This window comes from Ambystoma mexicanum, chromosome 2p, assembly GCF_040938575.1.
Source record: "Ambystoma mexicanum isolate Mex_15411 chromosome 2p, UKY_AmexF1_1, whole genome shotgun sequence".
Classification (NCBI taxonomy): Eukaryota; Metazoa; Chordata; class Amphibia; order Caudata; family Ambystomatidae; genus Ambystoma; species Ambystoma mexicanum.
The window spans coordinates 586,250,612-586,322,700 of NC_090923.1; positions in this window are offsets into that span (position 1 = coordinate 586,250,612).

Sequence of the window (72,089 nt, forward strand, 5' to 3'; positions counted from 1 at the left end):
GGCTACAGAAGGACCCAGTTTCATGGGAAGTTCAAGTTGTTTTAGACAGTGGCAGGTTCAGGAGGTTTTGGGTTGTCTTGGGGGGTTAATTGGTGTGCCGAAAAGTCACCTGAGCATTGGCAGAAAGGAGGAAGGAACATAGCCTTTTTGGAATTTTTACCGTTCTTAGTGGCAATGGATTTGTGGGGCAGAGAGTTGTAGGATAGAAAGGTACATTTTAACATCGCTAATGAGGCAGTTGTCAATGTTGTGAACAGGCAGTTAGCTAAAGACCAGAGGGTAGCCAGGTTAGTGAGAGAATTTATAATGCGATGTATGAAGTTGAATGTGGTGTTTAGAGCAATGCACGTGCCAGGGAAGGTTAATGGCAACGCTGATGCATTATCTCGTTTTCAGTGCCAGAGATTCTGTGGAATGGCACCAGAAGCAGACGTGAGCGTGCTTCAAATTCCAGAGGAGCTGTGGCAGCTAGGAAACAGAGAGCACTGTGCTTAGTAGAGGGTTTGCTAGCCCCGGCGTCTAGGACTGCATACATTGGGGGCACGCAGTTGGAATGGCATGGAGGATGAGGAGGACAGGAGAAGGGATGACGTGGTTGATTTTATACTGGGGTTTATGGACAAGGGTTGGTCCAGGGCAACGATAGCAGGGAAATTGGCGACATTGCTTTTTACGGGAAATGGTTTCCGGGCTTTCAGCCTAGCGTGGGGAAATGGCACGTAGGATGCTGGAAGGATGGGCAAGGGAAAAAAGGAAGGATAAGGATATCAGGAGACCAGTTTCAGTGGCCTTGTTATTGAGGCTGTCCAAGTTTTTGGGGGCAGGGGGCACTGTTCATCATGGGAGAGGGACATTTGTTCGACCTGTTCTCTTTGGTTGTACATTGGGGCATTTAGGGTGTCGGAATTGGTGGGGGAGGCGAAGAGGGGAAGGAGGTCTACAGTGGGAAGATGTACATTTATCTGAAATAGGTGTAGATGTAAAGATTGGCAGATCAAAGACAGATCAGAAAGGGAAGGGTTGTTGGGTGCTACTGGATAAAGGTAGTAAAGAGTTGTGTCCAGTTAGGGCGGGAGTATTGTGGCGGGAAACATGCAAGGGAAGAGAGAGTTTGGTTTTCCAGCATGAAAATGGGTTGGGTGATGGCAGCTCAAGTTCTGGAGGTCATGAGGAGGGCTCTATTGGCATTGGGTAAGATAGCTGAAGAGTTTGGAACTCATTCTTTTAGGATGGGGTCGGCATCGGAAGGTAGTACGATGGGGCTATCTGAGGACAAGGTCAATAGTTTGGGGCGATGGAAATCGGGAAAATAAAAGGGGTACATCAGAGCGCTGGGATATGGGGTTGGTTAGGTGAGGATAGATATTGGGGTCAGGGGTGAAGGAGTAAGGCAGTTGGTGGCAAGAAAACCCATAAAATTTTTCTTTTGCAGATGTGGCACGGAGGAGTGGTGAGTTGCAGTAGATCTGGATATGTGGACACTCCATGGTGAAATGGCCAGGGAATGATGCAGCAAAACGAATTTTTGGGACCCAATTGGGAGGAATTTATAACATTGCCTTAGTAAGATGGTCGGGGGTAGGGAGGATTAGGTGGTACCAACTGATGCCTATGCTAGCAGGTTTGTGGAAGTGCTATGGGGTGCCGGCAGCAATTATTCTTCATGCAGGGGAGAACAATCTAGTCAAGGATACAGGGGTATCACTGCTAAAAAAGATGAAAAGGGACCTAAGTTGGTTAAGGGAGATATGGCACAAGGTGGGGCTGGTCTGGACAAAGCTATTGCCAAGAAGAGTATGGAGTGGGACGGTGAACAAAGGTGCAGTAGAAAGGACAATGAAAAACATTGACAGGGAGATGGGGATGTTTTGCGGATCTTGGGGGGTGCAAGTGCCAGCGCACCAGGAAATAATGTATGAGGATTTTTCATTGCTTCAAGAGGAATGGGTGCATTTGTCGTTATTGGGGAACATGTGTTACCTGGGGGATGTGAGATTCGCGGTGGAGGATATCGTGAAGAGTTGGTGGTAGAAGAGAAGTTGGGTAAGGAGGGGGTGGGGCAGAAAGACCACCTCAGGGGAGGGTTTCTCTGGTGCCGGGGACATGACCCTTTGGAGGAGGGGTGGGGGAAGCACAATGGGGTACTAGCACGGTAAAGGAGGCGGTGGTGCTGTTGGCAGAAACAGGGTACCCACGGGTTACAAAGAGGGGGAAGAGGTATTGAAGAAGGAGGGGCATGGCCTCAGGGAGAAGATGGGAGAAAGTCGGATGAAGGTTGAGGGGAATTTAAGTGGAGGGGAGCGAGCAAGGGACATGAAGGGAGGAATTTAAATTGTTTAATTATTTATTTGTTTGGCAATTGTTAAAATGGATATGTTAGTCTGTAAGGTCAGGGAGCCAGGTTAGCGGTTTTTGTGAGCTGTGGCCAGTCACATTAAAGTGACCTTTCCACTTAAACGTGAGTCTGGGTAATTTTGTGCAATAAACCCTAACATTTCGCCATGTGCTATGTTCTGCAAGGTTGATGTATCCAGGAACACACTAATTGCATCCTCGTGTGCTGGTTCTGGAGAATGTATCCTGAAGAGTAACCATTCCACCATTTTCCATCACCTTGTAAGCTACTTTTGCCATACACATTAAGGTGGGGGTACATTCTCTCGGAGAGTTGCAATAATGCCACTGGCTCTAGCAAATGATGCGCATTGTTGTGAAGTGCAGCATTCCTTTAACTATTGTGCCTGGTTTTTGCAACTTCTCACTCTTTCCACTCGAACACACAGATTTCCCACAGCTATTTCCTGCCCTGTCCCAGTGGCCATGATGTCCGGGAGGAAGATATGCCTCATGTGTGTAGGTCTGAAAAGCAGCACTGTAGTATAGGAACATGGTACGGAAGCATAGCCAACATGCATCCAAGATACTAGGGGTTAATTGCAGCCTACAGCACCCTATGCATTGCAGGTGTTAGTCGGCCTTGGCTGGGGTCCATGTAACAAGGGCCACCAAACTCTACATCCACAAAAGCCACACCTGCAGTTCATTCTATGTCTATTCTATTCTATGTCTTTTACATTAAGAACATGATTGGATGCTCCAGGTTCATCTTGACATACAGGACAATTAGTGGCCCTGTACACTGGCATGTCAATGGAAGGGAAACAGGTGTACACAACACAGACCACCCCCTGATTTTACCTGTGATGTGAGGAGAAACATAGTTGTCAGCTGGTGGTGTCTACTTGCCCAAGCTAGTAAACTAGCCAGGGTGTTAGCCAGGTATCCCAATATTGCCTGTGGTTACATCAGAGGAAATAGGTGCAAATGTCCATAGAGTCTCCTGTGACTCACTGCAAGGAGGCAGTTGCATAAGGGTTTAGTAGATTGATTAGGTTCACCTCTGCTGACATGGCATGTGGGCTTCTCCTGTTCAGTGTGATGGCATCCTCTTTAATGTGCTTTTGGGTTTGAAGAAGGTCCTAAGGAGCCAGTATCTCTGAATGCCTATGCTGTTGCTGGTGCATGCCAATGTTCTCTGTTTGGTGCTCTATGCCCCGGCGTGGCCTTCTCCTGCTAAGAGCATTGTCCACTAGTTCTTCAGCCAGCTTCAGCATCCATTCCATCTATACCAGCTTGTGCCACTTTGTGCATGTTCACAAAGGTAACATGGTGGCAATAGCTGCACATTGGTGGAGGTGATTTGATGTAGGCTGTTTTGATGGTTTGGGTGGGTGTCCGTGAACACATCGGTTGTGCTGTAAATTCTTGCAGGTATTTTAGTGTGGTAGGTGAAGGGATGCCTAATTGTATGTGGGCACTGGCGTGCATTTCATTTCACATATGGTGGGAATTACATTGTGTCATAGTTTTTTGATTTGTGTCACTCATGTGCCTCCATTGTTATGAATACTTTTCCATATGTTCTCCCATTTTCCTTATGTTAATCAGTGTTGTGCACTAGTTTCGCAAAATGTCAATATACTTCCTTCTAATGTTACATTGGTGCTGTCATATATATTTTTTTATATATCATTGGTACTGTTAATTTTGGTGTGTTGTGTTTATTTTAGTGATTTCTGTGTTCGTTTTTGCCTATTGGGTGTCCTTTTCTGTCTATGTCCTTTTGAAAAATGTGCTTTGAACATGATTATGATTTGTGCTCAGGTTTGTGTATGAGGCGAAGTTCACTATTAGACATTTTCGTGGTCTGCTCCATTTTCTTAATGGCCATAGTTGCCTGTGACGTAGGTGCAACATTGTTGAGGTGTCCTTGCTGGACTCAGGGCCTGGTTTACAAAAAGTTTTTCAATGGGATTGCGCTATTGTAAAACGTTTTGTAGATCAGGCCCTCTGAGTCTATAGGTGCTTGCTGGCTACCACTTAATTGCTCATGTATTTCTGCTGACTATCGGTTTCGTCGATCAGGCCCACTGAGTTACATTAGTTTTGTTTGATCTGGATGCACAACATCATTGAGAAGAAATGCATTCTGGTCAGAAAGGACCCTGACTGTATCCTAACTGTGACATATCTCGATCTGATCTGAAACAAACTATTGTGAAACGTTTCTATAAAAGAGAAGCTCATGGTCACAAACTTAGGTGATAGGGTAGGAGGAGCCTACAACGATTCCTTATAGGAATTCAGAACGAACTAAACCATTCGGCTCTTACGTTAGATTGTAAATTACTTTTTATTTTATATCGATAGAAATTAAAAACATTATTACAGAAGTGGTGTGGGTACTAGATCATTTAGTAGAATTGTCTTTCTCGCTCCTCCCAAATGAAATACTCAGACCTGCATTTGTCATTTGTTAATGCATAACACTGGCTACTAATAGATAGATCACTACCCTTTATTAACCCTGATTTTTAGTAGGCATATGACAACAGTATATTTGATTATTGTGAGTTGCTACTTATTAAGATGCAATCTCATTCCAATATCCATGTTGGATTCCAATTATATTGTTATGACATGCCTACCTGTTTCTTTTATTCTACAAGTATTGAGCTATCTGAGTTCTGGGCAACCCTTCGGAAACTGATCACAAGTCATTCAAATAAGCAGCACTCTCCACGGTCAGAAGTAAAGACATCAGGATCCGTCTTGCTTTCAAAAACACACTGGCCCTCATTACGACCCTGGCGGAGAACCATGGTGCAATTTGCACCATGGTCCATGGCGCAAAGCTGCCAACTCCGCCATGGTGGTTGGCGGACTTACCGCCCCATTCCGACCTTGGCGGGGCGGTAAGTCCCCAATCCCCATTTACCCTTCCCCATTCCCATTTTTGCCCCATAGGGTATAATGGGAGTGGGGAAGGCGTTAATTACGCCACCGTAAATTACGGTGGCGTAATTAACAAGTCCCGTAGCGCCATGGATTTTTCTGCATGCAAAAAGCAGCCGTAAAAATCACCATGGCGCTACGGGAACTCGTAGTGTGGCGGAAAGGTACGCCATGCATTACGCCGGCGTAAACCCCTTTCCGCCAGGGTCGTAATGAGGGCCACTTTCTTTATTATACGTTCCTTCTGAACGTTCGAATCACAGCCTGAGCAATAAAAGTAAAACCTTCGGATTCATACGATGCTTCCATTTAATGGCAACAAGCTCCTGGCGCTGACGCGTTTCGTGGCTTCCTCGCCGCTTGATCACAACCACATAACCCTCACACCTGTGCACAATTTAAAACAGGAAATCCAGTGTTCAAGGCAAGGGGTAGGTTTAGAGAAAGGACTAATGGCATAGCCAGTCTCTATAGTTTCATGGTAGCCATGTTTATCTAGTGAACATGTAGTTCAATATGCCTAAAAAGTGTAGGATCTCAGTGCTGACATTGTTATCCTGTTGGAATTAGCTGTTGAGATTGTTAACATTTCAACCAAAAAGGTGCATAGTGCTAATACTGGCATTATTATCATCTTAACAATAATTGTTTAATAAAGTGCATTTCGTTTTGATAAAAGGTGCACCATGCTTTTGTTTGGCTGCAGTTATTTCCTAACTGAAGTAATACGAATGTGCTGTGAGCCAATCTCCTGATGTACCAATCTGGCCAGTAGTTTGCTGGTGCGCTCTCCCTCTCCGAACTGTCTAGCTGCTTGGGGATCATCCAGGAACTTGCGTTCACGATCTGCATGGTCCCTGAAGGTGTCTAGAGTGGCACCAATCTTGCTAAGTATAGTAGTAGATGGCGATGCGGCATATTGAGTTTCGATTTGAGCAAGTAGCTCACTCTCGTGAATGGCTCTGCGGATTGTACAGAGGGTCCCAGATTCTTTTGCCAGGGTGACACCTCGAATATAGGCCTTAAAGGCCTCCCACAAGGTAGCATGAGAGTCAACTGTCCCAGTGTTGAACTCAAAGTACTCGACAATACACGCCCCCAGCTCGGCCTCAAAGACAGGATCTAGCCGTGCATTCGGTTTGAGATGCCCTGATGGCGCTGACCTGTATCTCTCACTACACGTCAGTGATACTATTATCAGAGAGTGATCAGAGAAATTCCTGGATAGAATTTCCATGCGTTCTATACTCCCTACCAGAATATCCGAGAGGAGCCACCTGTCGATCCGTGTGTGCGAATCATGTAACGTGGAGTAGAAAGAAAACTAACGAAACAGCCGGTGCAACTGTCTCCATGCGTCGATGACCCCCAGTGTGGTCTGTATCTCTAGAATGGACTTAGCCACCATCGTTAGCTGACAAGGCTTGGTACTAGACCTCTCAAGGTCGGTGTTGACTATAGTGTTAAAATCACCACCCCACACTATGGGAACAAGGGGGAATCAGACCAGTAATGTGTGAAGCTGGAAGAAAAATTCAGGGTCATCTATGCTTGGACACTCCTCGCTCCATCAATATACCATATAGTAGGATGTAGCACCACAGGGGATCTACGTGTGTCTCCTTGTGAATGAAACGGAGGGATTTATGTAAAAGGATCATAACCCCACAACTCTTGACATCTGATTAGAGCCTGCTCACGCAGGTTCAAATCCCGGCAAACTCTGCCTTTCATCCTTCGAAGTCAATAAATGAGCACCACACACCGTGGGAAATAAGCAGCACTCAGATACCTGAGGGTTGATAGCGCTATATAAATGCCCAAACAAACAAATACCCCTGACAGTGCATGCATATCCTGCAAAAAGAGAACTCAGATTTTGTGGCATTCAACATAGAGCTGCAATTTACGCATCTTTGCAGGGTTACCAAACCCTCTGACATTCAAGTTCATAAATATCAGCCCTTCATCCGCCATTTAGTTGGTAGACATATGACATCAGAAGCCTGGCCAGGGCCAGGAGAAGACAACCATTGGCGCAAGAAAGTCGGGAATGGGGTTTGTCTCTTCTTCCAACTTGCAGGTCAAGCAATTTTTAAAACTTTTATCCCATTCCTTCCTCCCCCACCCCGAGCCCCTCGCAATTAGAGGAGTGAATCCCCAACTGTCCTTCAACCAACAACAACAACAACTGTTGCAGCTCTTCATGGGGGCTGTGCGTGGACAAAGGTCGGTTTCAGCACAGACCCGAAGCATAGATAGCACAATTTGGTGCACATTTCAAACCCTCAAGGAAAAGTATTACAGGGATAATACAATATACTTGTGGGAGCCCCACATGAAAAAGTGGGCATTATATTCCCCTTATGAGGGGTGCCCAGGGAGGTTCCAGTGCAGTATATCAGGTCCTTGTCAATCAACCAGGGAAGTGATCATCGAGGAACTTGGAGGCCTCTTCCGGAATAGTTAAACAAGTTGATCTTTTCAGCATGTTCAACTCTGAGTTTAGCTGCATATAACATGAAGTATTTGACTCCCAGCTTGCGGAGCCATCTCTTGGCTGCCAGAAAGGTTTTGTGCTCCTGCTGAACGGTGATGGAAAAGTATGGATAATACCCCAGTTTCAGCTCTCCCTTGGCCAGGACGCAGGTAGTAGCGCATCCCTGTCCCGATAGTTTAGAACTCTGGCTATTATAGGTAAAGGTGGAGCTTCAGGCCTAGGTTATGAAGCTAAGGATCGATGGGCCAGTTCAATCACAAACTGTTGTAATAGTTTGGGGTCATCTAACAATGAAAGAAGGATGTGTTTCACATACTCCTCCATGGGTCTGTCAATGTTGTCTTCAGGTACTCCGATTATGTTTAGGTTATTATGCCACGATCTGGACTCCAGTCCTCATTCTTTTTACTGACAGCCTGAACCTGCAGGGCCAACGAGGTAATCTCGGATCTCAGTGCCATGATGCCGTCCTCAGTTGAGATCACCCTGGCCTCCACCTCTGTGACACAGGAGGCAGTCTTCTCTATACGAACCTTGATAGAGCTAATCGTCCAGCTCATATGATCAAGCTTGGTATGCAATGTTGTGAACCCTTCACGCATATACTCCATCATCTTCTGAAGTTCAGTGAGTTCACCTGATGTTGAGGGAAGTACATTGGCTTCTCCATGAGGCTCTGTAGGTTTTGGTGCTACCTTGGTGAACATGTTGATCAAGCTCGGTTTCCTGCCTCCTCCTTTGGTCATGGCTGCATAGGGTTGCAGGTAGGGTTATGATCACAAAGGTCAACAAGGAGACAGAAGTAGTGAACAAGTCAAGGAGTTGCCCCAGTTGGTACACAGTGCCCGGAGAAAGTCTAACAGAAATGTTGGCTAGCACAAACAAAACAAACAGGAGTGGATGGTGTGCACTAGGAATGAATAAGGGACAGTAACTAGGATACAGTCCTGATGGTTACCTAAATAAAGTGTCTCACTGTCTCCACACTCCTTAGTTCATTGGGGATCCAGTCACTATATAGCATCCCTAAAGTGCAACGGTGCCTCCAGTGCTCCAGGATGCAATGCAGTGCAGCCATGGGCACTATAGAGCAGTGGAAATATAGGGATGGACCAGGTTCTGTACAGCTAGTGGGCGAAGGTCAGTGATGCACAGATCACTCCCCACAATCCTGAATGGGAATAGCCATCTCTCCTCCCCCGGCGGTATTGGACCTCGCTGGTATTAATCAATCACCCATGGGGCTAGTGGCTGCAGAATGACACAGTGGAAAGGGCAGTCCCGGGGCACAGGACACCCCAACACAGGCAGTCAATCAGCCAGCTACAATGCAGAACGCAGGCACTGCTTCAGGTGAATTTGCAGTCGAGATGACACAAGAATTGTTATACCACTGGAGGGGGCACAGGGGCCCCGGGAAGTGGTCCAGCTTACTGCCAACCCAGCGGTGACAACCACACCATTTCAACTCAATAGAGGGCTCCCCTCACTCCGGGCCACCATCCTCGGGACCAGGATACGGCCCTTGATCCCTGGGGCAAGGGGCAGATGCAGTCTGGGGAACATGACACATTACCTCTACAGGATCCAGACAGGCAAAGGTGGACCACCCAGTGGGCGGACGGAGGATCCTTTGCAGCGTAGTTGTGCCACAGGCACAAGTTCTTCAGTGCTAGTCGCCCTGCATGTCCAGGCGCACGTCCAGCACAGTCCCAGCCACAGCAGAGCCACAGCCAAATATGTCTGGAGGTATGAGGAAGAGCAGCCTCTCAAATAAGACAGCAGCGGAAGGTCTCGGAGTCCCAGGATCAAGGGCCTTGGTTAGGTAAGGTCTCCAGGGGCAAGGGGCAGGTACGGTATGGTGAGTGTGGCATGCTGCATCCACCAGGGCAGGCAGGAGATGGCGGCAGGGGAGCCGTAGTCAGAGAAAACAGGAGGGGTGAGGGAGAGCCACCCCAGCTGCCAGGAAGAAGAGCAGGGTCCGAAGTCCAAGATCACGGCATATCACCCTGGCGGGCCTTCGTCAAAGCACCAATAGCACCGCCCCACCGGAGTGATCCGGTCCTCGCCCCACTACAACTGGGTCCAATGGGTAGCACCGGTGTCAGGGGCCAAGAGCTAGCACAGACCGGAGAGTGCACGCCGGAGCGGGAGCTCATCTGCAATCAGCAGCCCGCACAGCGGTCGGGGATTGTCCATGGCGCACTACAATATAGACAATGATGGCTCAAGAAGCAACGGGTGCTGGCAACCACAAGGAGAGATCACAGAGTCCCAAATCAGGAACGCAGGAAGCCAATAGTGTAGACAGTCCGTGATCACAAGCTGGAGGGTTTATAGTGCAGGAAATGATATTTTTCCGCCATGTGAAACCACTAGGCAGAGACTCAAGCAGCCATCTTGGTTCTTGCGCACCAGCGCCCCTGTTTCTTTGCTTTCTTAACAACGTTTTCATTTGGTAACATATTTCATCCAAAATGTCCAGTCTGGGGAGGGTGGGGAGGCTGTCACAAATGTTTTGTTTGCAAAATATCAGCTACGTTTGTCCTGCATGTCAAAAGTTATTGGCAATTCAATTTTCCGGTTTCCTATGGGACTAGCTATGTACCTTAGACGCACTATAGGAAAAAACGAGTTGAAATGCAGTTAAGGTGAATAAACTTAACCAACAAAACCCTTGAAATTCAGTACATTTGGAAAATCAGGACCAGCTTTCCTTGAATTTGTTATATACATAGCTTTTTCCTCATGCCTGCTGCATATTTTTCGGCACCACTAGCCATGGTCTTCGTTTTTTAACCCCCAACGTATATGTAGCTGTAAAAATATATACTTTTTAAAAAAATTACTTTTTTCTATTACTGCGGTTACATTATAATGACTACAAATACCCGTGGTTATCGGGAAAAATAGCAAAAAGAAAATATTAATACAATTATTCTTTATTTGTGTTGGTTTTTCCAAACCTTTACAAAAATAAGCAGCACAAATGAGAAGAATAAAACAATTACATTAATGTAAGTTAAAAACATTAGAACATTGAGATAAATATGATTTCAATAAAATAAAATACAATGGGCCTCATTCTGAGATTGGAGGTAGTCATGGCGCTATTTGCGCCATGACTGCCTCCAATAACGGTACCGGCCACGGTCTCGTTCAATGGGGACTTACTGGTCTAGTCTGACCTTTGCGGGACCGGTAGGTCCCCATTGAAAAACCCATTCCCCATTCCCATTTGAGCCCCCATCGGGCTCAATGGGAATGGGGAAGTAGCTAATAACGGTACCGCAACTTGCAGTACCGTTATTGGCTCTGATTTCCCTTAGCGGGTCCTGTCCATAACGCCTGCTCAGACCAGGCGTTAATGGAGGGACCCGCTAAGGGAACTCGTAGTAGGGCGGTAAGGGATTACCAGCACCGGTCTCCTTGTCGGTGCCCGGTATCCCTTACGCCCCACTCGGAATGAGGTCCAATGACTGCCATAGAATTAAGGCAAAGACATACAATATTGCTTATGATGTTATCTCTTAAAAGAAGATAAAAAACAGTTAATGCAATTTGCATATGGTTTTCATAAACCTTAAAACAGCCAAATGCAAAATGAGTGATTTACCATGCATGATATTCAACCAAAGAAGATCAAGAGGAACCCAAGAAAGGCATGGCACACATTTGATAAAATATTCAATTATTTGCAGTCTCAATGCTGAACAATGAAGAATTAGATAGTGTAGGGTTTCTTTTTTATGCAAGCATCTACAAAATCGACAATGATCCTGAACTTCGGAGAGACCACTTCTAATACTTAAGATTTCATGAGTGGGCAACACATTGAGTCGGAAGCGAATAAAGTCGTTTCTCAGGCTCCTACTTGGAAAGCATTTCAGATAGGGTTCCATGAGGCCAGGTTTTTTTTCGAGTGGAGACAACCTGAGAATAGAGGTGAGTTCTTAATATGTTATTGTTAGTGAATGCCCAGTCATTTCTTTGGATTAACTTCTTCACTTTATATGTATGATTTAATACTGTGTTCGAGAAATTCCTAGTTTGTCCAAATAGCACAGGCAGTCGAAATTAAAAGCATGCATAAAGCCTACCTTTGGATGACCCTCCATCACCTCTTTACTTAAGTGGGAGGATAAACAATTGTCACAATTGACATAGAGTTTCCTATACAGAGCCAAACTTCTCCATTCTACAATGCTAGAAAGGGACTGAAGCCCTAATTCTATCCTATTGCTGAGAATGTAACACATTTTGGACTAAAATATAGCACAGACTGCCACATCCATGCTCCATAAGTAGTTAGTTCCGAAATTAACCAAGAAGGAAAATGGTCCACTCGATAACACAATGTGGGAATCACTTTTCTATATAAAATGTAAGTACTGGGTATATGGAAAATGTACCATATTTATTATCAATCTTTTTATTTGTGGAACCAGTTTTAGCGATTTTCCCCCCAAGTAGTTCCGATAAAAATGCATTGTAGGATAGGTAATTATGTGATATCCCAAATATATCATACTTGTTTTGACTTGAAGTTTGATTTGATTGACGTACCATGAAAATCTATTCACACTTTTTGTTTCACTCAACTTCAAGATCACTGTCTTTTGGGGATTGAGACATACATTATTAAAAGCAATGTAGTGATTAAAAGCCACAATTAACCTTTGAAGTCCAATTGGAGTGTTACCGAATAGTATAGATTTGTCAGTACATGTAGCCCATAACATTTCTAAACTACCAATTTTAGACAGAACAAACAAGGCACTTAAAAGAAACCAATACCAACGTCAGAGACATATAAGTTAAATAGGCAACGCACCAAAATACATCCTTCTCTGAGCCTATTTGATAGCAGAATAGGTCTTGTCAAGAGGCCCTCATTGTTTAGACTAACTTGAATCAAAGAGCCCTCATGAAGATGAATTAATATTCTTAAAAGTCCACCTGGCATACACAATTCATCAGATTTGTTCCATAAAATAGACTGATCCACCAAATCGAATGCCATTGATAGGTCCCTGAAAGCAACATATACTGGAAGAGAATTTTCTCCAGGCTAAATGCTGAAGATAACACAACAAAAGACCTCCACAATCCATGCCAATCTGAAACTGTTCGAGAATATCATTAAGACCAGACCATTCTTCAATATGCTCCAGGAGCAATGGGGCAAATAGTTTAGAATCGGCATCCATGATGGGAATCATTCGATAATTTACTGGTGAAGACTGATTACCCTTTTTATATATAGGGATCACATAAGAAAGCTTCCATGAGGCTGGAGTTGACATGGTGGCTACAATGTCTGCAAAAAGCACAAACAGCACTATTGACCAGAGGTCAGTGTTTTGTTTAAAAACCATATTAGTCAGTGAGAGTGAGTTAGGGCCACGGGCCATAGAAGTGTTAGCTTTGATGATTAGCCTTGCTATATCTTCAACTGTGACTGACAATGACCAGCCAAAATATCCCTGGACGACCGGGTTAATGTGTGATTCACCGCCCCACACAATCCCCGGCCTATATAGCTGGGAGAAGTGGGCGCACCATGACTGATCAGAAACGGGATTTGTTTGAACCATAAATAATGATCCAAAAATTCTGAGAATTACAGTGCTTCAAAGCCTCCATAATTGCCTCACTGTCCCATTGATAAATCTGGTAGCAATGTCGTTTTTGCCATTTTTTAAAGTTTTATTGCACTCTATGCATACCCTTCACTTTAAGATCTCTAATAATCAGGGCTTTATTTTACTGATGCTCTGCTTGCGAGTGTTTTTATACTTTTCTTGAACTTCTGGAGCAAACGTATGCAGATGTAAAGGCACCTTTATTGACCTCTTATGGGCTTTATCAAAATTACCAATCACTGATTGCAAGTACATATTGACGGTTTTAGAAAAATATATAACTAATTTAGTTGCGAGAGGAAAGCTGACCATATTAAACTTTGTTATGTTGACATTGTGCTAGATAAAGCGATTGCATTTACTAATCGTGGTTAAGGGTGTGGTATAAGATTGTACTTGATGTTCCCCCTTTTTCCAATCTATTACCGTGGTTAACATGCCATGGACACCATATGTGTTAGGAAGTATTTCAAAATGTATAACCAAATCAAATAAGCATGTTGGCACAAATATGCAATCAATGGTGAAGGACTAGTTGGGGGAAGTGGTGTTCAGCCTTCTTTAATATCATTACACATAAACAACCCCCAACCCTCTAAATTCTTGCACTGTATTTGGCCTTGTGCCGTTTTCCTCCATGGGACCTGAGCCCCTCTAGTCAGGTCAGCCGGGTGGACCCCGCAGAAGAATCATTCGATGCAGCTAGGTTGTCAGACAGAAGATGTTCAATCTCTGAATAGTACTGAGAATGACACTGGGCGTTGAAGTCCCCTGCGATAATCACCTGACCCCCATGGGTGGTTGTAAGCAATGTTTTCAGTGTCACATTAAGTTATTTTACTGAATGATTCAAGTTACCCAGGGAATTCCAGTACAGATTTAGCAGTAAAATATGCTTTGGATAAGTCAGATCATTGGCTACAATCACCACAGATAGAATTGCCTTAGCTATAATCCGATGCTCAATTACCCTTAAGTCCCAGCCGGTGTGCATTTCTGTGATGAGATCTCCCACAGGACGTCCCCTTAGGCCCTGTATGACAGGTTTGCTCATTATCTCATAACCATCAAAGACTGGGGTGGCGACCAGCCAGGGTCTGCTGGAGAAAATGTTGGAGAAGCCTTCCGAGGTTTTAAAAGAACCCAACAAGGCGGGTTTCAAGGGGAGGAAGGAGGGCGAGATGCTCAAAAAGACCCCGTCCCCGTGAGTGTTAGACCCAACAAGCCTTCGCACTCTAAAGAAATCCTCTCCTGGGCATCCTTAGGAAGACTAAGGTGAGCTGGGTTGCTCCCTCCATCAGTATCAGCCGTTACAACACCATGAGGGGCCACCCCCAAAGCATGCCCTTTAAGATTATCTCGATCAAGAAATTTCTTGACTAGAGTGCTAATATCCCCCTGCGTGAAAGCAGAAATTCTCAGCCCTTCAGAGCGGAAAATGTTTCCATCTGACTAGTTGGATCCTTAGAGACAGGCAATGATTTAAAGCATAAATGTACTATTTTTGCCCCCTCTGAACTAAGTTAAGACCCACCTGTTTCAGTCTGGGATGCCACCTCATTGGTCGTCCCCACAACTTATGGTGCTAGGGGGAGAATTGTGTTGGTTTATTGATACCTCCATGCCTGTTGGTCAAGCTTTCTCATTGATTTTAGAGTGCAAAGTCTTAGGCTGTTTACAGATCTCAAAGAAGGGTATTATTTGGAATCCCATACTTTGGATGCTTAGTCAAGCCTTTTTTCTTCATGACATCTACTAATTTAGAATCAGGCTCATACTGGTGATCCACTCTAACAAACTCTATCACGACCTCTTTACCACCCAAAACCCATCCTGTCACTCATATACAGAGACACTCTTGCCTCGAGGGATGGGGTGTGGGGACACTGACAAGGGCTCCCTTCCCGCCATCCAAAATAGAGTCGTTATTTTCCAAATATTGACTCTCGCTTAAATCCAATGGGCCAATTGAAACAGAGGTATTTTCGAGATGTTTTTCTAGTGATCATTAGATTGTTTCCACAATTATGTTTTTTGTTGTTGTTATTATTCCCTGATTTTTTCTCTTTTTTCTCTTTTTTTGTCATTTTGTTCTTCGCACATTTTCTGCAATCTTACCTCTCCCACTCAAGGGCCTAAAGACATTTCGTAGTCACGTCCAGTGGGATCCTGATCTACAGCCCCCTCTGAGTTAGCCACTGGGGGCCGAGGGATGTTATTCTCTTGAGATAGTAAGTGTTCAAGAGAAAATTCACGTGGGCGTTCCCTAAGTAATCTATCAAGTGAGGCCATGTGTAAAGAAATTTATTTTAGATACTCACTATGTACTTTCAGTTCTGAGCACAAGTTCTCTTGTAAAGATGGAATAGCAGAGTAGATAGAAACAGAGTTGTTCGCCCTCCCACAGGGGGAACTAACCTGTCTCTGAGCCGATGTTAAGCTCAGGTCGCCCACGACTTCCTCATGTAGGTGTTCAGACAACGCTAAAAGTGAAACTGAAAATGGGGTGAATTCAAAAGCGAGACACTCAAAGGCTGGGGCATTTGCAAAAAGCATTCCAGGGTGTCCTTTCCCAATATTTGGTTATGAATCTCCTGGGGCAGTGAACCTAACTCCACTAAAGATGGGGATACTGCCGAGCTCAAATGATCCTGAAGGCTAATCTCCACCCTCTCATTTCCCGATGGGATGGCCGCTACAATACTGCCTGTTTCCCCGGGGGAAGGCAGTAGGGGTAGTGCCAGGGCAAGGTACATACTATCCCTTCTACTGGAGAATACCAGCGGGGCTGCCGTTAATACCTTTTTTGAGGCGGAAGCACTCTCTTTTCTTTTCATTATGTATTTATGTGATGTCTATAGTAACTCACTGGGATAGCCTATTTGGGAAATTGAACTCCTTTTAAAAACGAATATCGCCCAACCAAGGCATGTTGAGGCAAGAAGACTCAATTTGCTGATTACTGTAATTCCAGAAAGACTAGAGTTACCTCAAGATCCCATTTCCATAATTTCTTAAGCAGAAAAAAAAACAGAACCAAATAATACCTTGTACCCACAATTCAACAAACAGCCAACACCACTCATGGTGCACTATAGGATGTGCGCGTCCTTAAAATGGTGAAGGAACGAGTTGTGATTCAGTATCGGATCCGTGGATACCTCCAGGCGAACAGTAGTCCAATGCGAAAGATACATGCTTCATGGGGGGTTTGTTCTCCCAAAGCCCAAGACAGCCAACAGCACTTGTGGTGCACTGTGGGAAGCGCACTCGCGTATGCATGCGTCCCAGACCTTATGAAGCTAATGCCGGTGTTCGGGGGGCAGAGCCAATTTCAAAGCACAATAGTTCCATGGATCTCCAGGTGACCGGTAGTCCAACTAGAAAGACACATACTTCACAGGGCGTTCATTCACCCACAGCCCAAGACAGCCAACAGCACTCGTGGTGCACTGCGGGAAGCGCACGTGGAGGGACAGAGTAGGTTTCAAAAACTACCTGACACCAGAGGAATCGCTTGATCGTGCTACTTAGGTCTACCTTAGCCCTAAGAACCACACCCTGGAGAGAACATAAGATAAAACAAGAGCAGTGTCAGATTCCAGATCCTTTCAAAGTAAGCCGTGTGCTGACCAGAAGTCCAAGATTACATTTTTATTTTAAACATGACAAAGCAGTCAGAATTGAATCCCTGAAGATGGTCTGAAGACCAAAATGCATTGGACAAACCATGAGCGGCCTGTGTCTCTGGAAACAAACAACTTTTGAATTTTAGAATTGTTGTCTAGAAGAATTTATATAAGACATTTTTTAAAATAGTACAATGAACCTATGCATTTTATTTATATAACCACTAGCAACTTTCTGTGTTATATTACACACTAGGGCCCTTCCAACTTCCTAGGTTACTATACATAGGATCCATTCTCCAGCTAATATTATCATACCTCGTAGTGTATGTGAGGTCTGTTGGCTATAGGATCACATACTTTATTGAAAAACAGAGATGGTAGGTACAACATCATTCTGACAGCCTGAGTTCCAAATGGATGCACGTCATCTGTGACCCCTTGAAGCCACCTGACTTTCCAGCCAACAGCATATTGCATTCAGGATAGGAAACTTTTGTCTTCGCTAGTGCGTAGAGTCACAAAGTGCAAAGTACTTTTGCCTGTAAAAGCAACGGCCTTGCTCAGCGGCATGCAAACTGTGGGGCGCAACCCCGTGGGGGTCCGTGGTCCCCATTCTCAGAGGGTCATGCAGCCACAGTCTGAAAGGAATAAAAAAGGAAATATTTTTTTGTCTAATCTAGAGTAAAAAGAAATGTTTTTGAAAAACATCAAACATTTTTGTTAATAGCAATTCCTGGCATTAGGGGTGTAAAATGGGAAAGAATGTTATAGGGCATGTAGACAGGGTCAACATTACCTTGAGCCGTTTGGTTTTACCGGGTATAAGAGAAGCTAAATGTGTGTTTCTCAGGGGACATTTTCATATCAATATCTTCACCTTGTACCCTATGTTTTGGATTTAAACCACTCAACTGTCATCATTATTAGTTTAGTTTGTATCTAAAAGCCAAACTGAACCCAAGATGGTAAAAGAACCACAATAAACCATTTGCCAAAGCACAAACGTGTACCTGCCATTCTGCCTCCCCACCCCCACAATAAAAACCTTACCTTGCATCCTGCCTTTCCGACCCCACAAAACAAAGCCCATCTATTGATCCTCCAAAACACAAAACTCATTACTTGGATCCTGCCTTCCCAACACAACTCTCAGACCCTCAACGCAAAACGTATATCTTTGATCCCAAATTTGGCAGATGCTGCCCATTAAAGAAAAATCACCTTCCGAGGATCACAGATTGTACAAAAACGGTGATGCATGGATATGAACCCAATCTCCAGTTTAGAAACTTGAAAAATGAAGCTCCTCTGCTCTAGCAACACAACTATGTGTTAATGTGTGAATTTAAATAGCTAAAATAATGCTCTGTGTTCATTGGATTCCTGATATTCCAAACCCTATTAAATAGCTGTGGCTGTTTAAAAAGTATACATGATACTGTTATGTTTGGGTAAAGGGGTCATCATACTCTGCGCACTGTGACATACTGCAACATTTCATTCTGCCTTTTTAAATTCTGTATTCTCTGGAATTGCTTCTTATCATACTGTGTGTTAGTGGCATTCTCCGTTTTTAGAACATAAATGGATCATTGAGAAATACAGCAGCCGGCCCCCATGTTCAGTAAAAAATAGAATGCCTCCTCCTATGCCCCGCCAGTGTCAATTGCAAACGTTTGGCTTTTTACCCAAGTTTTTTATGAAGTGTTCCTTAAAATTGAGCATGTTAACTCATTATTTAAAAAAAAAATTGCATAGGGGGTAACCCCTGAGCTCCCCTTGATTGATTCGGGCTCCCACGCTACGCTCGGTCTCTAGGGTATATCAGGGGAAAAATGTATGCCCCTCCACTTCAAAAATTCACCAGCCACCATTGGCCCTGGGAATGTGCTGGCCGAAGATTGGGACGAGCACAGGGACTGTGGCGGGAGCAGGATGGGGCGGAAGCCATGGGTAGTGGTGAGAGCAAGGTGTTGAGAGCCCAGGGACTTGGTGGGAACATGGTGGGAAGAGTCCAGGGTATGTGGTGGGGTGCGGTGGGCAGAGCCCACGGACTGGGCTAGGAGTGGGATGTGGGAGTCCAGAGACTGTGATGGGAGCAGGTGGGGGAGCCCAGGAACTATACTGGGAGGAGGGTGCAGCAACGGCATGCAATAGTTCATAGGCATTTGGACACACTGTCCATTTGAAATTTTTGGGGGGCCCGCCGGCCTACATTTTGTACAAGGAGGCCCTGGCCAAAAAACTTTGAAGACCACTGTCCTTGCTGAAGGTGTCACGCGTGACGTGGGGACACTAAGCAGCTCTGTGGACAGAGATTTGCATACTTCATTGCTAAAGACAAACAATGCAGCAGGTTTATGTGGTTACATGGAGACGGACGGCAGGCTTCCCTAACCGGGTGCACGTGCACACGCACACACACACATCCACTCCTCACAGAAGATAAAATGGCTCTTTCAGAAGCTACTGTGCTGGAATGAAGCTGTAAGTGAGGGCAGATAAGGAGCAAGGGGAAATTACTTTCTTTACACTTCACGCTCTGGCGAACGGCCTGCAATGAGCTCTTCCCGCCGCCGGCTTGCAGTTATCCAAGCCCATTGTAAGGGCCTCCGTTGCCCTCCCTGCTTCCAGGCCCTGATCAAACGCACCAAGCTTGTCTCATTTGCCCTTATCCAGCACAGCTGGTAAATGTATAACCTCCGGGGGAGAAAGGTTAGGGAGCCAACCTTCAGCTCTTTCCGACCCCTTCCTGCTGAAATAACATTTATCACCCCCCTAATTAGAAAACGCGGTGTGCAAAATGAGGCGTGTCGTTGGCCGGGCAAGGTCATGTGGATACGTGGGCAAATCTGTCATCCGGCAGTAAGCCATTTCATATGCCACCTGTGATTGGATGCGAAATGAACGGCGTTGGTGACATTAGAAGAACGTTTTCTGTGGCACTGACATATGCACCAGCGTTGCCGCAGAAACACTCCCTGTCCTGTAGCCACGATGTGCATATTACGGCAGCACGTGTGGCGACGCTCCTCCATGTTATAACTTTGCGTGCTAGTGTTCACGCTTCTTCAGTAAACAGGAGCGAGGTTCGCAAGAGCATCATTTGGGATTAATAAGCGAAGTGGAGTGAGTGATTTACGGAAGGATGTGAAGCTGGGCTTATAAAACTTTAGCGTTCTTTGTTTTTTGGCGGTCACTTTTAACTTTGTGATGCTCAGTTTCTCTACAATGCTGATTTTTATTTTTTTTATTTTTTTTTAACGTGGCAGGCTTTTAAACCCAGTATTTGCATATTCCCAATTCTGTTGCCTGGATCTGCCCCTTTGGTTCTGAAGTAGAAATGCTCAGGGCCCCCTTTTAAAGGGGGTGTCCTACCATAAGTCACTCTACTAGTGTCTCAGTACTCCGTCCATCTGGGTATGACAAAAGGATTTACAATATATAAAACAGGAACTAAACCATTCCCTTTGCCATTTACTGGTCTCCAGCTCGACTCTACTGTGCAGTATAGGCTCACTATGGTCACGCAGCAGTGAAGAGAAATTAGTACCCAGAGCTGTGTATGTAGGGTGACCAGATTTTGAAAATAAAAAACCGGGACTGGCCACAAACATAAAAGTAGGACTAGCGCAGACATCCCATGCAACTTCCCACTACTCCCACACCCCGGCTGTCCACCCGTCCGCCTCACTGCGTAGGATCGTGCATTAACATGAATACAATTTGCAGCACTTATAAACCGCAGCTTCTTCTGTGACACTAAGCATGTTAAAAACCTCCCACTCCACCTACGATCTGATCTTTCCTACCTTTCCTTCCGAAAAAACCCTCAAAACCCACCTGTTCCACTAACTTGCCCTGCTTCTCCTCGGAACTACCTTTAACTCCTGTAACTAGCGCCTTGATGCCCGTGTGCTCTGTGCGCTGCTATAAAAAAAAAAGGAAAAGAAAAGAGCGTGTGCTGTGCTTGTTATTACTGGCTTTGCAGTAAGCGTTTGTTTCTTATCCACTTCCATGGTACAATCAGTAAATGCAGGCGGCAGTGAATAAAACGGTTGGGGGTCAGAGCCTACCCTGGGCTGGAAGAGATGTAAGTGACAAAAGTGATAACTGAAAGCAAGAAAACTGTTTATTATCAATGAATGTCACCTTGATTTATTGCGTCTCTGCAGTGGTCACCAACCCTTTCCTGAAACCGCGACAGAGTTTACTCTGGGACAGAGGGCCTAATTCTGGGACGGCCACTTGAAAACCGGGACATCTGGTCAGGCCGCGTGTATGTGTAGAGAACTATCTTTATTAACAGCACGCTTGTAACTGACCGTACGCATCCCACCTCTGTGTGCATGTGCACCACAAGGGGGAGCCTATTGGCTGCTGCACCGTGACGCCACTTGACAGGACGCCCTCATTTTAACATTGACTTAGTTGTGCTCAGGACCCGACATGCACCAGTGTAAGCTGAGACATTCAGACCAGTGTTGACATTACAAGAAGAGGAGAGGGGGCTCAAGAGGAGGGGTTTCTCCTCTATATGTTCTGGTCATGTTACTGAATCACCAATTTCTTGTCAGAAGTCTCATACTTACCCTTGCTTGTCTCGGGAGGATAGCTCAGGTGCAACATGCTTGCTTTGGAAGCAAGACGACACGGAGCAGCACAGATTCAATCCCGGGGTCCACACTTAGAAACCTCTGGGTATTAAGTGCGTTATGAATAACCTATCATATCATATCATACAGACTGTTTAATTGGTTTTCCTGGACCTTTCCCCTCCTTATTCCTTTTGGGGTATTCCCACAGACTGTGAAAATGCTCAATTACACAAGATGTGGTGCTACCGAGCTGTAAGGTTGAAAAAATTGAGAATCTGAAATAAGGGAAAGTGACCATGAGACCCCCTTAGTATCTCTAGATATACTGATCAATGGAATGTTTATTTTTTTAATTTTATTTTGTACTATATGGTTAAAATCATTCAACCTTTAATAACAAATACAATGATTACAATCTAAATTTCATTAAAAGTCAAAAGTTAGAACATATAAAGGAATGTTTAGGCTTTCCTATGTCCTGGTGGGGGCACATCAGTGCTGGCAGTATTTTCCACCTTACTCTACTGTAATCGTTTTTAACTAAATAAAAAGTCTTAATAAAATAAATGCACACAAATACAAAGAAAAATTGAATTAATATATCATGAGTCAAAAGGGATGCTCTCATCAGCATTTGCCATAGCTCAGACATTAGGTTACCCACAATCCTTACAAAAAAGTGAGCTATGATTCGTCTTGCAAAAGCAAAGCATGTTTTAATAAAGGGTAACAGAAGGGACGAGACAAAGATTACTAAATAAATCCTCAGTGGGCCTGGAGTAGAGGGATTTAGTAACAGGAGCATGTAGCTGACAACCAGGTCCTTAATAATTGGGAGTCACGTGCCATTTTACAGTGGGACTGAGGGCCGAGTTTGGGCAGAGGAGTCAATGCTCACAGGCGGAAAGATGTGGAGTGGGGACCCGGTGGAAATTGTGGGTAGAAGAAGCAGTCTATATAGGCAAGGGCAGGTCAGGCAGCAAGAAACATAGCAGAGGCTGAAGAGGGAGTGAGAAAGCATGATAAAAAACTGCCAATGGGTGGGTGATGGATTACAGGCGTTCTTGCATCGCCACAAGGCTGCTAATCTGAGTGGTGCACAACTACATCTATTACAGTGTTTTGGGAGGCGCATCACTATTCTCTGCTGGAGGGGTGCGGTGCGTGGGATGCACCACTAGCCAGTTCTAAGTTCTTTCCAAAAGCAGAGAGGGAAAGTAATTTAGCATACCTGGGGATATGATTAAACGGATTTCCTCTGATGGCACAGTTCTGCTTATGAATAAGGAAAATGGGGGTCCGAACCTGCATTACGATGAATGAAGGCGAGTCTCAGTGACTTGAGGGTTCATGGATGATTGCAGCGGCCCGAGTCTGGGTTCCCATTTGGGTGCCAGAGACTCTGAGAAAAATAAGGAATACGTGAAAAACTTGAATGACAGCTGGCACCGGTTAGAAGCATGGAAACGGTAGTTTACCTTCTTTCTTCTACTGCATAACTCTTCCTCCAAAACTGATTATTTTCTTAATCTCAGCCACTGGTGAATGCTGCTTTTTGTGCTGAAGTTGGTAAGGTAGTAGTGTTGAAACATGTCGCTGTCTAAATGGCGGTGGAGCTTTCAGGAAAGCCTGCTAAAAAGCACGGCTACATACTCCTCCTCTTTAAGACTTTTTGCAATGGTATCAGACTCCATATATCAGAAAATGAGGGCAGCGCCCAAGATAATTTTGCTTCTGGGACGGCCATAAAAATGATGTTGAGTGGAAGAATGATACATTTCTCAACTCATATTAATATAAACAAAGGAAAACAACGGAATGGGCTATAGAGAGACCTTAAGAGGGCTTGGGTTAGTTATGCATTACCTCCATCCACGAGGGGGCAGGAGAGAAGGGGCTGCTGGAGCCAGAGGGAAATTAGACTTCTTTCCAACCCCAACGCCCACCAGGCAACAGAAGCCAGGAGACAGGGTTCACACGTGGGAGCAGAATGTAGCAACCCAGTGAGTGAGGGGAGGAGGAGCAGCAGCAGCTGCCAGCCCAGACACCAGGGCAGGACCAGATGGGTGAGGGAGGGTGACAATGAAGTAAGAAGGATAGAAGTGAGTAGATGGCAGAGAGAGTCCACTGTGCCCAAAAAGGAAAGCATACACTTGCACAAGCGCAATCACTGGGCGCATCAGGTGTTGCACACAAGGCGAAAGACCAACAAGGAACTGGCGAAAAGACCAAAATAAACGGAGAAGAGAGAACACAAACAAAAGAGTTGGGCCACAAAAGCGGGATACATCAGATGGCAGGTGGGGGCAAAGATGCAGAAAGGAGAGGCAGCAAAGCGAAGGATCTGCTCGACCCCTCAGTCCATCGCTTAATTGGAGTTGCCGCTTTTTATGTGAACTTCTCTTCTGGGCTTCCCTTCAGCCACAAAAATCAGGAGCGGAGCATTGTCAGAACTGACTGTGGTCAGGGTCAGTGCTTCAGCCTGAGTGGAGGAGGGAAGGGACATAACGAGGCCCGTGGATCGAAGTGCATGAGGGCAGAAGCAATAATCTAGTGATCAGGTTCAATTGATAGCTACTGGACTGCTGCATGACAAGTATTAAAAAAAGCACCATGCCAGAGCTCCCACAAAGACTTCTCACTGCATGATGACATGGGAGGCCCAGGCTGAACATGTGTGGACAGAGTCTCTGCACTATTCCTGGAGGAGGACACTAGGTCCAGGTCAGTGCCTCCAGGGATGGCGGGACAGTGAACCCCATTAACCAATGAGCCGGTGGACCCGCAAGCTCGCAGCAGGGTCTTCTGCTGGGATGACAGTCATCCAGTCACTGATTTAAGGCAAGTTTGGCAACATTTCGGGAGTCGGAATTCTGGAGGCGACATCATGGTGCATTTCCCGTTTTGGCATTTGCACATATTAGCCCTTGTCTGCCGTTGACACGAATGAGTTGGAAATGTATTGCGTCAGGGCCATCTCAGTTGACACGTTTTAGATCCTTTTGAGGCACGTTAATGGTGGGTCATCCTGTATGTCAATTCCCCCCCACATCATTTATTATTTTAGGAATTGTGGCCGATCGGGGCATGCACTGCTCAAAGACACATTTTGGAGAAGGCCTGAGCTCACAAGGTCTTTTGGCTTTGCCATATCTCTGGCCGCCAACCCCCAGAACCCCTCTCTCCACACAAGATAGGGTAGTGATCTGAGCAAGATCCTGGTTTGCGGGGGGGAGGGGGGGGTTTGATTTCACACAGGAGGACACATGAGATCAAGGTTCTCTTGGAGGAAGTGGTAAAACATGGGGAGGAGCAATAATAGCTGTGACCTTTTGTCGAGCGAGGGGACCTTCAAGAACAAACAGATGAAAGCTATGTGATGGATTCAACAGAATTAATGACCACCAGTTAATGGGCATCTGGTTAGTCACGCCAGCATCAGGCGTTTTCTCATCCGCTCTCCATCTCTGCCACTTCTCACCCTCTGGGCGCAAAGTCAATAAGAAAAGTTTAACAGCTAACCTATTTGCTAAAGTCTATTTGGGAAAGTCCACACTGCCTTCTCCTCTAGGCAATGAGTAACATTGCAGAACTGTTGGCTCTGTCACCATCCACAACTGCTCGCCCTCTCGACACCCATCAACTCCCCAATGGTTATCCATGGGTATGGAAAGATCCCACAGTCACCTGCCCTGCTCTATGACTCTCCCGGGAATCGACTGAACGTCCAGCGAGGGGGAATCTGCCGGGAATCGACTGAACGTCCAGCGAGGGGGAAACGATATATGAATCTGCCGGGAATCGACTGAACGTCCAGCGAGGGGGAAACGATATATTTTTTAAGCCACTAAACACCCTTCCCAACATATTTTCGGACTGGCGCAATTATATAAACGAACTGCGGTCCTAGAACATTTTGGAAAGTGTTGGATAGTGGCTTACAAAAATATCGGTTCTCGCTCGATGTTTATTTCCAGCGATGGCATCGTACCCGCGGTGGTTCCTGCGGTAAGAGTCCGGCGGAAAGGCTGTGAACCCGGCTGTGAACTTCTTTCACGAGCAGCATTCACTGGTGTTTCCTAAGGTCAGAAGGGCTGGGTGATATTCCTCAGTACAACTGCAATTCGATACAAATCTAATGAATGTCCGTGACGCAGCAGACAGGTGTTGCCAGAGCAACGCTCGCGGTTACAACGGCAATGCCATCCATGTGGTTTTCACACACTGCGGTGTTCCCCATCGTGCTGCGCGTGGAATGTTTTATTTCTATGAACAGGGAAGTCACGCTTTCGGATACCCGAGGGTTTAGGGCGGAGGAGGGGGAAGTGCTGTGCGGCACTTCTTGTATGAAATATGAGACACGATGAGCATTGTGTTCCGAAGTGAAACGGAACACAGCTGTGAAGTCCCTCCATGCAATATGCCACACCTTCAGCCCCCCGTGGTTCACGTGAACAGTACTATAAGACTTAAAAAGTGTGTTCCGTTTCACTTTTTAATCGGAACACAATGCTCACTATAGTTTTAGTTTTGTTCGTACAATTATAGGTATGGGCCAAGAAATCACAACATGCAAAGCGCTACTGAGTGACGAAGTGTCACAGGCTGGAGGTGCTGCTCCAGGCAAATACCGCTTAACAGTTGTGCGAAAATAGGACAAACCACAAAGGAAGATTATCATGGAGCATAACTCCTGGTTTTGCGGCGTGGGTGAGGAGAGTTGCGTTGGGAGCATTCAGTCGCAAGTGCGGGAGTCATGCTTGAACGATGATTTCATGTTTGCGCGCCGAACGCAAACGATCGTTGTCTGAAAATGAAAATAGAAGGCGAAGCATTAAAGTAGCAGACCATTCCAAGATGGCCACAATGAAAAGGCCATCCAACGGAAACGGAGCAGAGCAATGCCCCTTTGATGGTTACTGGGAAGGAGGACAATGCCATTCGGGCAACAGGCTCGACAGGAGAGCATGGTCGACTATACGCGCAAGAAGTAGGTGCCAGGGACCAGGCAGAAACCCAGAGTTGATATTTGAAGGATCGAAGGAATATTGGGCTTCCCTGGTGCTTATTACCTAAGAAAATTCAGATACAGCCTAGCTGTCAGGACCTGAACGTTCCACCCCGACTGCTAATGGCTGCTATTGGTTTGCAATTACTCACCCTGCCAGCATCTGCTTCGGGTGCTTCAATGCCTCCTCATGCTGTCAGGCCGGGGGTCTCCTCTGCCTCTCTTCCTCTGCATTCCCAGCTTCTTTGCTCGGCTCACATTGGCCCACTCATTCTTTGAGGGCCCTGTTAGGGTACCAGCAGCGCATGAAAAAAATAAACATCAAAATATGGACTACAACTCTGCAGAATGCAATTTGTTTTTGCAGTTCTCATCTTTTAATTCATTTTTCATATTGTTTGAACTTCTGCTTTAATTTTCCCACACCAAGCGCATGGCTCCTACTGAATTTCTAAACTGGGTAGCGGGGGCTCGGCAGGCTCTCAACTAGGAGTAGTAAAGGTTGATGGAACTATATGGCCTTGCTCTTGTGGTCAGGCTTGCTGGGTCTGCGGTTAAATATATGCCATGTGACCCTACGATGACCAGGTGATTTTGGTGTCTGTGAATCTGACAGACAGAGGTGGCGTCCTTCCGGGTGAAATTTTCCGAGTAACTAGAGAGTCGGCCTTCTGCATAAGGTGGGAAGACAGAGCCGGTCTGGTAGCAATGCAGAACAAATGGATGGTAACACCAGATCCAGCATTGTTACCGTTCCGGCATATTCCGAGTTCGCCGGTGGGGGCAGTGAACTACTGGCAGGCCTGACCTACTGGGAGTTCAGGTCCCTACCGGTAAGGAATTGCCCCTATCTTCAGCACCATTGCTACCATGGACTACCATGGAGCCCTCTGGGACTCCATGGAATGGGAACGTATTGCCGTTGCCGGCACCTGTAATATCCTAGTAACACCAGGATATCGGATACCGGTATCAGCAAGGTGAGTTTTCCGGTACTGGCGGATTACCGGCAAACCCGTATTGAGGACCCATGTCATCTTTATATTTGGTAGCTTAGATACTTGTTATAGGTGTCAAAACAGCAAACTGGGACTATGTCAGTCCCTTCTCCATGCTGCTATGCTATCCTAGCGTTTTCCTTTAGTTCTTTTCTTTGAAATATGTTCCTATGATTAGTTAACTTTAAATCACGTCTAATGATCTGAATTTTATTTGTTTCCTGTGGACATGGCATTAACTTAATTGGACCATTTGAGGCTGCATGTGATAGGATGGCAAACCCTACTGGCGTTGCCAGTGCCTGTTCGTCATCTATTGCTCACCTTGGTATTCTCTGATTTTAGAACCTATTTAACTTTTCTGGAGGACACTGAAAAGCACACTCTATACTGCACATATAACACATTAGCGACCCCTGGACATGTTCTTTCTCTATTCTTCATTTGAATATGTACTTATTTTAGTTACTTAGTCACTTCTGCACAGTGTCACATGTTTAAGTTCTATTATTATTGCAAGAATAGGTCCTATGAAATAGTACTCTATCTGCTGTTCAACTGTCTTAGTTACCTTTTTATCCCAACATTTAGTTCGATTAACATTTTTGTTATTTAATGAACACTGTTTAATCGCATTTACATCCCATTGATGCAGATGTAACCGTCTTTAAAGGGCCTCCTTCCTGGGATGTATCTCCTGCTTAAAGGGGCAGAAATGGCGGGATTCCCCCCCCCACTTAGTGTTTGTTATGTCCTCATTGGGATAATACTTTTAAACACACGCAACCAGCACTTAAAATCAATGTGTCCATTTGGCACTGTGTCAACTGATAAGGGCCATCTAGCTTGGCAATGTTTCTCAATATCTGATCGATGAAAGGTTCTACCACCAACTAAGGATGCAATACCTAGTCCGGCTCACCTTGCTCCCTCTTAACACTTCCGTGCACATTGAGCACTAATGCCTCTGTAATACCACATAGAGCTCAGTGTTCGTATCATTTCTTTGCGACGTGCAACTCAGAACAATATCATTTCACTCCAGGACCAGTCAGTCCAACCCTATCTGAATGCACATGCGTGTAACACGCTCTCTCTTACCTCTCCATCAGGGTGGCTAACCTCTGTTGGAGTGAGATTCTGCACTCTCCTCACATAAACTCTTCTGACTGTGTCCTTCATCAAGTAACAGCATCATTCGTATGCAGACAAGTCGCGCATGTTTGTTAAAGTCTCGGGCTCTTCTGATACTCGCCTTCCTTTTGGGCAGGCGTTATCTTAGAGTCTTGAATGGTTGACTAGTAAAGGTTTGTAACTCAGCCCTGCAGAGACTGGGACCCTCCTGTTGGTCCCAAGGCATATGACGAAAGATTCTCTGCAGATTCCTGCATCTTGTTGGTCCTCCTACCATGGGCACAAAAAGGTTAGAAACCTATGGATTATCTGGGAATCCTACCTTCCTCTCTCAGTCTAGATCAACAAAGCTTCCAAAGCAGCTTTCTATCGTCTCCCGTTACTTGAACACACCCTGCGGTTAATTCCTAAGGATACCTTGATTATGTTAATGCACTTTATGTCGGTATACCAAACTACCTTCAAAGGATCCAAAAGGCTGCCTTGCACCTAATATTCCAGCTTCTCAAAAACCTCTCCTCCTTTCCGCGAGTCCTCCATTGGCTCACCATACACCAAAGGATATGTTTTAAAACATTATATTGGCTCTTGAAATGCAAACATGACTAGACACTCCCATCCCTCCTCGCTTCTCACTTGGAACCAGCCATCCAGAAGACTCAGGTCAGAAAATGGCAGGTTCCTCGATGTTCCACGTTCACGCTGCCTTTCCAGAGTTGAGAGACATTTATTTGTCTGCAGCCACGTCGAGACTTTGTAATACATGCCCACCAATGTGCGTACTGCAGGTTCTCCGGAGATTTTCAATAAATAACTTAAAACCTAACTGTTTTGTTGACCTTGAGGTTTCTTTCATAGTAATCCCGTATGGCTTCCAGTTGTTCTGACACCTGAGCTTAGATACAGGTTTGCCTGTTTTGTTCCTTCAGGATTTGCACGGTCTAAATGTCTCAAACCCTAACTTCAGAATTCATTCTGCACGAGGCCCACACTTGGTTCTGAGACTTCTGTTTGTGGCCTTGGAACTACCAGACTCCCCCCCGCTTCTCACCCAGAGGGAACTCTTTACAATTATCTGGTATAGAACGGTACACAAGTCTTAGGCACGCTGAAGCCCGCCTCAAGACCATCACACACCCACAATGTGATTTAAACATGCATCACCACATCAGTGAGCTAATACCTGCCTGAAAGAAAGTTTGCCTGACAATAAGGGGCAGGCTTCCTCCCTCCCCAGATCACATTTTGTTTTGATCAAAACAGGTAATAACTCTGCATGCATCCTGGCGATCATGATCTTGTAGCTAGCTGTCCATTGTAGTTCTCTGTATACTTGAAATTATGTCTGTCTGTCTTGTCTCTTGCCTTCACCCTCTTGCCCTTCCCGCTTGTCTTTTTCCCTGTTTATTTTTCACCCCACAGACTATGATCTGGTTCGCTATCCTGGGTGCACAATTGGGCTTTAATTTGACAAAGCTTGGAGCTTTAAGACCACTTTGGTGGTGATATGTGCAATGTAAAGACTCTTAACACACCATAATACCAAATCAAGCATTCCATCCCAGATCATCTCTATCCCTTCCTCCCTCTTAAAAATGTCTGTAGCTTTGCTATCCACACTCTCTATGATCGACCAGGCGGAGTGTGGCTGCGAGTGTGCAGTCTCTGGCAGTCACTCTACTGTTTCCATTGATCCTGTGGGAGGCGCTACTACCTGCTTGCACCTACAAGAACCCTTCATTCCGCGGAGCGGACCGCGGAGTGTGGCTGCGAGTGTGCAGTCTCTGGCAGTCACTCTACTGTTTCCATTGATCCTGTGGGAGGCGCTACTACCTGCTTGCACCTACAAGAACCCTTCATTCCGCGGAGCGGACCGCGGAGTGTGGCTGCGAGTGTGCAGTCTCTGGCAGTCACTCTACTGTTTCCATTGATCCTGTGGGAGGCGCTACTACCTGCTTGCACCTACAAGAACCCTTCATTCCGCGGAGCGGACCGCGGAGTGTGGCTGCGAGTGTGCAGTCTCTGGCAGTCACTCTACTGTTTCCATTGATCCTGTGGGAGGCGCTACTACCTGCTTGCACCTACAAGAACCCTTCATTCCGCGGAGCGGACCGCGGAGTGTGGCTGCGAGTGTGCAGTCTCTGGCAGTCTGTGCATGGCTGTCATGGCAACCGCCCTCGAAACCCCACTTCTTTTGGACCTCGCCTCTGTTTCCGTGCCAGATTCTATAGACCTTGAGGAGGGCCGCTTACTTAGAAGTGCACGTCCTCGACTCGCACAAAAACAACCCCTCCTTCCACGTGGTGCTTCGAGCCTCTCAAACCCGGATACAACTTATTGTCAAACACAATCACAACCACAACCACAACCTCAAGCCCTTCGGCGGCGGGCCGAGAACAAAGAAAACAAAGACCCAGCCGCAAGAAAAACCCCTACCATAACGGTTCGAGGAAGTCAGGTGGACTCAGAAATCCACCGCGATGATTCACAGTGCGCCGTAGTTACTCACTCACCCCTGGGTCCTGTGGCTCAGTGACTCCCGTCGTCACTTCTGCAATCGCGGCTTCCCCCCCCACAGCTCCGAGCCTGGGATGCCTCCGGAGGGAGGACCGAGGCCCGTGAGCGGGGGGGGGGCGTCTGCAATCGCCCGCAAACCGGGACCCACCCAGGGGGCGGAGCTTGAAGTCGCTAGGGAGGCGGCCTCTGTTGAAGCTCCGAGCAGTGAGGACTGGGGGGAGAGGGTTTCCCATCCCCCCCCACGGCAAAGCAAACGCCGCCTGTGCACTTACCCGACCATTTGGTAACATCTCCTTTGGGGCAGCGGAAAAACAACGTCTCGACAGCTGACTCATGTCCTCACATCTTCACCGCAAATGCCCCGATACAAATCGAGGCACAAGTCCACTCGGGCTCTGATACATCTGCCCCTGATTTCCGGGAGGACTCTTGTCTGCGCCCTCCGGTGGACCGGAGGGGCGCGATCCCTCGAAATGAGTTACCACTTGAAGGAAACCCTAGTCTGCTCACGGAGCCGTACCCCCCTCCACGTGTAGAACCCTTAAATCCCAAAAAACGGCGTTGGAAGGAGGTGGAGGCATCGGATTCCAGAAAACCTCGCACTCTCACTAGAAAAGGCCCACAGAAGCAAAAAATGCAAAAAAAAATCTTCACAAGCATAGCGTCGGGTAAAACTAAACAAACTGGCCAACCCGCAAAAAAACCATGGAATCCTGAGTCCATAAAGCCCTCAGTGGCTAGTCTAGTAACAGACTTTTTTCATGCTTTTGCTCCGGACACACGGAATAGACAAGAGGACCTTACCGATGAGGAAATCCTAGAAGCAGTTAAAACGTGCCACCCTCCAGAAAAATCTAGAAAAAGGGCCTCGGCGTTAGACCAACAGCCAAAGGTGCAAGAGACCTCTGAGCCTCAAACGGCCTTAAATTTTCCAATTCAAACGCCACAGGCTCAACCCCCGAAGGACCCCTCTCTCGCCCTGCCCAGCCGAACCTCAACCCCAGAACAAAGCGAAAAGGGCTTGGCCGCCCAAACTTCTTTGACTAACCATAACTATAAGTCTCCTTCGATCCCTATGGGGAGTACAGTCCAGGACAACCAACTAAACTTACTTGGCCAGATCCACAGTCCTTCTCATCCAACAAAGCAGAAAATCAAGGATCTGCCGGGTTGCCCACCCCCAGTTCTGCCACAACCTATTCATCTTACCACTCCCTCTGTTCAAAAGGTGGTGGCTCCAACAAAGGCTCGGTTGCTCGAAACTACACCTCAAGCCCTATGCAAAGCCTCAGCAGACATAAGGCAGCAATCCCGCCTGGCTCGGGCTGGCCTACCATCCGTTCCTCAAAACAAACTGACTCATCCGGACCGGACCACTAGTGAATCCTTAGAGATAACATCCTCTTCGGTAGTAAGAAGACTTCTAAACGAGAGTCAATCAACCACCCCAAATCCGAAAAATCATATGCAGCAAGCAGCGCATCAAACTGATTCTCCTACGCAAAACAAGAGGGATTTCCTTTCAATTATGTCAGCGGTCACCATAGCCTTAAATCCGTTCACCAAACTGTACGAGGGGATAAATGAGTCATTAAAAGATCACACCTCGATTCAAGCGACGATGCTCACAAAACTGACTTTCCTAGAAGGTTATATTACCGCCCTTGATGGGAAACTGTCAAACTTACAACTGGACGCAGCAACAAGAACTAAAATCTTTGTGGAAGCCCCCACAGAAAACCAGATGGAAGTCGGGGCAGGTGTACAAAAAAGGTGGGCTCCTCCTCCCTCAACACCCACCACCGTTGATATCCAAAGGTCCATCCCTGCGGCTGAATACAGATTAACATCCCAGGAAGTTATTGACATCACCGATGAACCGCCGTCACTGTCCACACTTCAACCTTCTGTGAGGGGAACAGAGGAACGTGCATTCTCAATATTCTCTCCAACATTATCAATACCTCCTCCACAAAGTGGCGTGGCCCAAAAACAAAACCAAAAAGAAAAACAAGTTCCCTCGGGGATCGCAGGACCAACTATACAAACCAAGATTGCGGAAAACAAGGTTCAAACTCTGGTGTTTCCGCCTGCCTTACAAAACCAGAACAAAGCCTCACCTTGCTCGTCGGAGGAATTTCTGGCAGATGCGGACCTGATGAGCATCTCCCAGCATTTTGATGACCCCCAAGTTCATCAATTCGTGAAGGAAGGAAAGCAAGCACGGGTGCACCGTGCCGCTGATTCGCCCCCTTCCCCTAGCGCCTTGGCTGACCTGAAATTAACTGAAGATCTATCAGAAGTCGAACTATCGCCAAAGTTTAGTACCCTGGAAGAACGCAGGAGGAAATTACACCAGGGACCTAGCCAAAAGCCCTCTAGTCCCCCAAGCTTTCGAGTCGTGTCGTTCACGACCCCTGGGGCCAAAGAGCGCTCAAAGCGAAACCCCGGGATACAACAAGTGCGAGAGAAGCATGGCGCCTTGGCACCAGATAGATATCCCAGGCCCCAAAGTAGCCTACACTCGGGTGAAAAAACTAAGGACAGAGGGAAACACTCAAAACCACATTTTTCTTCGCAAACCGAAAAATACCGAAAAGTCAATGCTCACGTAAGAGTGTCTCCTATAAAGCTGGAACAGCACGCCAAAAACAAAGACGATATAATCCTAAACAGAAGAGGTCTTCTTTCACTGTTCAGCCTCATTCCAACCCTTCGGGGGATAAAATCGTCAGACCTACAGCTAGTGGACCCTTATCACTCAAACCATAGAGCAAAAGCTTTCATTCACTTGGCCTCCGCGAGCGTAAAAAAGGAAATTGTTCGTGCTGAAGAGGATTTGGCATTTCTTGGGTTTACCTTGATTAACCTAAATCAGAAACCCCACTCTCCCCAGCCAGGAAACCCAGGGAGCGAAATGGGTGGCCATGTAAAAGGTAGAGAAAACGAAAATAGGAGCGAAAGGAAAAGATTTTCTGATCCCAAGCAAGCTTCTGAAAACCACGATTCGAAGCCCTTAGTCCCTGCCATAGCGTCTACAAACCGAAAACCAGCCTTGTCTGGCTTGAAAAAAACCTTCGATTGTCGGGGGTCTTGTTCGGCATCAACGATTTTGTAAAGGTGACTTCTATACCCGACGCTCCCATCGTTATTAGTAACGATGCCCATTGTTCAACAAACAGAATCTCCTTGGACAAAAACGAATACCCAAAAGACAAACTCCAGAGTCTGTGGGCATGGCTCCCAAAGGCTCTTACACTCACGAAAAAATAGCAATGCGCAGGTCGGCTAAAAGGGCCCTCGGACTCTCCAACCGCCGACCCAACCTCATCTACCCTTCGCCTCTGTTCGTGGAACACCCGTGGCCATTTGCATTTAACAATGCCGAGTGACGCGAATCTGGCTTTATTTGATATCATCTGTTTACAAGAGACATGGCTCTGGAAATCTCCTGCTATGGATGGCTATGACATCATATTGGCTCCAGCAAACAAAGGATTAGCGGGCCGCCCGACATCGGGCCTTTTTATTGCCTACCGTCAGGGGATGGGCCTGAAGAGCAAGTCCATTCTCGTATCCAACCTTTCAATCTTGGCAGTACTATTCGACTGGGAAGAGCAACCAAACTGCAGGCCCTTACAAACCGCAATTATTAACACCTACTGGAACCCAGCAGCTTTAAACCAGCAGACATACCTAGCAATGATGGAAAATCTAGTAGATGAAATTCAAGCCTTCCATCAGGTTCCTTCTATCATTATCTGCGGCGATCTGAATGCCCACTGCTTCGACAACCATCTCAAGTTGGGCAAACCTTCTTCCTCGACTCCTGCCTCAATTAGAGGGAGCCTGTGGTCCACTTTGATGGCCTCAAGGAAAATGGAAAACCTGGACTCAGTTTTCCCCAACGCTGACCGCCCTCCTACCTGGGAGCAAGGTGCTCATCATGCCATCATTGATTACATTTTTGCCTCCCGTCACATTCTCCCCAAGGTAAAAGATTTCCAGGTTCGCAAGACAAAAGCGAGTGATCATAACCAGCTCATCATGTCTCTGCAATCCCACTTCAAACCACCGGCCCCTTATGTTGCAGGAGTGGAACCAAACTCACGAGGAAATCGCCTGAACATGACAACGAAAGCTGTGCTAGACTTGTCTGAAAAATATGCGCTGGGGTTACACTCCAATGGACAAGATACTTTGGACTACGTCCCTCTTCTAATCCAATATAGGTCAAAACTAAAACTGTCGGCTCCGTCCTTTACTGCTCCGAGACATTCTTTCGACGCAACATTGGTGGCAAAAAGACGCGAACTGCGCAGGTTGAAACGGACGCTTGGATCACTTCCTCAAAACCAGGCCCAACTGACATCAGCAATCAAGGCCTACAAAAACTGGGTAAAGAATCATCGCCACAATCTGTACCAGCAGGATGCAGAATCTATGCTAAAAGCAATTTGTGGAAATAAAGCGAAAGACTTCTGGTCCCTATTAAAAACATCAGCACCTTCTCTAAATAATACGTCCATCAACGCTATGGCGGAAGCAAAATGGGTCAGTCACTTTTCGTCCCTTTTCCAAGCTCCACAAGCCACAGGCCTGCCTGAACTGAAAGCGAAAAACGAAAACTGGCTGGAACTAGACGACGTGGCGGAAATTAGAGATCACATCAAAAAGCTGAAGTCCTCCAGAGCGACAGGCCCGGATGGAATCTCAAATGTTGACTTGAAAAAAAACGTAGAGGAATGGGCACCTCTTATTCTGTCTATATTTGCACAGTGTGCCGCCCAGAAATCACTCCCACCATCGTGGACGAAGGCGGTTATCGTCCCAATCTATAAGAAAGGCGACATCACCGACCCACTAAATTACCGCCCTATAGCACTTTTGGACTGCATTGGGAAGGTCTTTGGGAGCCTGCTTTTGAAAAGATTTGACGTCTGGTCAAAGTCGGCTCCCTGCAATGACAGGTTCCAAACGGGCTTCAAAAGAAATATGGGAACATCGGCTAACATACTCACAATCAGTGCATTGAAAAGCAAGGTCTTGGAGGGCAAACCGAGGATTTTTGTGGCCTTTATCGACCTTTCCCAAGCTTTTGACTTGGTTGACAGACATCGCCTCTGGAATAAACTTGAAGCTTGGGGGTGCCCGCATGAGTTGCTACAGCCCATCAAGGCCCTCCACTCAGAAACCAGCCTAAGAGTCCGCCTGTCACAAATGGGAAACTTGTCATCTGAAATCCAGACGGGCCGAGGGGTGAAACAGGGCTGTCCCTTAGCTCCAGCACTTTTTCTAGCCTACATTGGCGATTATGGAAATTCAGAAGATTGCTCAAGGACCTTTCCACCATCCCTGGCCACAGCTAAAATAAGTCACCTATTGTATGCCGACGACCTCATATTACTCGACCAGACCCAGATCGGCCTGCAGAGACAATTATCAAATCTCCTGCGATACACTTCAGAAAATAACCTCAAAATAAATAAAGAAAAAACAAAAATCATGATCCTGGAGTCCGGACAGAAAAAAAAAGCAGAAAACTTCAAATGGCGGCTGGAAGATTATGTGATTGAGACAGTCACAGAATACAAATATCTCGGAGTTCTGATGGACAGTTCCAAACACGAGAGTTCAATGCAGGCCAACCTCCAAACCAGAATAAAGAAGCTGACATCTCAAGGAAAGGTGATTGACATAAAATTCGGCAAATTTTCTTGCATCCCTGTGATCGAATTCTACAGAAAGAAAGTTATCCCTTCCATTACTTACGGAGCAGAAGCTATGCCTATGATTCCCAGCAAAATCTGGCAAAAACTTGAAAGCGTGTTTTGGAAAGGGGTCCTGTCCCTTCCTAAATCAACACCCATAGCCGCAATCCGGAGAGAACTGAGCATAGTGTCTCTAAAGACAACAGTTGACATCAGCTCCCTGAGACTCTATCGAAAATGCATCATGGATGAGACCGAGGAAATCCATGGCCTCCTAAATAAGGAGTTAAATTCTGGCAAGGTGCAAATGCTTGCAGCATGGAAAGAAACAAATTCGACCCTACTCCATTCAGTCGCCTGCTCGGAAGTCGACCTCACCTCAAATCCAACCAGAGTGTTCAAAAAATTGAAAGAGCTTGACTGGATCCAAACCCAGGAGTCTGCCTCAAAAAACAAACTACTCGAGCACTTGCCTCCAACATTCCGCAAGCTCAATGAGCCAATGAGGTACCTGCAAAAATTCCCCAATAGGGGGGCACGGAATGCGCTTCTAAGAATAAGGCTGAACTTGGTGGCCACAAATGAAATTCGAAAGATCCGAGGTTTATCCGACACGAGCACTTGTCGCTTATGCAAGAACAACACCGAATCCATCAGACACTTGCTTTTAACATGCCCGAAAAACCAGATCCTCAGAGGGGCCTACTTGAATCATCTAATCGGGGACGATAGAGGGTGGGACGAGGTCACCTGGTGGAACAGACTGATCAGCGGAGACCGAATTACTTGGCTCTTGGCAACCGTAAAAATATTGGAGCACACGATGAAAATGACAACTGTTACAGGGTCCCACCCTGGTTAGTTACCGCGAAACTTACTTCTACAGCTCTTCTTTTGTAAAATTCTCTTGAATATATACAAATAAAAAAAAATAACAAAAAAATAAAATAAAAAAATATGATCGACCAGATCCTCCCCACACTTCTAACTAGGGCCAATATGCTGGTTGGTGCTCCATGCACAAGCACTCCCCTGCCAAGTTCCTTTTCCTAGTCTTCAAAGCTCTCAATGTGCTTGCTCTTCAGGACCTGACTGTCTATCTCACCCAACCACACCTCACTGATGACGCTACCCAAATTGCATCTGACTTATTTCACCTACCTAAGCTACACCTCACTGAGGGTGCCACCCAAGCTACACCTCCCTGATGACACCCAATGAGGCCAAACATGTCTGGCTTGCTTGTGGCCTCGTGCAGAAGGCATGTGACCTATCAGTTTGGACTGGACTGCCCCATTTGGGGAGGGACCAAGGCCGATTTGCATGTGGTCTATCCTGTTTCTGTAATGGTGTGGCAGGCTGAAGAAACATAGTCTGCAGGGTTTCCCAGAGCAATGCCAGTGATTAAAATTAATTCTAAACCTTCCAGCTACCAACTCTTTCGTTTGTGCAAGTCACGCCCGAGTGGGACAGGTATGCCCAGACATGGGCCAAAATCCTGCTGGGCCTAGAGATCCAAACTAGACCTCTCTGATGACACCCAATGAGGCCAAAACATGTCTGGGGTTGTTTGTGATCTCATGCAGAAGGGATGCGAGCAAACAGTTTGGGCTGTATTGACTCTTTTGGGGTAGGTCCAAGCCTGATTTACATATGCTCTTTCCCCTTTCTGTAATGACTTGGCAGGCAAACAACGATGGTCTGGATGGTTGCCCAGAGCAATGCCAGAGGTTAAGATTCATTCTAAACCTTCCAGCCATCACCTCTTTTGTTTGTCTCTGTCTAGATACCATCTCTTTCCCTACCTTCTCCTCTCCACTCATCCTCACTGTTCCCATGCACCCCTGTGCCTCCTCTCTTTTCCACTTTTTCTCCCTAATCGCCATCTCCATTGGAACCCGCTGCTAATAAGAATCAAAGCCAGCCCGACTGTCAATCTCTTCAAATATCGGATTAAACTTCAATTACTTGCTAATGAGGGAGTTCCCTCTGCTCTCTCTCCGATCCTCCCTACCTCCACTGCATCATAATTAATAAATGTAATTGTGTCTATTTCTACAGTACTACTCTTTTGTTTCCAGTACTTATCCCCTAGGTTAAAGTTATCTTTGTGAGTCATCAGTTTCTTACATTTGTATTGTTTGTTTTCTATTGTTCTGTCCGTGGTCTTTGTCCAACTTTGTTCCTCAATCATAAACTAGCTCATCACTTGTTCTCATCTTTGTGCTATTGTACATGCACTCTTCTGAGGAATGGCTCTGTCATCTCTTAAGATGTTTCTGTAAGTCATTTCCGATCAAAGTTGTCCTTTCTGTTCTTCAAATAAATGCAAACACTAATACAAATAATGAAACAGATGTCCAAATGTGAGTGTCCTGCTATGCACAGGGGACTGTAAGATTGAGTTGCAGATCCTGGTGAGCCCCCATTTCCTGCACCATCATGTGGTAAAGAAAACCCGAGACTTCACAGATAGACAACAGGCTCAAATCAACTATCCACACACACACTAGAGACTCATGTTGGCTCTACTCAACTTTGCCAAATACTATGTATCCACACTCAAAACTATGTTACCCTTCCACTTTCAGGCAAGATCGCTGCCTTCAGCTCCCACAAGAATATCTATTGCCCACAACCCCAAGCATCTCTCGACATACCCAGAACACCCTTTCCACTTTCTGCAAACTCAAGCATGTTAGAGCAAGACCCAAATCCATATGGTACTCTGATTATAAGGAAACCACTCTTGATGCACTAGACTTTTGTGAAAGGACAGCTGAAGGTGGCAATAAGGAATATAATTGGCAAATATTTCCCTACATAACTGCGGCCTAGAGTGACCGGGGAATGCGCTTGCAGCAAACGCCACCGGTCGGTCCTTCATAGAGCAGAGGGAATCTTAAAAGTGATGAGTGTTGATTAGTTTAAATAAAACGAAAGGACAAAGGCCAGCAGTCATTGAAAGATTGAATATAATATTTGTAAGGAACAACTGTTAAGTCGAATATATATCAGTCCCACTTGCTCCTTTATGTGATGGTGGTATGGTGCACCCCTGGAAGACCTGAACATATAGATCAAATGATCACCCTTTTCAGAACATTCATGTTGGCTCAGCCAACCGGGCTGCAGTAATTCCAGGCGTAATTAGCCTCTAGATGCCCAGAATTCCTCTCCCTTCATGGCTGAGCCAACATAAATGTTCATTCCGATGTCCCGACCCACAACACTCCTGTTTTCTTCGTCCTCTGCTGGTTTGCTCTGCCAACTTTAGTGGTGCACTCCTTTTCCCTGCCCCTGTCCCACAGCAGGCCCCTGCGGCGCCTGTGCTTAACGCATTCCATCCTTGTGTTAGCTCTGCCCCACACTGCTCCCCTTCCCTTCGTATCTCCAGCCGTCACTATATCTACTATCATTCTGCATGCTTCTCCGTCCAGTGCACCATGCGGGCCACTTGCCGCCTGGCCGTCCAATTCAGCTCCATCTCTGTGAGGCTTCTTTTGCCTCACCCGAGTTGCTACAGTAACCTTGTTTGCTCTCTTATCTTTTCACTTGGTACCAGCCATCCAAATGACTTGGGTAAAAAAATTTGCAGATTCTTTGATGTTCGACGTTCACGCTGCCTTTCCAGAGATGACTGACATTTGTCTGCAGCTGCATTGAGACTGTAATAATTTGTCATACCAAGATTCTCCCCCACTTCTACCTAGTGACAATATACTGGTTGGTTCTCCATGCACAAGCACTCCCCTGCCAAGTTCCTTCTCCTAGTCTACAAAGCTCTCAATGGGCTTTCTCCTCAGGACCTGACTGTCTGTCTAACCAAACCACACCTCATTGATGACGGCACCCAAGTTAGCATCTCACGGATGTCACCTATCTAAGCTACACTGGACTGAGGGTGCCACCCAAGCTACACTTCACTGATGACACCCAATGAGGCCAAAACATGTCTGAGGTTGCTTGTGGTCTCGTGCATAAGTGATATGACCAATCAGTTTGGGCTGCACTGCCCCATTTGCAGTGGGACCAAGCCCGATTTTGCACGTGGTCTATCCTGTTTCTGTGATGACTTGGCAGGCAAACAACAATGGTCTGTAGTGTTGCCAGAGCAATGCCAGAGGTTAAGATTAATTCTAAACCTCCCAACAACCACCTCTTTTGTTTGTCTCTGTCTAGATACCATCTCTTTCCCTCCACTTCTCCTCTCCACTCATCCTGAATGTTCCTGTGCACCCCTGTGCCTCCTCTCTTTACCGCTTTTTCTCCCTAATCCCCCACTCCATTGGAACCCGCTGCTAATAAGAATCAAAGCCAGCCCGACTGTCAATCTCTTCAAAGATCCGATTAAACTTCACGTTCTTGCTAAAGAGGGCGTTCCCTGTGCTCTCTTCCTGATCTCCTTACCTCCAGTTCATCATAATCAATGAATGCAATTGTGTCTATTTCTACAGTACTACTCTTTTGTCTGGAGTACTTGTCGCCTAGGTTAAAGTTATCTTTGCGAGTCATCAATTTCTTAAATTCTATTGTTCTGTCCATGGGCTCTGTCCAACTTTGTTCCCCCTTCGCAAACTAGCTCATCACTTGTTCTCATCTTTGTGCTATTGTACATGCACTCTTCTGGGGAATGGCTCTGTCATCTCTTAAACTGTTTCTGTAAGTCATTTCTGATCGAAGTTGTCCTTTCTGTTCTTCAAATAAATACAAACACTAATGCAAATAATGAAACCGATATTCAAATTCGGCTGTCCTATGCACACGGGACTGTTAGATTGAGTTGCAGATCCTGGTGAGCCCCCATTTCCTGCACCATCATGTGGTAAAGAAAACCCGAGACTTCACAGATAGACAACAGACTCAAATCAACTATCCACACACACACACTAGAGACTCATGTTGGCTCTACTCAACTTTGCCAAATACTATGTATCCACACTCAAAACTATGTTACCCTTCCACTTTCAGGCAAGATCGCTGCCTTCAGCTCCCACAAGAATATCTATTGCCCACAACCCCAAGCATCTCTCGACATACCCAGAACACCCTTTCCACTTTCTGCAAACTCAAGCATGTTGGAGCAAGACCCAAATCCATATGGTACTCTGATTATAAGGAAACCACTCTTGATGCACTAGACTCTTGTGAAAGGGCAGCTGAAGGTGGCAATAAGCAATATAATTGGCAAATATTTCCCTACATAACTGCTGCCTAGAGTGACCGGGGAAGGTGCTTGCAGCAAACGACATCGGTCGGTCCTTCATAGAGCAGAGGGAATCTTAAAAGTGATGAGTGTTGATTAGTTTAAGTAAAACGAAAGGTCAAAGGCCACAAGTCATTGAATGATTGAATCTAATATTTGTAAGGAACAATTGGTAAGTCGAATATTTATCGGCCCCACTGGCTCCTTTATGTGATGGGCGTATGGTGCACCCCTGGAAGACATGAACATATAGATCAAATGATCACCCTTTTCAGAACATTCATGTTGGCTCAGCCAACCAGGCTCCAGTAATTCCAGGCATTATTACCCTCTGGTTGCCCAGAATTAATCTACCTTCATGGCTTAGCCAACAGAAATGTTCATTCCGATGTCCCGGCCCGCGATACTCCTGTTTTCTTCGTCCTCTGCTGGTTTGCTCTGCCAACTTTAGTGGTGCACTCCTTTTCCCTGCCCCTGTCCCACAGCATGCCCCTGCGGCGCCTGTGCTTAACGCATTCCATCCTTGTGGTAGCTCTGCCCCACACTCCTACCCATGCACCTACCTTTTCCAGGTGTTGTTGGGATCATCTCACTCCTCACCTTGCCTTCGTATCTCCGGCCGCCACTATAAATACTATCACTCTGTATCCTACCAGCCACACGCATGGCTCACCTTCCTCTTGCCGCTTCTCCGTCCAGCGCAGCATGCGGGCCCCTGGCCATCCAATGCAGCTCCATCTCTGTGAGGCTTCCTTTGCCTCACCCAAGTTGCTACAGCAACCCTGTTTCTTCATCGAGACTCTGCCTCACCTTTTTCACTTTCCACTATTTGGCCAGATATGTGGCCCTCACTGGGTACTAATATCAATTGTACCCATGGCCAGGGACACTGATAATGGCAATCTTAGTAATCTTATGGCTTTTGATGGTTTATGAGCATTTGTGTCCTTACAAATCACCATCTTGAGTTGGGTAAGTGAGACAACATGGCAGATCCATTCTTTGCCCTGGGCATTTGAGTAGCAGCTGGGGAACAGCCATCCACCCCACCCAGTTTATGTATAGAGTAAACAGGTTATGTATAGAGTAAAAGCGAGGGACAGTCTCCAATCTCTAGAGAGTCTTTGAATTCTTCGTGGATGAAGAAGCGCAATGGACTTAGATCCAGATACAACTGGGGACACATTGAAAACGTGTGATTGAACTTGGTGTTGTTTTCTGGTGTTTTTGCACTTACATGTATTAATTGCACATCATGCAACAGTTTAAAATATTTAGGAGTGTATGAATGGGTATGGATCGCATGATCCACTCCACACAACCAGTATCTATCCTTATTTTGACACCTACATTGGTTGACATTCATAGAACATATACACAGATATAGAACGAAGTCACGTGTATAGTCACCACTAATTGCCTAGGCTTTATCCACACCTCTCTTTCACTCGAGTTAATTCCATCATCAGTAACACAGAGCATACACACACCTTGGGGTCATGGCAACAGTCCCGCCCCCCTGCGCTCCCGTAGGGCGGTGGGTCCCGAGGCGTACGTGCGACAGCAACTTTGCTGCTGCTCGACGCCCCGCCCAGGTTCCCATGACTACCCTTAAAAGCATTTTTTGGCCGCGCGCAGTTCACTTTCGCTCTCACAGGGAGCGCGATCGGTCCCGCGCGCGAATCATACGAGTGCAGGTAAGAGCCCATTTAACTTTTCAGGTTGAAATAGCTTCACAATTGGATATAGCTAGAATAATAGTAATATATATTCCCCTCTGGCAATTAACAGGAACACTGGAGACGTTCTACGAACGCATTCATAGGAGAGGACAACTCACAATTAGCAGGTACAGGACACAAAATACAAAGAGGAAAAACAACTATGAATGGTTAGCGATATAATGTATGTTGACATATTTTTCATATTTATTTTTCTCTTACATGTACAACATCCATTTGGATCTATTTGGGGTATGTGCCTTGCTTTATTTTGAATTATCTATTATATTTATGTGTATTCTGATGAATAATTGATGTTAACACGGTGCAGATTCTACACTCACTTCAGTACAGCCCTGAAGATGGTCTCAGACCGAAATGCATTGGCATATGTACTATTGTTAATAATTGACCTATCGATTTTGAGTTGCCTCGCAATATCTGAACTAATCAAGAAAGATATAAAACCAGGAAATGTGAATTAAACATTTCTCTTGGAAAAACTTTGTACCATTTGGAAATATATTTTGTCTGACATTTGAATTATTTTACGCAAGAGCTATATATGATTGAGCAACCTTATTTAAGGTCAACTGAGAGCACCAGTCTTAAGTACGGTATTTTTACCTTACTTTTTCTTGGAATTCGTTTAGTGTGATCCGGATGCCACAGGATCAATCATAGACTGGCAGCTCCAGGTTAAAATATTACACAATTTTCCTAAATGAACTTTATCTATATTAAAGGACCTAACTTCTGTGGTGCCCACCTTCACATTGTATTTCTGTAACTTGGCCTAGGCATATCCAAGGTGGAGGCACACATCTCTTTAAAGAATTTATTTTAGAAATCCTCTACAGTACCATAATCATCAAGAATAATGTCATTTGCGGACATTGAAGGCTTAACGACAAATAGAGCGGACACGCTAGGCTTCACAGCCGAAGAGGCGAACGAAATCTTAGGTCTCATCACCGACAGTGGATTTAGTGGCACAAGCAATAAGAAACAGGATCCAACCAGTCAAATTAAACAGCTAGAATATCTAATAAGAAAAGAGATCAATCGTAAACTACATGCGATAACACTGGGGAGATATCATAAAAGTCAAAGAATACCAAGAGGTCTACGTCTACAATTGAGGCCCACCTTATGCAAAGAAAGTAAAGCTTTCGTAAAGAAGTGGGAGGCTATACTGAATAAATGTTCGTTGGATTTGATTTTATTAACCATACAAGAACTGGCCAAAGACCTTAAAGATCTGGGAGAGGAGATCTTAGAAATTGAGAAGTCTTTAGTGGCAACATTAAATAGAGAAGAAGTAGATTCCATCTTGGAAGACATCAACAAGAAATTATCTGGGTACAAGACGGAATTAGAAACCAAAAAAAATCCGAAAATTCAAACGGGATACTTACGATTATCTCAAAGATGAAGTTTATACATGGATGGAAAAATATGGCCCTCCAATAAGGAAACCAAAACAAAACTTCACAAGCGAGACGTCTAGTTCTGGAACGGACACTGAGAGAGAAATACAGAATCAAGAAGAAGAAGCTACACCAGGAGCATCAAGTACAGCAGACCCAACTGAAACACCGAACAGAGGAAGAGAGCCTTTTTTAGGATTAGGAAGAAGAGAACAAGAAGGGGGAAAAGGAAGGCAAAAGACAAAACCGAATACGAGACAACAACAGAAGAGAACATAGTGATTAATTTGTCCTCTAGAAATCTAACCCTGTCTGAAATTAAAACATTACAAAAGGGACTCAGTTTTGTTCCTACATACGACAGCACCCTATTTGATTCTAAGATTGAACTATACAAACTGGTTCGTAAAATGAAATTGAAAGTTTTTTTCAGTGAACTAGAGGAAGAGAATCCTAGAAATACAGAAGATTCAGACTTCAAAGAATTCAGAGGAAAGAGCAATTTCATCCCACCAATAACAGTCCCCTCGGTGGATATCTTCCAGAAACAGGTCACAAGAGACCTTGAAAAGATCAAATTCAGGCATCCGAGAAATCAGAACATGAAACCTCATGAGTTGGAACTCATTAAGAACTTGTATGGAGATGACAGGATAACAATACGATCTGCGGATAAAGGAGGAGGCTTAGTTCTACTCAATACAAGCGATTATGAAGAAGAATGCTTTAGACAGCTTGGGGACATCAACACCTATGCATCACTAGACGCAGATCCTACAGAGGAGATTCGGGGTAACCTGGACAAACTTTTGGAAAGAGCAGAAGAATTAGAATGGATAAATCATAATACAAAGAAATTTCTGACGAATACATATCCAAAAGTTCCTCATTTCTATACTCTTCCGAAGATACATAAAGATACACAGAAACCTCCGGGAAGACCTATAGTAGCCGGAATCAACAGCATCCTCGAACCACTCGGAAAATACATTGACTATTTCTTGCAACCTTTGATTCAAAAGACAAGTACCTACATCAAAGATTCTACTCATTTCCTACAACACCTAAGAAGTGTTCCATTCAACAACGACAACATTTGCTTCACAGTAGACGTAAAAAGCTTATATACATCGATTCCCCATGACTTGGGCAGAGAAGCGGTGGAGTGGATGCTCCTGAGGGAAGGAGAAATACCTGCACAAAAAGAGTTCATTATGGGATTGTTGGAATTCATTAGTAACAATTCATACTTCCAATTTAAAGATAAATTTTACTTACAGGTTGCAGGCACGGCCATGGGGGCAACCATGGCCCCTTCATATGCAAACTCCTTCATGCACAAATTCGAAACAGAACATGTTCTGACAAACAACGTATGGAATCAAGAACTTATCACCTGGATCCGGTACATAGATGATATTTTCGGCATCTGGAAGAGCACAGAATCACACCTACTAGAATTTTTTGGATACATCAACAACATAGACCCACGTATACAGTTCACATACGAATATTCACGTAAATCTATTCATTTTCTGGACGTTGAGATTAATGTCACAGAAACTGGATATCAAACCACTATCTATCGGAAAAGCACAGATAGGAACAGTCTGCTACATAGACTCAGTTTTCATCAACCCAGTCTGATCAAGAATTTACCTTACAGTCAGTTGCTTCGAGTGAAAAGGATTGTGAGTAACCAAAGTGAATACGAAAGAGCTGTGAGAGAAATGGGCAAGAAATTTCTAGCCCGCGGTTATTCAACAGAGGAAGTTACATCAGCAGAAATACGCACGGCTACACAAGATAGAGAAGAATTACTCAAACCTAAAATCAACAAACAGGAAATCTCTCCCCCACTGGTGTTTGTATCGAAATATTCACGCCAAAGCAATCGGATTAAGTCAATCATAAAGAAAAATTGGAACACTGTTACATGTGATAAAAGGGTAGAACACCTATTTAAAGAAACCCCCACATTTGCCTACCAGAGAAGTTCTAATTTGAAAGACAGATTAGTCCACACGAGACCCCCACAAAAGAAGAGAAGCACGGACCGCATAGGTACATTTCCATGCCTCAACTGCAGCAACTGTGGATATATCATGAAAGGACAAACCATAAATCATCCATATACTGGAGAAAAAATCAAATTGAAATGCTATGCCACATGTGACACGGCAGGGATCATATATGGAATTAAATGCCCTTGTGGTTTATACTACGTCGGACAAACACAGCGCACAGCAAAGATCAGGTGGAACGAACACAGATCTTGTATCAGGAACAAGACTGCAAGCTCTGCAGTAGCAAGACACTGGCAGAGTAAACAACACAATCTGGCACAGATTAAATTTGTAGTCCTGGAAAGAGTCCAAAGAAGAGAAAGATACGAGGATCTACAAAAAAGAATTGATCAACGAGAAACGTTTTGGATAGACAGACTAAGTTCCCTTACACCGAAGGGAATCAATGAAGAGATCAATTATATGTGTTTTCTCTAAAAAAGCCAGATTCACGGTTGGTTCAAGAATAAGTCTTTGAATTCTTCGTGGATGAAGAAGCGCAATGGACTTAGATCCAGATACAACTGGGGACACATTGAAAACGTGTGATTGAACTTGGTGTTGTTTTCTGGTGTTTTTGCACTTACATGTATTAATTGCACATCATGCAACAGTTTAAAATATTTAGGAGTGTATGAATGGGTATGGATCGCATGATCCACTCCACACAACCAGTATCTATCCTTATTTTGACACCTACATTGGTTGACATTCATAGAACATATACACAGATATAGAACGAAGTCACGTGTATAGTCACCACTAATTGCCTAGGCTTTATCCACACCTCTCTTTCACTCGAGTTAATTCCATCATCAGTAACACAGAGCATACACACACCTTGGGGTCATGGCAACAGTCCCGCCCCCCTGCGCTCCCGTAGGGCGGTGGGTCCCGAGGCGTACGTGCGACAGCAACTTTGCTGCTGCTCGACGCCCCGCCCAGGTTCCCATGACTACCCTTAAAAGCATTTTTTGGCCGCGCGCAGTTCACTTTCGCTCTCACAGGGAGCGCGATCGGTCCCGCGCGCGAATCATACGAGTGCAGGTAAGAGCCCATTTAACTTTTCAGGTTGAAATAGCTTCACAATTGGATATAGCTAGAATAATAGTAATATATATTCCCCTCTGGCAATTAACAGGAACACTGGAGACGTTCTACGAACGCATTCATAGGAGAGGACAACTCACAATTAGCAGGTACAGGACACAAAATACAAAGAGGAAAAACAACTATGAATGGTTAGCGATATAATGTATGTTGACATATTTTTCATATTTATTTTTCTCTTACATGTACAACATCCATTTGGATCTATTTGGGGTATGTGCCTTGCTTTATTTTGAATTATCTATTATATTTATGTGTATTCTGATGAATAATTGATGTTAACACGGTGCAGATTCTACACTCACTTCAGTACAGCCCTGAAGATGGTCTCAGACCGAAATGCATTGGCATATGTACTATTGTTAATAATTGACCTATCGATTTTGAGTTGCCTCGCAATATCTGAACTAATCAAGAAAGATATAAAACCAGGAAATGTGAATTAAACATTTCTCTTGGAAAAACTTTGTACCATTTGGAAATATATTTTGTCTGACATTTGAATTATTTTACGCAAGAGCTATATATGATTGAGCAACCTTATTTAAGGTCAACTGAGAGCACCAGTCTTAAGTACGGTATTTTTACCTTACTTTTTCTTGGAATAGGTGAATCCACCCCTAGCCTGGATACCCAAGATCAGATGTTCAGGGGGTGATTCACAATCGTATGTCAGTCCTGGATGGGGCATGTCACTTAGCAGAGGAATGTTTGGATTGCGAATCCACACCTTCCCATAGCCTTCAATGTTAGGTAATCGACAGGAACACGCCCAAGTACAGACCTTTCTTACTTGCTATGAAAGACTGGAAAACCTCAACTCTAGTTCCAATGTATATTTAAGTAGCAAGCTGTCGTGTCAGCTAATACCTGTTTTTATTTAGTGTTTCTTGACAATTTCCCCCCTTCTAAGCGTTGTTATAGGAGCTGTTACTATGACCTAATTACACTGTACTCAGATTGATTTGGGAGGATGAAGAGCTGAGTCGATGCTACTAAAATTCAAAAGTGCAAAATGTAGATTTATCCCATGTTAGAGCACTTAATCTGTGAGGTTTCCACCACGGTGGGCTACGGGAAACGAATAGGGAGTGACACACCAGACGGCTTGCTGAGCTCCTTCCACTGTTTGGCAATTTCAGCACCGAATAAACAGGGTAGAAATCTATTTTTTTTCCAAAACTGTACTGGAGGTAGCAAGGCAGTTTCGAACGTTGAAGATATACCCAAACCAATAATGTACGACATCACACCAAAAGGTACCCAACACTGGCATTCGGTGAAGGCAACACATTCCAATGAAACTCCCCCGCCACGCCATGTGGCAATGTGTACACACTAGATTTCCTTGGGGGCGTTGAATGAATTATCTAGAGAAAGAAAGACAGAGCCTAAGCGGCGCATGGCAATGCCGCAATGTGAGGTGTGCACTAATTAGCTTCTAGTGTATTTTTGATACGAGAGAATTCCCCGTTGTCTTTGGTACCAGCACGTATCATCTAGAAATTATTTTCTCATTATGATTTGCTTTAAGATGCTGTTTGAAACATCATTCATTTTGGAAATTAGATGATTTTTAATTAAGGGCTCACTCCATTATGTTTGCATGTTTCTGCACTTAGCTGCCAATCTAATGTTGAATTATTTACAGTAGAGGGAGAATGTAGTGAAGTTTGTGTTTTTTCAGATCGATTTTCTTACTGGTCTAATTTAGTGAAATGGGCCTCAGTTGTGGTGACATACTCCCCTGCTCAATGGACCTCTGTAATGGTGACATGGTCCCCTGCTCACTGGGACTCAGTAATGGTGACACACTCACCTGTTCAATGGGCCTCAGTAATGGTGACATACTCCCCTGCTGAATGGGCTTCTGTAATGGTGACATGCTCCCCTGCTCAATGGGCCTCTGCAACTGTGAAATGCTCCCCTGCTCAATGAGCCTCAGAAATGGTGACATGCTCCCCTGCTCAATGGGCCTTATTAATGGAGACATGCTCCCCTGCTCAATGAGCCTCAGAAATGGTGACATACTCCCCTGCTCAATGGGCCTCAGTAGTGGTGACATGCTCCCCTGCTCAATGGGCCTCAGTAGTGGTGACATGCTCCCCTGCTCAATGGGCCTCAGTAATGGTGACATACGTCCCTGCTCAAAGGGCCTCTGTAATGGTGGCATACTCCCCTGACCAATGGTCCTCAGTAATGGTGGCATACTCCCCTGCACAATGGGCCTCAGTAGTGGTGACATGATCCCCTGCTCAATGGGCCTCATTAATGGTGACATGGTCCCCTGCTCAATGGGCCTCAGTAGTGGTGACATGCTCCCCTGCTCAATGGGCCTCAGTAGTGGTGACATGCTCCCCTGCTCAATTGGCCTCATTAATTGTGACATGCTCCCCTGCTCAATGGGCCTCTGTAATGGTGACGTACTCCCCTGCTCAATAGGTCCCTGTAATGGTGAAATTCTCCCCTGCTCAATGGGCCTCAGTAATGGTGACATGCTCCCCTGCTCAATGGGCCTCAGTAATGGTGACACACACCCCTGCTCAATTGGCCTCATTAATGGTGATGTACTCCCCTGCTCAATAGGCCTCTGTATTGGTGACATTCTCCCCTGCTCAATGGGCCTCAGTAATGGTGAAATGCGCCCCTGCTTAATGGGCCTCAGTAATGGTGACACACTGCCCTGCTCAATGGGCCTCTTGTTAGTGCAGTGTTTTTAAGAATTGTTAGGAAAGTGTAAGCAGCAGACAAGAAGAAATACACGAACCCAGAGGGAAGAAATATTGATATGCGTTTCAGAAACGAGCACATACTGTCAGACACAACCAGACAATCACTCCAATGATGAGCAGAGGCAGATATTGTCAAATACACTGAAATGCGCTTAGTCAACGAGAGGCTTGTAGTCACACTGAAGAAATCTATGTATTTATGTATTTATTAATTTATTTATGGATTTATGACAGTGTTGTATACAGTCCTTCTCATCGGGATTCGAAATATCGGCTTCTCCCTTTGCCTTGATGCAGACTCTTTGTCTCGGCGAGCCCACCTCTGGTTCATTAATATTGCTATTCACATCAGTCAATAGACCTAAATGGAAACTAATAGCACCTGTCCACTCTTTTCACATTGTGGCACAGATGGGAACCACGCTGTGCATGCACAAGGTTTAGGCCAAGCAGAGCACATGGTAGCATATGATGAGATGCACGGCTGCGTGGAAGCTTATACACCCTTCTGGGCTTAGAGGTTACAGCATTGGTTGTAAATTAGTTTGGGCAAGATAGTAGCAATGGGCGCTGGGCTCGACTCTCACCTCTACCAATGCCTCTTTGAATTAGCCTTTTATTTTATTTTGTCTTCTTTTATCACTTGACATATGCAGTTGACTAAAACATATACAGTGTAGGGCTGACGTTTGTGAATGTTTGGGGCAGCAAGTAGACTCACAGTTTGGTAGCCGAGGGGTTATGTGCACTCATTTGACCCTTTACATAGTTCAACCATGAACCAGAGTTCACAGTTTCTTAGCCCATTGACAACCAGTGTCACTGTTTACAAACAAAATACTAATGACTAGCAAAATCGAAAAGCTGGGCGGAGCTAATCTCATGATATGCAACTGTAGTTATAACAGCGTCTCTGGTCTGTTCTCTCCTGCTAGGCACCAGGGTGTACATGATGGGTCGGTGCTTGTGTTGTCTCACAGAGACATGATGTTCTTCATCCATTGAACAGTATGTTAATACAGACTTGTTATGGTGACCAGATGTTCAAGAAGCAAAACTTGGATGGCCAAAAACATAAATGAAGGACTGCCCCATCCAAAAACCAACCACCATCCACCATTTGACACCCTTCAGCCCCCAACCCCCAATCCCACCACTCGCCCCCATCCAGCAATATGTCCAGCACTGAGCCTGCTAATAAGATGTGCAGTGTTGACTGTGGATGTATGCATGTTAATAAATAAAGATTGCTCCAACTGATGTGACAGGCCTCACTGTTTGTCCGTTTCTCAATGGATCTCTGTGGCACAGCAAGTTAAATCATGTGCTGGTACCTGAAAGGTTAGAGTTTTGAGTCCGACTGGCTGGCAACATTCTGAGAGTGTTATTTATAATGTGGATTTACTTTATAATTGTTGATGATTAAAATTATCATCCTCCATTTCCCCAAAACTGGGACTATCACCCCCATTCTCCCAACACCAGGATGGGTTTTATAATTAAAAAAAACTCTCAGGACACGAGGGCCCAATACTGTGACAGTCCCGTCAAAACCGGGACGTATGGTCACCCTAAACTTGTTGCAACCTGGTAATATAAACTCATGTGTCAACTGTTAGGTAAGATTTTCATAGCAATTATAAATCTTCCTGACCTGTTTCGACCGCAGAACCTTTTGCTTTACTGCTATATTATTTTTCCCTGTACCTCAGTGAGTGGGAACCTTTTTCCACACTCACAGAATCGTTTACTCTTTTTATGGGTGTCTTTTTTAAGACTCTCCATAGTGTCTTTATAATTGTATCCTCTTTGACAACTTTTGCCATAAACTGCCTATTGTTGCTGGGTTGCCCTTTGAGCTCTCCTTTTTAACTTTCTCTGGCTAACCTTCTGAGAACTACAGTTCCCAAGGATACAAAGGATAGGCTCCAGAGTGTCTATGAAGGCAGGAAGCAAAAGAGGAGGCCAAAACATTTGCACCGCTTTGTCTTCCAGCCTGCCTGCGAGAATCCAGTTCATACTGGTAGGCTGGCTGTTCTGAAAGGACTGTCAACCCTCAAGTTTGAATGTTGTAAGTCTGTTTGATTGGCTGGGTTCCTGCATAAAAGTCATATCCTGGAAGCTGAAGAGGTAGTCGACCACTAGAACCAAATCCAAAAAGGAAGATCAAGAACATACAGATGAGGCGATTTCCAGTGACCAGAGAGCCTGCTGTGTAACCAAACCCTACTGTTACCCTTCCTTCCAAGCAACCAGGTCACTCTAAAAATGAACACCCTGACACAGAGCCTAGTGTGATCCACTAGACTCAAGAGGACCTGCATTTTGAGCCATCCCATATTGTGCTGCGACCTTGCAGAGCTGCAATACTCCAATACCTTGGGAACCCAAGCCATTGTATGGTGCGCAGTCTTTCGAATTCCGAATCAAGCTGAAACTTTGGTGGCATCCTGCTGAAGCTCAAGAGACATGATTTGAGTCATAAAGTTTCCCTCACCAGAGTGCTGGACCTTCCAAGTGACCCGAATCCACCCGAATCCGTCCAGTGATATTCAGTCTTCTTCAGGCTCCTGAAAAGTGTACAAAAACCACAGAACCACATCCAGCCACAAAGAAACTCTTGCCTAGAGCCTTCCCCATGATTCCTGCTTCAAAATCCCTTCCAGTGTCCTGTCTTCATGATCAAATTATTAATTGACCAGGTTTTTGGCTGCAGATCCTGAAATCTTCCTGCTGCAACTCTTCTTCCATGCTAAGGTACTGTGCTGGCTGGGGTATTTACTTAACGTAAGCGTTTGTGAGTCCTGTGTAGCTTTGGGGTGTTTCTTGTGATTATGTGTCCTCTCTTCCAGTTAACCCAGGCTCACTTTTGGAATCCTCCTAGAGTATCCTCTCAGAGGTCCCTGGGCCCCAACTAACTTTAAAGTGAAATACTTAGTTGTTTGAACAGTCTTCTACAGGAACTCTGATGTTTTCTGCAACTGAACCCTGTCTCACCCTGGCTACAGCTGGCTCCTAGACCACTGCAGTCCCTTTCCTGCCTCTGAGTGAACTCATGCAATAGAGTAGGGGAGGACTGGATAAGTAAAGGATTCTGTGTAACTTCACCAACTGGGTTTTGCTTTCCCTGGTCTGTTTTATACAGATTCTAAAACAGTGTTAGGTGTATACCTACCCTTAAGATGCTGGTAGCTCCTTTCAAAAAGTATATGGGTTTTACTTACTGAATAATAGCTGTGTGCCATCCTAAAATAAGTTAGAGTGTGATTGCTTACCTCAATCTGTATTCTACTGATCTGAAAAGCAACTGTAATATTATGTTATAGCATTAGATTTTACCTGCTTAGAATAGTTGTGTGCCATTATTAATAGGCGTTCTTTAGGTGAAGCTGACCTTGGTCTGCCTGATGCAATCCTAAATTGGTGTAAAGAGTGTCTGCCTATCTTAGACTGTGTTCCACTGAGCAGAAAAGCAACTGTAATTGTATCTTACACCAACGTGGTCTTAATCACCTAGTATAAGTGTGTTATCATAAATGTAGTTATAGATATTTACTGTTCCTTGAATCTCTGTTGCACTATTCAGAAAAGTATCCGGGTAACAGGGTTGGTTGATTATGTGATTTATATGCTTAGTGTCACTGCATAACTGACATGGTCTACTACCCTTGTATAACAGAAAGTAATCTAAAAGTAACTATTGGTTTCACTCCCCATGAATAGGTGTGGCCTATACTAAATGTGTATGATAAGATCTGATTTCCCTGGAATTACTGTTAGGTATTCTAAAGAAGGTTGTATACTTTGGTCTGTGTACCTTCAAGCATTGTGGTGTGTGTTTATATATGTTTTTAGGACTCTATGACCAGTACGTACCCCAAGACTTAACTTGTCCTACTTGTATTTATAATAAACCTTTATTTTTTATAATACCTCTGGTTGTAAGTGTTTCTCTTGAATCCTTGGTGTACTACAGGTTCAGTGTACTTTCAAACAGCCCTCTCTCCCTCCTAAATAAGCCTGGCTGATCTGTCTATGCTAGCATATACTCAGGCTGAACAGCAGTATACAAAGAGTGGAGTCTTGTACTGTCTCAGGTGAATGGTATTACTAAGCCCTTAGTTGAACTTCTGGAAAACTGTCCTAACATCAACCTTCTGCAAGTACTCAGTTATAATTATTATCATTATTAATGAGCACGGGCCAAGTTTCGAGAAGCAACAACGCCCTTAAAAGAGATTTACAACAGCACAGATGCATAATGGAGTGCTTTTCGCAGGCAAAACAGAACATATGTACAGCAGGGCTAGGATATAGAGGGACTCAAAGGAGGTGTGCAGTTGTCCAGGGTGGTGGGGAGGAAAGGGGCAGGCAGCATCTAGCAAGTAAGGTGGCACGAGGGGCAACGCGATTGCCTAGGTGTTGAGGAGGAGATACTTGAAGAGGTGGGTCTTAAGTTCTTTTCAGAATTGTAGGAGCATGGGGACAAGTCTGATGCTGATGGGGAGGAGGTTCTGCAGACCTGGGGAGTAGGCACAGAAGGCCTGTTTACTGGTTTCATGTCCTTTCCTTTTTGCAGGAGGGTATTTCAAGTCTGCATGTGTCCTGGACTGTGGTGGTGCACTGTCCGCCAGAGATGCTGAGTTTCTTTACGAGAAAGCTGGGTGACTTGAGGGCAACTACCTTATAGATGATGCAGCAAAGTTGATGAGGACTGGAGTGATGTGATCGTATCTGCGTAGACCCTGGATGAGGTGTGTGGCTGCATGTAGGACACTTCTCAGGGGCACAAGGTAGGAGAACAGGAGGCCTTCGAGGAGGGCATTGCCCCCATCCAGAAGGGATATGACCAGTGCTTGAATGGTGGATCTAAAGCTAACTGAAGGGTGGAAGGGCTTGACTTTCCACAGAAGGGAGAGCTGATATCAAGTTGTCTGAGATTTCTTAGCTATGTGTGTCTTGAAGGAGAGGTGTTTGTCAATGTGGAACCCGGGGAGCTTGGCGCAGGAGGTGAGCTCGGGTGTGTAGCCCTCAAGGTTCATGGTTAAAAGCCAGCTCTGTATGTCTGGGTGTTAGGTGTTGTGGGTGAGGATTAGGAATTCAGTCTTGGAGTGGTTGAGCATAAAGTATGCACTGGGCATCCAAGACTAGATCAGCGAGAGTCAGGTTTGAGACTGTGGATGTCCTTGATGGAGCCGATCTTGAGGTATAGCTGTGTGTCATCAGCGTATTGGTGGACGTGGATGTTGTGTGTGAATATACTCCCAGCGGCTCCATGTATAGATTGAAGATCACTGGTGAGAGGATGGACCCTTGCAGGACTCCATGAGTGACGGGTAGCATTGGCATTCTAGAGGAGTCCATCTGAACACACTGCTGGCGGTTGGTGAGGTAGGACTTTAACCAGTGTAGCACAAGGTCGATGATCCCCATTCGCTGATGTAGGGTGTCTGTGAGTGCCTGGTGGTCTACGGTGTCGAAATGGGCTAAGAGTTTGAGTAGATCCAGGAGGCAAGGGTGGCCATCATCAAGAATGTTGAGGGTGTTGTTGACCAACTTGTTTTGCATTTGCTTGGCCACGTGGAGGGACCTCAAACCTACGTCCCCGTAGACTCTGAAACAAAGAGTTATTGTACTCGGATATGTAAGAACTTACACTTAGACCAATAGTGGTAAAGAAAAAAAAATTGCCCTTTATGCACACCTTATACATGCACACAATATATATATATATATATATATATATATATATATATATACATATAATCAATTATATAAGAACAAAGAAAAAAGGCATCACTGTTAGAATGGTTGCAGAAGACACCTTCATCTAGGCCACCACAACACTGATTAGTCCCAGAGCAGGTAGGCAGAGAGATCACTTGTTCTAATGGGGGTCTGGAGTGGAGCATCCTCCCTCTCAGAGAGACTGCCTCAGCTGAGGCTCCACTTCTATCTGTGTTTCCTAAGAGAAATACCTCTTCTCTTTATGGGGGGAGTTCCCGCCCCTCCAGGTTACCAAACTGCCCCGGCCAAAGATCAGACAATAAGCATGAGGAGGTAAAAGTAGAAAATTCCAGTTAGAAGTGGAAAAACCCAGCTTCTCCTCGTTGCCTTCTTTCCCAGTACCCCTTATCACTGCACCTGCAGAATGCTCTGACTCCCTTTCTGGCTCGTCCTTCGCAAACAATACAACAACTATTCCTCACAGATAGCTCATCTGACATCGTTATGTAACCATGCCTCTGCTGCAGAAATGCACGTTTACTTACTGAGCCTACGAAAATGTAGGTTTTCATTGCGGTAATGAAAGTGAATGTCCAAAATGGCAGCGCATCAGCAGCATTTTGTTTTAGCTAATTTTTCGCACATGCACTACACGCCACCCCTTGGACAATCAACTACCATAACCCAATGAGTGAAAAGATAATTTCCAAAACTTTCTAAACATCCTGCACAAATTCGGAATACACAAAATACAACAAATCAAAACAACTAAAACCCCAAAAACACAAATAAATATAGAACACAATTCCTCAGGAATCCATTCAAACAACTGACCCCACCAGTTCCCATCCTGATCTTTAGTGCCATCGGGCAATAAGATTTTTCAACCCACCAATATGTTTTTCAATGGAAAAGGAATGATCGTCCAGATTAAAACAACACATCCCTTCTATGGCATCACACACTAAAGTATGCTTCAAAAACAAATAATCATTAGCTGCCCTATTTTACAACATAGCTTTCCGAAAATGTCTATTATCTAACAATAACTCTGTTAAAGCATACAAAGTCTTGTTAAGCTCTTTCACTACCAAACAGAATAATTTAATTAAGGTTTTACATCCTGCAGCCGCCAAACCCCAACTCCCTATCAACGAAATGGCCAAGGCCAATACTAAAGCTTCAGACAACAATCAATGACAGGGCGGCATAATAAATAGCTTGCGTAGACCACCGTACAGCAGGCTGTAAAGGAAACATCATTAAGCCAAGACATGATACAGCGCAGGGGCCACCCGAAATATTAGCAGGAATATATGAATAAGTATAGTTCCCACAGGAGAATAACCAACCCGTAGGAAGTTTCAAATGGTTCATGTGACTGGCAGTCAAAACAGTCTGATTGCACAACATGTTATTGGATACATCAAAACACACACTTGGTGGTCACGCACATAAGCGCTGCTCAAAATCAGCTGCTCGCTCCTCATGGTTCAAACCCAGTTGTTGACTTTTACCAATGAATTTCGAGTCACAAGTCATTTCATAACAAACATCAGCAGGAGCAAAATCATAGGTAATGATGCGAGTCATGTTGCGCCACTTGCGGTCTGAATCCGCACAAAAAAAGAAAAATACTCATACACAGAAACAGTATTTTGTAGGTCAGAATCCTCCACCAACGAATCTTTGTGCAATACCACGAATATATGATGCAATACCGGGGTAGGCATTGGTATAGCCACAAGGCAGGTGCAAATCAGATTTGCGGAATCGTGGAAATCCGCCAAACAGGAAAGTGAAATGTTTAACACTTGTCGTGCCAGGTAAACCCATATATTCCCAGGTTGCCCGACAATGGCTTATAACCATGCTGCACAAAGGACATAAAAAGTGCAGAAGGGGGTGGTGCATTTTGTTTATGCCCTCGTCGACTCCTCAGAGCACAGCGATATGCTGCAATGGACACATCACCCAGTGCAAAGGTAGTCACAGACGTGTCAGTCCTCATCCAAACTCCCAACTCAATCTGTAAAATGGAGACATTTGCTACCTCTTCCAGCATGTTCCCGGACCATCCAGAAAGGACTCCACACCCCTTCGTACAGGCAATCAGCACACTCTGGATCTATAAAATAAGAATTCAAAAACAAGATCTCAGTGGAGTACATCACCTGCGCAAATAACATTTGTCAGGGGGAATATGAGTCCATTTCCTTTTCCTGTGTTCCATCACAAGAACCACCTGATCCTATTACATCTGCCGGGACGGGCAGACCATTAGGCTGTTCCACCCACACCTTGGTGCCCGGAACCATTATATCTAATAAGCCAAAACCCTTTTCCCCACATGCTGTCACTACCGTGGGTGGCTCTCCTTTCTTCACCATGGACAATTTCACAGTAACCAATAAGAAATTGTGCCACACTATCTCCCTTATGGATGGGCCACATATTCTCTCCACTATTCATGAGGATTACCTTGATTTCACCTTGATAGTCTGTATCCACAATCCCTCCCAACACCTGAATACCTCTCAGGGCTAAGCCAGATCTAGGGGCAATTAATCCCATATGCTCGGATGGTATTTGCACCCCAATTCCTGTATCAATCACAACAATGCCCCTTGGTTCAAGTCGGGTTTCTTTTCTCGCATGCAGATCCACCCCAGCAAACTCAGGGGTGGCTTGATAAGGAGCTGATGCCCCAGGGGATATTTCCTAGTACAAGAGGGTTTCCATAGCTCTGTTAGGTCTAAATTGTAAGGCTGGCGATTGCATGCACATCAATGGAGCCTAACCATTCGCTATGGGACAGTTATTTAAAATCTGAACTATCAGGATGCCCTCAATTGTTTTGCGCAGCTGTTCTTTCAACAATCCATTAATTCTTTCAATTAACCCTGAAGCCTCAGGGTGATATGGGACATGAAAGATCCATTCAATACCTTTTTCCTGACAATATTCCAAGACCAACCTCCCCTTGAAGTGTGACCCATTATCATTTTGAACCTGTAAGGGAACACCATAATACACAGCCACTTGATCTAACAGTTTAATCGTGTTCACTTGGGTGGCTCTTTTACATGGCAACACCATTAAATAACCAGAATACGCGTCTACAATAGTACACGCATATACGCATATTGACATCCTCGGCTAATGAGCATGGGACCGATATAATCGATCTGCCAAATCTGTCTGGGCATTTTTCCCTGTTTCAACGTGCCATGAATTTTAGGTGGAATAGATCGTTGTTTCTAATGTTGACACACCAGACATTGTAAAATCACTCTTTTCACAATCTCTAATGGTATGCTAATTCCCCTGTCTTGTGCCCACCTGATAGTAGCTTTTTCTCCGAGGTGCCCACTGTTTTGGTGGACCCATTTATCAATCCCCTCCAAATCATCTTCCTCAGCCTTCATGTCCATGACCAAAATCTTGACATGTTCGTCTGCAACAGAATTGAACCATCGTTCTAGAGAATCTGTTGCAAAATGTGCATTAACATGATACACAGTTACTGCAGTATGCATTGCCATTTCAGCAATGTCTTGCCACAATTCCTTTCCCCGCACTTCTTTGGCATGAATTTTCCATCCATTCTTTTGCCAGGTAGGCAAACACACCACCAGCCCATTCGCAACGGACCAAGAGTCTGTATAAATATAACAACATCCAGGTGCTTCCTGTTTCAAAGCCTGATACATGGGATACAATTCCTCAAACTCGCTACTCTTTCCTTTTCCAGTGGTGGTTAACACCTTTTTTGATTTAGGATTATATGCAACAGCTATCCAATGTCGCTCAGTTCCCACATACCTAGCTGAACCATCAGTAAATCAAGCATGTTCAACTTGCTCGCTCGTTAAATCCCCATAGGGGATTACCCATTTAACTGGAGAGTCACAGATCTACTAATGGAGCCCCCACCACTTGCTTGTGTAATTTTGCCACTCCACCCTTTCCTGTCTTGGCACGGTCTTGAATGTACCATTTCCATTTGATGATACTGGCCTCTTGTGCGTGCCCTATTCGATGTGTTTTAGGGGAGCTTATTACCCACTGCATGATCAGTATTTCCGGTCAGATCAATATATCATGACCCTGCATCATTTGTTCTGTATCCACGAGGGCCCAATGACATGCTAACAATTGTTTCTCGAAGGGAGTATACCTGTCACCAGCCTCGGGCAATTACCGACTCCAAAATCGTAGAGGCACCCGCTTCCTGTCCTGTTTTTGCCACAGACTCCAGTTTGCATAGGCACCCTGTACAGATACATTTAGCTGCACCTCCCTGTCCCTCAACGGCCATAGATCAAGCACTTTCTGCATGGTGTCTTTGGCTAGCTGGAACACTCTATCTTGCTCCTCTCCCCATTCAAAATTGAATTTCTTGCGTGCCACTTTGTAAAGGGGTGCCAGAATCTGCCCCAAATGTTGAATATGTTGTTTCCAGAATCCAGACAAGCCAATAAACTGCTGAGCTTGTTTCCTAGTCCTCGGAGTGGAAAACTCAATGGTCTTTTGCTTAGCTTTTGGCACCATTTTGCGATGCCTATTATGCCACTGAATCCCCAGAAAAATCTTGGTCTCTGCTGGTTCCAGGGTCTTTACTTCATTAATTTCCCACCCTTCCTTCCGTAGTCCTTCCACGATAAGAGCTAGGTGCACTTGCACTCTATGCTCAACTTTTCCCTGTATCAAGATGTTGTCAATGTAATGCACAATTTGCACATTCAGTTTTCACAGAATTTAATGCAAATGTTCAGCCACCAGCCAGTGACAGATTGTTGGGCTATGCATATATCCCATTGGCAGGTGTTGGAACATTTACTGCCTCCCATTCCAGGAAAATGCAAACTGCTCCTGATGTTCATCAGCGATCGGTACAGTGAACAAGGCCTGAGCCAAGTCTAATACCGCATACCAGGTTCCCTCAAACTTTTAAACATTTTCAGTCAAAGTCACTGCAACAGGGACTGTGGGTATTAACGGAGGAGTGTGTTTATTCAACTCGCGATAGTCTACAGTCATCAAGTAACTTCTGGATAAAGTTCAAAGCGGTGGTTACGGGGCGCAATACAGCGGCTTCTACATACCCATTAATGGTGTCTGAAATTTCCTTTTGCCCCCCCGGAAATCCAATATTGTTTCATAGACACTCTTTTTGTGGCTACTGGGACCTGCACCAGGGGCATCTTTAACTTTCCTACCATCACGGGGGTGCAAGTTAAAGCACTCACCATAAATTGATAAAGTTGTCCTGCTAATCTGAGGGTTAACCCCTCTAAAATGTCAACAATTAACACCTGATATGTGTCCCTTTTCAAACTTCCAATTTTCATATCAACTTTAGTTTGGACAGCAGGGGTCTCTTTTGCCCCCAAGCCTGTAATCGTAAAATGTCTTCCCTTAAACTTTGAAGGATTCTCATGTATTAATGAGGCCTCCGCCCTGTATTAATTAAGGCGCGGACCTCCTGTATGTTACCTGATTGCCAAAATAATTTCACCTTTACATGAGACCGTCTGTCTACCTTAATGTGGGCAGTTATTACTGGAGTTTGACCATCTTCCTAGTCGTACTTTGTGTTATGTTATGTTATTTTGCATTTATATAGTGCCTTATGTATCATTGGTATGATCTCAAGGCGCTGGTAGGTTGAACACCCTTGGGAACTACAGTTCAAGTAAGTTGAGAGAGAGAGAGATCGTAAAGTGTGTGGGCGCACCAGGTATGTGTGCAGCTGGTGTGGTTGTTGCATGAGAGCTGCTTCTTAGCGGTAGGTGTGGTCCTGAGGAGATCAGTTGAATGTGTTTGGTCTGGAAGGGGACATCCAGACTGAGGTTTGTGCTAGCTATCTGTGTTTTATTAGGATGATGGGTAGTTTGATGAGTCATGTTAGTATGAGAACAGCTTTACCGAATATGTCACAGTACCGCTGTGTTCTAGTTGAATGGTGGTGTATAGGAGAGAGTAAGCGTAGTAGTGTGATATTGTGGTAATCAGTAAAGTGTATGCGACCAGGCACACTCAATGATGTTGGGAATACTTTCTAACTTGAACTCTAATAGTGACGCTATTGGGGCATGTTCAATGATGTTGGGAATACCATCTTAATTCAACTGTAATACAGTGACGCTATTAGGGCATATTCTAAGTTCAGCTTTAACACAGTGACGCTATTGGGCACACTAAATGATGTTGGGAATACCGTCTAGATTCAACCTTAGCACAGTGATGGTATTAGGGCACGTTTTCTAAGTTCAGCTTTTACACAGTGACGCTATTAGGACACATTTTCTAGATTCAACTTTAACCCAGTGATACTAATGGGGCACATTTTGTAGATTCAACATTAACACAGTGACGCTATTTGGGCGTTCTTTCTAGATTCAACATTAACACAGTGGCGCTATTAGGCCCGCTTTCTAAGTTCAGCTTTAACACAGTGACGCTATTGGGCACACTCAATGTTGTTGGGAATACCGTCAAGATTCAATACTGGCACAGTGACGCTATGAGGGCACGCTTTCTAGATTCAACATTAACACAGTGACGCTATTAGGCACGCTTTCTAAGTTCAGCTTTAACACAGTGATGCTATTGGGCGCACTCAATGATGTTGGGTATACCGCCAAGATTCAATATTAGCACAGGGACGCTATTAGGGCACACTTTCTAAGTTCAGCATTAACACAGTGATGCTATTAGGCACGCTTTCTAAGTACAAATTTAACACAGTGACACTATTAGGGCACGCTTTTTAGATTCAACATTAACACATTGACGCTATTAGGAATGCTTTCTAAGTGCAGCTTTAACACAGTGACACTATTCACAGTGTGTGTGTTTTAGACTCCATTTCCACCATCCCACTCACCATTTTCCTCAAATCTGAATAAGTCGGCTGGTGTGGTGAAGACATACCAAGCGAATCGTCGTCCCCCTCCTCAGGAGGGGGTGCAGAAGGAAGATCATCCCTCTTGGGTTTATGTACCTCCTCTTGTTTCACTTGTTTATAACGCTCCTTCCCATCTAGTCCTCACTTTTTATGCAATTGATGCATTTCCCGTTTCTGAATCCCATCAATGTCTTCCCATGGCACTCCATCTTTTAGCAGTGCCAAGAACATATTCTTTCTAGATACACGACAATCTCGGCTGTTAAACCTCTTCCTGGGAGTGTGTCTTTCCCTCCGCTCCTCCCTTTCTCGCTCTCGGGGTAGTTCCACTGCTTTTTCCCATTCTCCAAGATCCGCTAATTACCTGATAGCATCCACCACCTCATCTGTCATTCGACCAGTCATACCAATCATGACATTCTTATAGGCCGGCGGGGCAGTTCGAATGATGGTATTTCTAACTGAAACAGACAATGCTATGATTCCCAATGTTGAGGAGTAGCTAGATGAATTGCCTCTTTCATGGCATGTTCCCTCACTCTCTGTATGGCCTCTCTCAATGTGTACCATTTCTTATCCTCGGTCGGCCAGTCTGAGGCGAGAGGATACTTACGGTTACACCCTTGGGCTGCTAGTTTTAACGGAGACATTTGAACCTCTCCCCCATCGTCTTCGCGAGTAGGACCTACACGTAACATTTCTTGCATATGTGTTTCCTGCATCAATGGCAGAAACCTGGCAGCGTCTGTGGCGTCCACCCGGAGACCCGCCGCCCCTCCATCAAATAACCTGACCATCCAGGTTAACAAAGATTTACCTGCCCTTTGTTTTAAATGGCTGATTATTTCCCCCACCTCTTGCTGGGAATAATCATTGAGTGTTGTCGAATCCACCATCCCCAATGGGATTGTTAAGACTATATCAGCTATGATGGAACAAGGCATCTTTGTGACATCATAGTTACTGTGTAATACTGCAGTGTATCCTGTGAAAAAATCAAAGGGGGAGTCGTAGCTTTTAATTCAGAACATGAGGCCGATAAACCAGATTGTAGAGGCAAAGTTTCCTTTAGTTCTGAATCCTGTGATTATTCTATGCAATATTCCTCCAGAGGAACATTATTTCACATTGATTAACTTGACAAATGCGTTTTTTCTCAATCCTGTTGCACAAGGATTCTCAAGACCTTATGTCATTTACGTTCCGTCACACTAAACTGAAAAGCACAAGGGAGGCAACTATGAAAACACCAAAACCGCACACGATAAAGCAAATGCAACAGTTTCTGGGACAGTGGAATTATGTCAGACTGTGGGTATTTGACGATACTTCATATACAAGACCCCTTTTGCAGGCTCTGAAGAAAGCACAGGTGAATAAGGAAAAAATTGAATGGACTGAGGAAATGGAGGAGGATTTGAGGATTTGAAAAAAGCCAATTTGTACAGCTCCAGTTTAAGGAATTCCCAATTATTCTGAGGAGTTCTTCCTGTTTTTGCACACAAATGGAACAGTTATGACAGCAGTTCTCACGCAGAGAACCACATTAGGGTACAAACCCGTAGCATATTATAGTGGGATTCTCCACCTAGCTATGAGAGGACACTTTCCTTATGAACAATTTCTGGCAGCAACTGCATTCGCTATTGAGAAGTCTACAAGCATAGTGATGAGGTGTTCCATTACTCTATTTGTCGAGCATGCGCTATTTGCTATTTTGGAGAAACCTAAAGGTACATTGACGTCTCAGAGAGCGCCTGCTTATGAGGTAGTTATATTTAATCCAGCAATCAAAATAGACAGGTGTAAAATACTGAATCCTGCCACGTTTGTAGCCAAACCATTGGCAACGGATGAGCAAGTGCATGATTGCTCTAACTATGAGGAATTTTATGATGAGATCCTGAGGGTAAAAGAAAATGGTCTAGCAGAGGGGGAGGTTATATTTATTGATGGTCTTCGAAAATCAATCGAACTGATGGAGAAAGGCATTCAGGCTCAGCTGTGGTAAGGCACAGAGCTAACTGGGAATTTGAAGTTGTTGTAAGTGTGAGACTACTGTCTCATTTTTCTGAACAGCCTGCAGAGCTGGTTTTGTCACACTTGAGAATCACGCAGGGCAGGAAGTGATGGTGTACAGTGACTCCGCCTGCGTGACGTCAACTGTACAGGCAGGGTTGGCATGTTGGAAAAGGAAGGGGCTACCTCCGGGCAGACGGCGCTCTAGTGCAACACGCAGCATTATTGGACAGGCTTATTAAAGCACTACAACTCCCAATAGCCATCGCAATAGTTAAGTGTGCAGCACATACTAAGAGAACTAACTTTATTTCATGCGGAAACCAAGCCGCAGACGAAGAGGCCAAAAGGGTTGCATATTCATCCGATATTTCTAGTTTTGATACTCCTGATCTGAAAGAAAAAATTGTCACAATTATGATTGTAAATGAAGGAAGAAAAAGAGCTGTGGACACAGAGGGGGTGTTCTTTATCCCCTTCCAAAGCATTGTGGTGACAGAATAGCACTGGTAAACCAGTAATGCCTGTAGACTTATTAAAGGTGGCGTTAGATCATCTGCACTACCCTGCGCATGTAACTAGAGAGAGCCTTGCAGCAACTATTGTGGAGGACTGGTTAATACCGAACCTGTTAGAACACGTTGCTTTTTATGTAGTAAATGTTATCGTATGTCAAAGGTTTACTGCTGGGCACACACTGTGAACAGTCAAAGGAGTGATTCCTCGACCAAGCGGTCCTTTTAAGCATATACATATTGACTATGTTGACATGCTGCAAGTATGAAATGGATATAGGTATATGATAGTGGTAGTGTGCCCCTTTTCAAGATGGATTGAAGCATGTCCATGCACACATCCTGATGCCACTTGCCCTGCAAAGCTTTTAGTCAGAGAAGTATTTCCTAGATGGGGAGCATGTGAGGTGCTGAGATCTGACAATGGACCCCATTTTCTGAATCAGGTATTTCAGCAGATTAGCCTATTGCTTAGTATTAAACATACAATTTCTACTGCTTATCACCCGCAAGCGAACAGGATATGTCAGAGACTCAACAGTATTCTCAAAGAAAGGATAGCAAAACTGAAATTGACTCTGAAGAAGGGGTGGCTATATTGCCTGCACCTTGCATTTTATGCATGGAGAAATCAGCCCGGGTCAGACCACCACCTCACGCCCCACAACTAGTTACAGGGAGGTGGAAGAGAACACCTCTGACTACTCCATCGAGGAATATAAGTGATGCCCAGACAACTGCAGAATTGTAAGCAAAGGAGTAATATGCGTACTTAACATGTATGACCGCTAGTATCTCTGTCATTTCAGATCAACTCAAGCGGGAGGGGCCTGCTCTTGTTGTGCGCAGCACTGATGTGCGTACTTTTATCCAAGATCCTAAAAATGGCCCGGCGATTAAAAGATTATTGCCAGCAATAATAGAACAGATCAGAAGGCTAGCTGAGCATTTAACGAGATTGCCTGATTATAAAGAGTTTTTCCTTCCTTAAAAGTAATCACAGGCATAATGTGTTCTATTGAACATGTTGCAAATCCAGAGAGTGAACAGGATCAAAGACGTGTGGAGGGACACTGATGGTGGGGTCTAATGTATTGGTGTATAATATATTCCTGATCACCATCTATTATCGTTTTTCTGTTCCTATTGATCCACACTGTTTACTTTGCTGGTCCCAAAAAAGAAGGAGTCCCGTTAATCCTTCCCGCTCCAGTGACCTTTGTAGAACTAGACATTGTAAGAAGTCCAAGGCCATATGTGATCGTTCCTACACCAGTGATACATGTGAAGGCACCTATTTCACTGACAAGTGTTCCTATGATTCTCCCTGTAGGAAGAATGTATACTGATGTATTTAATGAGATGCTTATAAAAGCTCACTTGGCATGAAAGAGACGTAAGAGAAGTGCAAGGGAGGATGATTCTGAATTAAATGATTATTTAGAAAATACAGCACATTTGGGAAACAACATGTGGTATCAGTGAAGTTGGAAAGAGAACTTCAAATGAGGATTGCTATGTATGTGCTCTCATGCCTTATGCTATGGGAAAATCTAAGATATTCATAGCTATAGAGATAGACGTCCAAACAGCTCATTGCTTGACCCACCTTGCACTCTGTCATACAAGAGGTCAATTCCAGGGTTGAACGGCATCCATGGTATGGGTGACAGCATGGTCAGCACCAGAACAAGATTATTATGTTCAAGATTTGAAGACAAGAGAAAGAGCACACACGGGAAATCATGTGGTAATATATGAACAGCCTGGCATGAAGGAAGCTGGAATTAGCTGAAAATAAACCGGAAGCTCAACTGCCAAGGGAAAAATGATGAAGAAATATGAAGTTGCAAGGAAAGAGGCCAGATGCAAATCTGGGGGCAATACTTTCTCCAGATGGTTGGGAAGAAGGCATAGTCATGTGCAAAGCTGTGGCAGTAACTGGTCATCAAACGCCAGTTATCCAACAAGTGGAAAAAGGATGCAAACCTCTCTGGCCTAGACTTGCAAGATTGCTGACGTGGGTTGAAGACAAAGGAGGCCTGTTGCAGATAGTGCCTTTGGCTAGTGCGGAGCTATGCTTCAGAAATAATGGCACGACAAAAGTTGGAGAGAATCAGCAGTGTGGTCGAATCATCTATGTGTCAGGAATGAAAGATGGGACATTGGTGATAATGGACCACTACTGGGCCTGTGGATCCAGAGCTTACATGCAGCTGCTCAGCTCCTTGGAGCCCGATTGGTGATGATCATGTTTGGATTCTGGACAGTGGTGATAATGGATCACTACTGGGCCTGTGGATCCAGAGATTACATTAAGCTACCCAGTTCCTTGGAGCCCTGTTGGTGATGATCATGTTTGGCTTCTGTGTGATCAGGATAATAATCACACAATGCAAGAAGACTGCAAAGAAAGCAGTAGGAATGAAGATCGTGATCAATGTTGAATCTGTGTTCAAACCCAAGGAAATGACAGGTGAAGAAAACAGAGACTACGTAAAGGCCAGTATTCATACACCTGAAGGAACAAAGTCATTGTATCCGTCATTGTATCCGAAGAACCAAAAAATGTATGTGGGAAGATGGATCTACTGCAGTCCAAATGGATGATGAACATGTGAAATCAACAGGATGCATGAAAGGAGCAATAACGATATGGGGCCTCATTACATGTTTTAGAGGTATCCATGCCTATGATACAGGCAGGCTACCTCCAAACTTGCGGAAAAAATCCTGCACCCACGAATGGGCAATTACCGGGTCATGCCGAGTTTGGCAGACCCAGTAATTGCCAATTTGCGGGTGCCGGTAATAAGGGACTCCCCATCCCCATTCGGCCCCATAGGACTGAATGGGAATAGGGAGCTCGGATGTACCGGCACTGTTCAGAACGGTGCCGGTGCATCCACGAGTTGAGCTCGCAGGAGACGCACTGCCCGCCAGGTCTGACCTGGCGGGCAGAGCGAGACCCGCGAGCACAACTCGTAGAATGGCGGTACGGTAGCAACGGCGCCGGTAGCCCTACGGCCGTTGTTACTGTGCCACCATACTTATAATGAGGCCCATGGACTCCAAAAGAGCACTTCTTCAGACGAGGATGTCTTGATGTGAAGACTGATGAGAGAGTGGTTGATGAATTACCCAGAGGGGGGAGAGCCAAGCCCCCCCACCAGAAGTTCCACCCCCATGTTGCCGATATGTTGGGAACCTGCAATTTGCGCATGCACAGTACCAGTGAGGATGCCTATACACAAGGAATTCTTGAGTCAAGGTATCCATTGAGAAAACCCTATATGCATTCACAAAGAAATAATGATCTCCTGGAGAAGGTCCTGGAAGAATTGTGAGGAAGAATAAGAAAGAAGGCTGGTGACGTCATGCAAAGCAGGATTGATACACCCAGAAAAGACAGAAATTAATAAAGAATATAGACATTCTATAGGATTTAAGGATGAAATATCGAAGTAAAGCAACATTTCAGCATCGAAATGAAGATTGCACGTGCAAAGAAACACTGAAGAAATGCAAAGTCATTTTATAAATGTAAAGATGCTGTAACGCAAGTAGACGAAGTAATCCTGAGACTGGGTACGTAGTAAATAGATTGTGGCAAAGTGCAAATGTATATTCATAGGAATGTATAGAATCTGGATGTTCCACAATACACTTTAGCAAACTTAAACCCTGTGAATGGAAAGGCCTTGAAGTGTGGCGCAGTTGAAAATAACTGATGGCGAAGGAGAATTCAAGAAAGTCTGGCTGGCCCAGTATCAAGAGTCGAGCTGCCATGGGCATGGTTATCTGCTTGAGAAGCTACATGAACGTGAGAAAGAAGAAAACTCCTGTTTGATGTGTAACGGAAAAACACAGAAAGTTTCAAGAGTTCATCATTTAATAGTATTTTATGCAGTAAAGAACTCAAAAACCTGGTCTCCAGTCACATGGTCAAGATGGAAATAGACTTTGAGCAAGCTGCACCGAAAACAGAAGATAAGACCATGCCACACTCCCTTTTATTCTCAGGCACAGTGAGCCTCTACAAGTTCAAAGCCTTAATTGATGGCAGACTGCAGGAGTGATGATAGATGTTGGGATATTTGGGTGGGGAGGTATGACCAGGCCCTCCCAGCACCTGTGGTAACCAGCTTCCGTGCTGCTAGCGTGTTGAATATTCCAAAAGGGTACAAGCTTGCCAACCAATTATAGAGGGCCACGTATTAAAGAGCCCTATAGTTTGTGTAACCAATAGGGTATTGTGTATAGGTATGACACGGAAGATGGCTTGCACTTTGGATGGGCTAAGTTGTCAACCTGATCTTAGAGACCCTAAGGCTATCAAATCCCATAGTAGGTTTTCTGAGTTTGCCATGTATGAGGTTGTCAGTAGTGACACATTTTTAGTATAAGAATGCTGTTTTTTCATGTGATGCTTCGAGAGAAATCGAGCGAACCTCTGTTAATGTCTGTTGTAACTCCCTGTTTTCGATAATTGTTAATAAAACAGGTCCCGGGTTCAGAATGGATGCTGGGAGGATGTTGTCTGTATACGATGTGGCTTTGAGGGCAGCCAAAGTTTCTACCAGGTCCTCTGTAGAGAGTGTCTGAATGTAGTCCAGGGTGTGGAGATTTTGTGAGGAGGGACGTGAGGTGGGTCTGTTGATGCAGAGTGGGTGTCTATGAGCTGGCAAATCCTGTTCATTTTGTTGATGAACAAGGTGTTAAAGGCAGTGGATTTTTTGATGGAGTGTGATATGGCAGGGTCATATAGCGGGTTGATGAATTGCTTGGTGCTTCGAAGAGAGCTCTGCTTTTTCTGTCAGCTTCTGCTTTGGTGTTCTGATAGGAGACCTTGGCTGTGTTGATTATTTGTCATGGGTTGCTTGGAGTTCCTTGAGAAGTGCCATGATTGAATGTGGTCCTGGAGTGGATCCAGGGTTTCTCTTATTTCCTGATGACTCTTTTGTCAAGGTTTTGTTCTTGCGTCTTCCAGGGTACTGATGGTTTTGGTTTGCAGGTGTGTTGTTTCAGAGGTGCATATCGGTTGATGGAGGCTGAGAGAGTGGCGTTGAGAGCTTCCAGTAGAGGGTCGCAGTTCGGTTGGCAGTGTTCAGTCCATGTGAGATGGAGGTTGGAAAGGTCTTCCATGAGGGCTTCTGCCAGGAAGTTCTTGAAGGACCTTAAGGTTTGTCTGATGTGTTTCTGCTGGGAGTGCTTGACTGGGGTAGTGTGCAGGATGTTGAAGGGCATGGCCAGGTGATCAGACCAATCAAGCAGTAGAGGAGAGCTGTAATGGAGGGAAGGCAGTGTGGTGATAATTAGGTTGTGGATGTTACCTTTCTCGTTCATTGGGTCTTTCATGTGCTGTTTGAGGCTAAGGGTTTCAAGAAGGCAAAGGAGAGCGTCCTTCATCGGTTTGGTAGCCTGTTGCCTGGGAGGTTGAATTCGCCTATGAAAATGTTGGAGTGCGTGAGGGACATGGTGGTTACCAGGTTGGTGAAGTATTTGATGAAGGCGGCGCTGGGTTTGTGTGGTCTAAAGATGAGATGTGAGGTGACCATCCGGGAGAGCAGAAGTGGCAGGAGAGGACTTCAAAGGAGCCAATGTTGATGACG